Source organism: Mustelus asterias, chromosome 9 (genome assembly GCF_964213995.1).
Source record: "Mustelus asterias chromosome 9, sMusAst1.hap1.1, whole genome shotgun sequence".
Classification (NCBI taxonomy): domain Eukaryota; kingdom Metazoa; phylum Chordata; class Chondrichthyes; order Carcharhiniformes; family Triakidae; genus Mustelus; species Mustelus asterias.
This window is the reverse complement of record NC_135809.1, coordinates 76,623,810-76,695,898: the sequence shown is the minus strand read 5'-3', so window position 1 is coordinate 76,695,898 and position 72,089 is coordinate 76,623,810.

Genomic DNA, 72,089 nt, shown 5'->3' with positions numbered 1-72,089 from the left:
TGTTCTAGCACAATCTGTGAAAGTAGCCGCTTATCACACAGCAGCAGCTCCTAACCTCAAATAACACTTCAAAAAGATCAAAGGAATTCACTCTCTTCCATTGCATGGCATAAAGCATGCTCCACCCTCCTTCATTTAACACTTACAGTTCATTACAATATTTACATGCTTGATCGTAAAACCTAATTTGGTCTTTAACCCGCAGTTCCCATCGGATTTCTCTCCAGTATCATACGACTAACTTCAAAATATCGCATTACGCATGCTTACCATAAATGGCCATGAACTGTCAGGCTGCTTTTAACCCCTTCACCACCTTTTGCTTTTATTGCAAGTTCTCAAGTTCTGAAAGCTTGTCTGACTCGATCTCACATCTGTTTCATATTCTCTTCACTAACAGTGAAAAACTGGATATATATAACTCAAAGTGTCTCAAAGGGAATGTACTGGTCTTAATTTCTGATTGGCCTTTTTGAGGCCCTCTCCAATACTTTATATGCTTGAAAAGTATGAGAGAGGGGACAGGGGCAATTAACTTTCCTGGTCTTCAATTTGAGGAATGCCAGTGCTGTGGAACTGTGCATTTTTCCACAATGCATGTGTCACTGAGCAGACAGGACAATCTGCTCTCACTCACTCAGTAAGTCAATCCAGGAAGTGAAAAAGATTCAAGAATATATTAATGGGGAGGATGTGTATCAGTTATTTAGCATATCAAATTATTTCCTCCTTCACATATTCAGCACTCACTCTAATGCAGCATTGAGAGAGTGCTGCCTTGCCAAAGATACCATGTGCCCGATTCGCCCATTGTGACCCGCAACTTTACTGACAGGTCGGGTCGGGAGATGGGCATGTTGGCCATTTCGCGGGTTCCCCGTGAGTGATTATGACCCACACGCCTCTCCCAACCAGAAGAAAATTGCACCGCCAGGAGTGCACAGAAAATCGGCGGGAAGTGAGGTTGAATATGTTTTACATATATGTTAAATATATTTTAAATGTGATTATCATGCCCGGCACAGAACTCGCCGGACCCGATAGCACCTCCCACCCCTCCAGGAGTACTTAATTCCGGCAGGGTTTAGAGTAGCTCCCCATGTTCAAGGAACTAGCTTGAGGCCCCGCTGGAGTGAAGGGGGCAATCGGAGCCCCCCAAGGGGTCAGGCATCAGGGGGGTGGTGCCCACTGGGCATGGGCACCCTGGCAGTGCCAGCCTTGCCCTGGCACTGCCCAAGGCATCTTGGCACTGTGGGCGGGACCTAGGGGTGCTTGGTGTGGTTGGGGCATCCTGCTGCCACGCTGCATTGGAATCGGTCTGGGCTGGAGGGAAGCCAGCCATTGGGGTAGGCTGGGCGGTGGGGTGGGGGGGGGGCGGGGGGGGGGGTGGTGGTGGTGATCTGCTGGGAGGGTCCTGGGGAGGTCTGACTCCTGGGGGGGTCAGTGGGGGGGGGGGAGGTCTGCCGGGGTGAGAGGGGTGTGGGGATCGCCATTGCCGGGGGGAGGGGGTGGGCTGGACATCGGGGCACTGCGGGGAAGCGGGGAGGTCAGGGCTTGCCCGGGAAATGTTGTGGGGGCTGCGATCAGGCTGTGGGGGAGTCTGGAGGGTCAGAACTGCAGGGTCCCAAGCTGGCCAGCAATCGAGCTGGCCAGCAAACGGGGAGTCTGACAGTTCGGGGCCACTGCGCATGCGCAGAGTTCCGGAACTGTCAGACTCTGGCGTGAATAGGCCCCGCCCCCCGGCTTTTTAATGAGATTCACGATTGTGACCTCTGCATTGCACAGAGTGTGGGAGATTCAGGTCTGAAGTTGCACTGAAAAAACAGTTGTGATCTAGAACAGTTTTCCCACCAATTCAGCACTTTTGGGAGAATCATCCCCCATATTTCAATTAAAAAAAGACAAGGCCCTGCTGGACAGTTGAAGAGAACTGAGATAAGAATTACAAGGTCTTCTAGAACTTGAATGCATAGGCACTGAAATTTTTAAAAGTAACTATCAGTCAAATACAACATACAAAATTTTCCAGCCTATTGTTTTCTGTGTGGTAGAGTTCCTTATAATACATTCGATTATGAAATGCTCCAAACTGCAACACTGAACAGCATTCCCAAGCATCTCCTGGCTGCAAACTCTACCCATTTCTAAAATAACAACTGCATCACTGCCTTTATCTCATTTCTGGATGTCTATTATTTGAGAATAAATTGTGCAAACCAATCAGTTCAATTCCAGACTGGAAATTGCTTCCTGTATCCATTATTGTATATATAAACTGAATCCCTTAATTATATTCTAACCTATAACCAGAACTAGCTACCATCAACTAGCGTTCAACCCATTCACTTCCTCTCTGTGGCTGATGTATGTTTATGCTGTATCTCCGTGATTTATACAGCTTGATTGATGACATTTACCAGAGATTTTTCTCAGATGTGGAATCATTCCTCCTCTCCTTCATCTGTTTGCCCTGAACACAATCTTCATTTTCTTCAAATTGAGGTGTAAATTCATAATAATCCATTGAAAAATAAAAAGTATATTGCATGTACGGTGGCACAGTGGTTAGCACTGCTGCCTCACAGTGCCAGGGACCTGAGTTTGATTCCTGGCTTAGGTGACCGTGTAGAACATAGAACATAGAACAGTACAGCACAGAACAGGCCCTTCGGCCCACGATGTTGTGCCGAGCTTTATCTGAAACCAAGATCAAGCTATCCCACTCCCTATCATCCTGGTGTGCTCCATGTGCCTATCCAATAACTGCTTAAATGTTCCTAAAGTGTCTGACTCCACTATCACTGCAGGCAGTCCATTCCACACCCCAACCACTCTCTGCATAAAGAACCTACCTCTGATATCCTTCCTGTATCTCCCACACGAACCCTATAGTTATGCCCCCTTGTAATAGCTCCATCCACCCGAGGAAATAGTCTTTGAACGTTCACTCTGTCTATCCCCTTCATCATTTTATAAACCTCTATTAAGTCTCCCCTCAGCCTCCTCCGCTCCAGAGAGAACAGCCCTAGCTCCCTCAACCTTTCCTCATAAGACCTACCCTCCAAACCAGGCAGCATCCTGGTAAATCTCCTCTGCACTCTTTCCAGCGCGTCCACATCCTTCTTATACTGAGGTGACCAGAACTGCACACAATATTCCAAATGTGGTCTCACCAAGGTCCTGTACAGTTGCAGCATAACCCCACGGCTCTTAAACTCCAACCCCCTGTTAATAAAAGCTAACACACTATAGGCCTTCTTCACAGCTCTATCCACTTGAGTGGCAACCTTTAGAGATCTGTGGATATGAACCCCAAGATCTCTCTGTTCCTCCACAGTCTTCAGAACCCTACCTTTGACCCTGTAATCCACATTTAAATTAGTCCTACCAAAATGAATCACCTCACATTTATCAGGGTTAAACTCCATTTGCCATTTTTCAGCCCAGCTTTGTATCCTATCCATGTCTCTTTGCAGCCTACAACAGCCCTCCACCTCATCCACTACTCCACCAATCTTGGTGTCATCAGCAAATTTACTGATCCACCCTTCAGCCCCCTCCTCTAAGTCATTAATAAAAATCACAAAGAGCAGAGGACCAAGCACTGATCCCTGCGGCACTCCGCTAGCAACCAGCCTCCAATCCGAAAATTTTCCATCGACCACCACCCTCTGTCTTCGATCAGACAGCCAGTTACCTATCCAATCGGCCAACTTTCCCTCTATCCAACACCTCCCCACTTTCATCATAAGCCGACCATGGGGGACCTTATCAAACGCCTTACTAAAATCCATGTATATGACATCAACTGCCCTACCTTCATCAACACACTTAGTTACCTCCTCAAAAAATTCTATCAAATTTGTGAGGCACGACTTGCCCTTCACGAATCCGTGCTGACTATCCCGAATTAATCCGCATCTTTCTAAATGGTCGTAAATCCCATCTCTAAGGACCTTTTCCATCAATTTATCAACCACCGAAGTAAGACTAACCGGTCTATAATTACCAGGGTCATTTCTATTCCCTTTCTTAAACAGAGGAACAACATTCGTCATTCTCCAGTCCTCTGGCATGGTGCGGACAGCGAGGACCCAAAGATCAAAGCCAAAGGCTCTGCAATCTCATCCCTTGCCTCCCAAAGAATCCTAGGATACATTTCATCAGGCCCAGGGGACTTATCGACCTTCAGTTTATTCAAAACTGCCAGGACATCCTCCCTATTTTTCAATGGATTATTATGAATGTTCTCTCTGTGGCTGTGTGAGTTTTCTCTGGGTGCTCCGGTTTCCTCCCACAGTCCAAAGATGTACAGGTTAAATGCATTGGCCATGGAAAATGCGTGGGGTTACTTGGGGTGGCCTGGGAGGGGGGGTGGTGGGGGGGGGGATGTGGGGGGGAGCGGAAATTGGAGGAGAAGGGGGTGCGAGGCCAGGCCAGGCCTGGGTGGAATGCTCCCTCAGGGAGTCAGTGCAGACTCGATGTAGGGATTCTACGGATTCTGCTATAGATTCTATGTGCAAAGGCCACTGACTGTCCCACCTGACTAATCCCTTGCCATTTACACTAGAAACATGAAGCCTGCCCCCAGGTGCTGAGTATTTAGATATTTACAAACTCTCCAAATATCTGGCTGTGAAACATTCTCAATCAGCATCTTCATGGAATTCCAGGAGTAATCATTATTCCCAAATGAAGTTTATTAATTTGGCAGCAATCACTGATATGTCAAAGGTGCTGATGCCAAGGGTGCCACATGTAATTGAAGCACCACAAACCACAAGCACCATTCTCCCATTTTAATTTCCTTTGGATTGTGGAACCACAGATAAAGATGCCAATATTTCCCACATCTTTTCTTGGAATCCATGAAATTCAGACGTGAATGACTTCAGAGGCAGAAACATCACTTTTTATTTCCTGGTCTCTAACAGGATCAACCTCCCTGTCCTTAGTCATAGCACATCAGCAGTATTAACGTGTCCACTTAATACAATACTTATACTTTTTCTATATTTTTTATTTAAACAAACAGTGAAATAAATCCTTCTCAGATAAGACGACACCGTTCCTTTCTCTACCATTATGTAAAACGTTTCATTGATTCAACTCCTACTCATTCACTCATGTTGTACAGAGTTCCAATGAACCAAACCTATTCCTAGTCATTTCTATTATTTAGAATTCCGGTGGAATCCCTTACCATTCACTCCTATTCCATAAAAATTCATAGGAACAACCACTACCTTGCAATTATTCCCACTGGATAGAATTCCAATCAATTACATTTGCTCCTAGTCACTCCTACTAAATTGATACCAATGAGGCCACAGAGGAAAACAATATTGTTTCACGTGGGTTCCAGAGTCCAGAATCAACATCCAAAGAGTGTTTTCTTCACAGAGGTTGATGGGTTGAAAACTGGTGCTGTATAATTCTCTTTTCACAATTAGACAGGCATGCAGGGAAGATGCCTGTCTTGTAAATGATGGTACGGAGTTTCTAGCTGAAGCAGTTTAGGTTTAGGGGTCACAGGCAGCCATTTTAGATCTTTGTTCAGTGTGAATTTTTTAGAGATAGTAATGAACATAACTCTATATATTTTATATTAAAAATACAGGATGGATCTTAATCCTTCATACTATATACATATGGATATATCATATATAAATATATAGTGGAAGGAAAGTGCACAGACAGGGTTAAAGAGTGATGAGAACCACCAATATATAGTTGAATGTCTATGTATCCATGGTGGGATAATCATGGTGGGAGAATCATACTTCACAGAGCTATTGGATTTGGTTATTTGTGTTTATGGATGAAATTATTAGGTGAGTGAAGCTGCTGTACGAGAGTGCTCACAAAATAAGAAAATAAAGTTCCAGAATTTTGGGATGAATGCCAGAATTTTACTGTCCTGCCCACCAGGGGAATCAGAGCGGGGGGAGGGGCGGAACGTGGAAAGGTCCGTAGACCTCAGGCGGGATTTTACAGTTACGGGATGAGTGAGGCCGAAAAATCCTGAACTAAGACTTTTTAAAAGATCTATATAAAAAGCAAACTGAAATGGCTGATCTTGCTTCCTTTCTCTGTAGCTGAGTTCATTCAGTTGAGTGTGTGCTGAGTAGTCAGAGCCTGATCAGCAGGGGTTAGATTAATAAGGGTGCTGCAATCAACCACTAATTATTTTCCAACCAATGGATCCTAGCTGGCAGTGGGTTGAAGTTTGCTTGCACCTGGATATTGAACACGGTGAAGGTTGTGGCAAGCAGTCGATTGTTTAATCAACTCCTCGTCCACAGTACAATTTACAACAATAGAAGGCAAGGCCCAGGGTGGCCGCCATTTCATTTCAAATTGGAATGAATTTTATTGATAATGCAACACCTTTCCTTCTGTCTCACAGAGGTGGAGAATCCTCTCAATTCCCATCTTCCAGCTCTTTAGAAGACATCTGTTTATCATGTAAGGGAGGTTTCCATAGCAACTGCATCCTCAAGTGGCTGGTTGTGATCATGCTTCAGGTCACAGCACAGCACTTAAAACAAGGACAAACGCAGCAAGTAATAGGAACAAAATTTCCTATGTCTAGCTCTGCACAGCTATCCATGAGAAAGCATCCTCCCTTCTTTACTTTTCATGTTTAAAGATTATCTCAGGGAAACTTGCAAACAACTTAAATTTTCCCTTTCTCCCAGTGATTCATTTGTTTTCATTTGTTCTAAGTAACAGATCAGTAAATTCAGTGGCCATTGCATCTATAGATTATGCCATTGCTACTGAGAGTCAGATTGGGCTGGATTTTTCACTACTATCCCATTCTAAATCAAACAGGATAACAACACAAACAGTACAGAAAATTGGTCAGCTTTCTATCGCTTCCTTTGATTTCCTTCTCTTGGGCTTGTTACCCCCTTCCCTGTTCAACACATGTAACCACTGAAGGAAAACTGGGGCTTTGTTTCCCTCACATCTGCCTCCTTTTCTGCTGCTCCATGGAAGTAGCAGGTGAAGACTTTCACTTACTGCAGTAGAGCCCAAAACTATCAAAACTCCTGAAGGTCAAGGGTCAGGTAGTAGCTACTACATTCTGCTCGTTCAGGTCATTGCATGCATGCCAGTTGTGGACTTCCTTCATCTTCCCCTGTTTTTTGATTAATGTATCACGTACTCTGGAAATATTGATGAGTGATGACTGGGGGGTGTTGTCCGCACTTGTCTGTGGCATTTCCACATTTGTTCTGCAATGCAATGTTTGCAATGGGTATATGTATGTGGTTCCAATTGAGCTTGGTAGCCTGTTGACTGATGATGTGTGTTGCAGAGTTAAGTGGTCTTCTCCTAGCGTAAGCAAAGGCTTTCTGATGGTGATTCTTGTGGTTTCTGGTCCTTCTAATGGTCTTGGTGATAACACCATGGATGGTGAACAAGGACAGGTCCTTGCACACCAGAGGCCTGCAATCACTAGCCCTGCAATGTCCACAACGTAAACTATCTGGGGTGACCTGGCTGTTTTTGTAGTGTGATAACGCAGGGATGGGATCTCAGAGCCATTGTACGTGGTGAATTTGGCGTTGGTTTATTAAATCATCATTTGTCACTCCTGTGAGTTCATACATTTCAGTGTACATGTATCTGCACCAGTATCCAGTTTGCCATATAGACTATGCTAACCTTTTATCTGTGGACATATAGCCCGATTTTACCAACAATTTGTGCCCGTTTTCGGGCGCGAAATCGCGGTAAAATCGGGCATGAGGCCTTTATCGCGATTTGCGCCCGTGTCCGAGCAAATCACGACTTTACCGACAACCGATTCGGGTGCGGATCCGTTCCGCGCCCGAATCGGGGGGCCCGACGATTTAAATGCATTAGCATGCATTAAATTGATTTAATGAACTGCCCGCCCAACTCTACCATCAAATCCCATTTTACCTTCTTCTGTTTCGTTCCAGATCCGCGCTTTTAGCGACCTGCAAAATAAAAATCCGAAACCGATTTTTATTTTGCAGGGGAACCTCCAAAGCGGGTTCAGAGCCTGCAACAGCTCTCTGACCCAGATCATCCTCTGGGATGGAGGGGGAGGAGGAGGGGGACGGCTCAGATCATCCTCTCGGGGGGGTGGGCGGAAGAAGGAGGGGGCAGCTCAGATCATCCTCTGGGGTGGAGGGGGAGGAGGAGGGGGGGCGGGTCAGATCATCCTCTCAGGGGGTGGGGGGGAAGGAGGAGGGGGTGACTCAGATCATCTCGGTGGGGGAGGAGGAGGGGGGTGGCTCAGATGTATCTCTGGTTGGGGCGGGAAGAGGAGGGGGCGGGTCGTTTCATCCTCTGGAGGGGGGAGGAGGGAGGCGGGTCAGATGGATCTCTGAGGGGGATGAGGGAGGCGGGTTGGATGGATCTCTGGGGGGGCAGGGGGGTCTGCTGCCACTCTGCGGGTGTTCGGTGGGGAGGGAGGGGGGCAGAGGTGTCCGCTGCTACTCCACGGGCGATCCCTTCTCCCCACCGGAGGAATGAATCCCTCCTCCCGGAGTGGATGTGCGACCTCTCCAGGAGAAGGGATTTGTTCCTCCGGTGGGGAGGAGGGATTGCCCGCAGAGTGGCAGCGGACACCCGTGCCCCCCTCCCTCCCCACCGATCACCCGCAGAGTGGCAGCGGACACTCCTGCCCCCCCAGAGATGCATCCGACCTGCCCCCTCCTCCTCCCCCCCAACCAGAGATACATTTGAGCACCCGCCTCCTCCTCACCCCCCCCCTCCCCCGCCGCCAGAGGATGATCTGTGTCAGGGAGCCGCTCTCTCTGCTTTCTGCTTTTTTTTCCCTGCAACTGGTTTTAATGATACATCACACAAACAACTAAATATATGCAAGTCAAATCCACACAAATGTAGTCAGGAACAGGAGGCACAGAATTAATGTGAATGGGTATTGTCTAGTTAACATTCAAAGCATTTTCTCCTTGCATTTAAGCCATGTAATAGTAGGAATAAAAACAGGAATCTGTTTTTTCATTCCCTGTATCCTTCCTGTAGAAACACATTTTAATAAAATAAATGGTTTAGATCATAAATAAAAAATACAACTTATTAATGACATCACAATAATATGTGCATGTGTCAAAGTTCCACGGATGTCAAAACCAGTCAAGCAGTCCAGTGATGGTTGTTTCTAAAATCCAAAATTTTGAAGACTATTTTTTCTTCCAGAATTTGCTCTAATTGTCAACTTTAAATTCATCTTCAAATTGCTCCTCTTTCATTCTAGCTCTTTTGGGAACACGTTTGCGCATTCTTGCTTTCCTTTCAGCTTCTGGCAGAAGGGAAACATCGACTGGCATCATAATAATTTTTTTAGGCTCCTTGTATCGGATATTGATAGTGGACCTATCAGGTCGAACCAGCAAAACAGGATACAGCCTGGCATAGACCTGCCTTCCAAAGCGAACTACTGATGTTCTATTTGAATTGTTCTGCCTGGGTACGCTGGACATAGGATACACAGCAGGAAGCAATCTTTCAGCAAACATTTAGCTGTAAAGAAGGCACAAACCACCATAGCCACGCGCTCCAGCCCAGTGCCCGGGTGTGCTTTTTCCAATTTTTTTCAAACTGCACATGCGCAGTTCAGAGCTCCGATCGTTCCGGCAGCGCTAAGCCCCGCCCACAGTGCGGATCGGACTGGAGCCGGCTGAAAGTGTATGGGCGCGCTGCAAAGTGGATTTCGAGGTCGGATCTGGACTACGCCCAGATTCAGCACTTAGAATCAAAATGGTAAAATCGGGCCCATCGGGTGGGATTTTACAGCCTCACTCGGGCGAGACCGGAAATTCCCGGCTGAGGTCAATGGAGATTGCTGTTGTCGGACCCTCACTCGTGTCGATTCCGTGGCAGGCAAGGTGATAGAGTTCCGGCCATAACCTGGATGGTGGCAAAGGCTTCTATTGGTACCACTATTCCATTGTAGCTCACTTTGTGTGTTAATATTCTGGTTATCCTCGCCATCTGACTATGTAGCTGGGCTAGATTGTTGATCATGTCTTTATGTTGCTTCCTGCGCGCTCTTGGTTGTTTAGACTGCTCTACCTCTCTGGCTTTTTGTCGTGGCTACTAATGAGTCAAACCACTTCTAAAAGCCTCTGCTTTCTGTACTGGCACTCCCTTTGTCCTCTGGTGATATATACCTTGCACACGTTAAAAGCTTGGCATTATCTCACTGCATGAGGCCGCATTGCTTACTAGACCAGCCTGCATTGGCTATTGTGCCAATGATGGACATAGTACATGTAGCCTGTAGATTCTGCCCATCGATTAGAATGGTTTCATACTTGCATCCACTTTGCAATAATGCATCCATGGTGTAATCTTTCGGTTGGCCCGAAAGGATTTTTGAAATCCTTCCACTGGGATAGATGCTATCATGTGCTCCATTATTCTGTCGGCTAGCTCTGCTGCTGTATAGTCGCAATTACACCCAGCATCTCTGAACCTACTTATAGATTGATCAATAGTTTCTATTGGCTGTTGCCGAAAAGACATGAATTTCAAACAGCATATTCTGAAGTTGAGCTTCACTCAAATTTGATCTTAAAGTGTTGACAATACTTTATGTGGATATTTCAGATGCTAGTCCTGACATGTCGGACTGAATTTTATGATCCCATCGCGCCCGTTTTGCAGCTGGAAAACGTTGTAAAATTGGTTGTGATGTGACTAACGGGAATGGCACCCATTCCCATTTTACAAGGAAAAAGAAAATCAGCAAAACCTGCCCAAAGCAGATGAAACATCAATTTACATTTTTTTGCATTCAGCACAATGTAATTAGTGAGCTTCACTCCCAATCGTCCCAGCTCACCTGCCTTAACAACCTCATTCGCTGCAACCTCAGGTACAAAAGTCGTATTCAGGCACTTGAGCAGAGAGGGTGAACGAGTAGGTAAAGTGGTTAGCACTGCTGCCTCACAGCGCCATGGACCTAGGTTCAATTCCAGCCTTGGGTCACTGTCTGTGTGGAGTTTGCATGTTCTCCCCGTGTCTGCGTGGGTTTCCTCCGGGTGCTCCGGTTTCCTCCCACAGTCCAAAGATGTGCAGGTTAGGTTGATTGGCCATGCTAAATTGATCCTTAGTGTCAACGGGACGAGGAAGGTAAATATGTGGGATAGGGCCTGGGTGGGATTGTTGTCGGTGCAGGCTCAATGAGCCAAGTGACCTCCTTCTGCACTGTAGATTCTATGATTCCGTGTAAGTCTCGGCTTTCAAACTGCTCCATTCTGCTCAGAGGGGGTTGTTTCATGGTGGCCATGTTGTGTTTTGGGTCGTTAGGGAGCCTGAAAGTGTGTGGGGGGCTACTGTTGTTCATGGGGTCTGACTTCGGCTTCTCAGGATGGACCCGGGTCAGAGTGCTGACCTTGGGTCTTAGCGCTGACTCTGAGTCCAAATGCTGGCAGCAGCAAGCACTGTTGCTGCTTGGGGACAGGCTGGGTGTATGTTTATGAGTGGGGAGGGGGAATGGGAGGGGCTGTGTTGCCATTCTGGGGGCTGTGGGAGGGTAAGAGGAATGTGTATTGCTGGGGGTCTGTGGGAAGGGGTATGGGGAATGTGTATTGCTGGGGGTCTGTGGGAAGGGGTATGGGGAATGTATGTTGCTGGGGGTCTGTGGAGGGGGGGTATGGGGAGTGTGTATTGCTGGGGGTCTGTGGGAAGGGGTATGGGGAGTGTGTGTTGCTGGGGGTCTGTGGAGGCGGGGGGGGGGGGGCGGTATGGGGAGTGTGTATTGCTGGGGGTCTGTGGAGGGTTATGGGGAGTGTGTGTTGTTGGGCTGGGGGTGTGAGCAGAGTTCTTTATCCCCTCCATCTGTCTCTCCCCTTCCCCAAACTCCCCCCCCTGCCTCACCTTCAGATTGATGAGATGACTTTTGCAATGCATCCCATTATCTTGCTGTTCTTTTGGTTGCTGCTGGAGCTGAGGAGGAGGAGCAGGAGGACGACTTGCGGGCAGGGAAGACCCAGGCCTTACCACTCGCAGGAGGAGAGGGAGACGGCCACCGGAGGCAGGATGTGGCTGCTATTCACACTGAGAGCGGGGAGGGCAGGAGAGGGAGGAAGTGGAGACCCTGGCAATTCTGTACGCGAGTGGCCTTCGAGCAAATGTCAGACATCAGGTGCTGCCGACTGCTCCGGCTCCAAAAGGAGACAGTGCAACACCTGTGCCATTTGTTGCAGGACCTGACACCTCAGGGCACAGGGGATGCACCCACCCCCGGGGGCTGTGAAAGTGATGGCTGCCTTAACCTTTATGCCACCGGGTCCTTCCAGAATGCCAGTGGAGACCTTTGTGGCATTTCCCAACCATCCATCTAGAAGTGTGTCAAGGAGGTCATGGATGCCCTGTATGCCTGGACTAGCCAGTAGATTAAATTTGATCTGCAGGAAGCCAGGGCTGCAGGATTCACAGCCATCATGGGGATGCCAAATGTACAGGGGACTATAGACTGCCCCCATGTCACCCTCAAGCCTCCAGTGAAGAATTCAGGATGATTCACAAACAGAAAGGGCTTCCATTCAATAAATGTGTTATTGGTGTGTGGCCATCAGCTGAATATAATGCACGTCTGCACCAGACACCCCAGCAGCGTACATGACAGCTTCATATTGAGGAGTTCTAATGTCCTGGAAGTCTTTGAGGAGGTACAGAGATGGCTCATGGGGGGACCTGGGGTAGCCCCTTCGGACTTGCCTGATGACACTTGTGCGGAGGCCTGAGACTGAGGCGGAGACCCAATATTATGAGGCCCACGAAGGCTCCTCAAGATGCGGTTTAGGTGCCTGGACCGCTGTGGCGGGGCCCTCCAATATAGCCCACGTTGTGGTGGTGTGCTGTGCCCTACACAATCTGGCACAGCAAGTGAGGAGACATTTTGGAGGAGGAAGACTTGGAGGCCGACCAGCCGGGCGTTGGTGGGGAGGAGGCCGTCCAGCAGGAGGAGGAAGAAGAAGAGGAGGACGGGGAGGAAGATGATGATGAGCAACACCATCCAGGCGCTGGAGAGCTGGCGGCAGCAAGGGTCAGGCATGCGAGGGTGGCAAGGAAGGCCCTGATTACCAAGCACTTTGGTCACTAGGAGCCTGTATTGCCGCACATGGGTTCCATTCCTGCCAACCAGCCCCGCCCCCCGTCCCCCGCCAACTGGAGTCCTACAATCTCCTGCAACATTGTAGCACCAATGTGGCGGGCCTGGGTACGCTGTGTTAGCGAATTTCTGCAGCAGGCAGGAGGGTGATGATGGTTCGCTTCGATTGATGATGCCCTGGTGCAAATTAGTCTGACTCCTACCTGAGCTCCGCATGCACGCTGGCACCTGGGCCCTCATCTCGATGGTGGGTAAGTAAGCACTTGGGAAGGTGAGGTAGGAGGGGGTTGGAAGGAATCTCTCATTGGTTCTGGGGATACCATGGCAGATGCTGTAAGTCACTGCCAATGCATGCCACCCACTGTATCCAGTGAATTATTTGAGTGCCTTGATTTTCTCAGTAGCAGTGCGTTGAAGGGCCTCCCCCACTGACATCAACATGCTGTTCGAGGCTAATCAGAGACAAATTCGTCACAGGTGTGGGTGGAATAACATTTATTGGTGCCAAAAGAAGTGTCTTCAAAATAAATGATAATATAAAAACATGTGAACATGAGACTTTAAAGTGCCTACAATAGCAAGTGCCCTCTGAGACTGGGCCACGCTCTGCAGCCCCTCAGCTATGATCCTCTGTGACTGGACTACGTTCGCAAGGCCCGCTGGGTCTCGTGCAAGCTCTCAAGCCTCTCAGCCATGGGCCGCAGAATCTCGAGAAGCCTGTTGGGGCCCTCAGCAGTGGCCTGATGTGACCTGGCCGCAGCCCTCTGAGACTCCATCGTGGCCTGCTGTGATTCAGCCAACGCTTGGACCCTGCCACTCATGGTGAGGATTTTGTGCCCCAGGCTTTCCACCGCGGACATCACTCTTGCAGTTTTGGTTTGGGCAATAGCTGGTCTGCCTGAAAGCTCCCGGCAGCCTCACAGTCGGTCCAGTGTGGTCGTCAGCCCTTCCTGCATTCCCTGGCTCTTTTGCTGTATCTCCAGCAGCTGAGGGAGAAGTGATCTCAGAGGCCCAGCAGATAGTCTGGGGCCAGCTGAGTCCTCGCCTCTGGCAGGCTCCCGCATGCCAGAGGCCTTAGACATTCCCTCCTCCACCCGATGTACATCAGCAGATGTGTCGTGCTCACCAGAGAGTGACACAGAATCCTCGCCACTAACTTGACCCACCGATGTGAGAGTCTCTGGGATGATGAGTTGCGAGGTGGAAGCTGACGCAAAACTGGTGCCGGTCTCAGAGGTCCCTTCATCGGCTTCCTCCGAGGAGTTTTCCGAGCTGTCAGGAGTAGGATGAGTGGGAGCAGCAGTGGAGGCCATGATGCCAGATGGCCCAGGCGTGTTAGGGTCCCTTCCTGCAACACAGGACACAAGGTTAAATGCGAGGGAGGGAGAGGAATCTGGGCTGCATGCAACTTACTTGAGATTTCTCCATAAAGTGGAGGATTGGCAGGTGCTCACTTCTATGCTCCAGCCTGACCATGCCGTCACTAATGGTCTGCATCCCCTCCTTTCCCGCAAGCTCCAGCACCCGCTCCTCAAAGGGGGTGAGGACCCGGATCTCAGGTTCACCACCCCCATCTTCGCCATCTCCTGGTGATTATGGGCATTCTTCTCCTGTGGGGACAGAAAGAGTCATGTAAAATCTGATGGTACAGGTCCTGCAAGGTATCAGTGGGTGGCCCTCAGAGGGTAAGGGTTGTGATACATTTGGGAGGGGGGGAAGGGAGATATTTGGGGGTCAGTGGCTGGAAGCGTGCAGGGTGCTGGGGGGGTGCAGGGATCTGGGGGTCATTTAGGGGAAAGATGCTAGATAAGGTTAAACACTCACCCTTGCTGCCTGGATTAGGTCATTCAGTTTTTGTGGCACTGCTTCCGGGATCTCCTCGGCAGTGCCCTGGCACTAGCGCATGCTACCACAGCCTCCCAGGCTGTGTTTCCATCCCTTCCCCTGGGACAGCAGCTGCTGGGGGAACAGGGTGGCCCGCCTTGCCTCCACCGCTTCCAGCAACCTGGCAAGATCAGCATCTGAAAAACAGGGAGCTGTCTTCCTGGAGGCCATTTCTTTCTGCACTGCCTGCCTGCCTGTCCATCCTTGGGATTTTTATGGAACTGTCCCTTGTTAGGGAAGATCAGCTTCACGAGTCACGTGGCCATTAGAGCAGAGCATTCCAGAGAGTTGAATGCAGTCTGCCTTGTTACCATGGAGAGGAAGCCAAGTCAGCACTTGCAGGTGTGCTGATGGGGAGGGGGAGGTGGGATTTGTGTCTCTGTGATGATTGGGGGCAGGGGAGAGAGAGGGTCATGTCAGCCAGCCATCGGGCTCTGGGGTAGGGGAGGGAGGTGATGGGGGGGGCATGTGCAAGGAGGTCCGGAGGCGGAGGGGGCGTGGTTAAGGGAGTCAGTAATGTTGGGCAGGGTCCACGATGTCTGTAGGGGGGAGGGGAAGCTATATCTGGCCCGGGGCTGTCCTGTCAGGAGAGCTGGGTTTATTTTCTGCTTTTCCTGCGCACGCGCAGTTTGTGGCTCCGATCTGAGCTGCCGCCTGTCTGGCGAATTAGGCCCCGCCCACTGCCTCTCGTGGCCAGAAACGGTTCAGTCCAACTTTTCAAAGACTGAGTGCATGAGATACAGTACATATGATAAGATACTTGTAATGCTATCTGGAATGTTTGACAGCAGTGCAAGTTTCCTCTCACACATTAGGAGCTAATTTAGCTCTGTGAAACAATGGGCTCGATTTTACCATCAGGTTGCGCCCGTTTCAGGTGCGTAAACTTGGTAAAGTCGGGCGTGAGGCGGGTGGCGCGATCCGCAACTGTCTCCGCGGCCGTTTCCCTTTACCAAGGGCCAAAAATGGCCACGATCGGGACTGCGCCCGAAACGGGCGTGACGTCAATTTAAATGTATTTGCATACATTTAAATTGAATTAATGAGCTGGACACCCAAACTTACCGTCACTTCCCCCTTTATCATCACGTTCGCCCGTCCAGATTCGGGGCGAAATAGACATTGTCCGCAAAGGTCTGATTCGGGTGCTCCCGCTTCTGAGGAGGTAAGTTCCAAGCTTCCAGTGAATCTCTGACTCAGGTTGGTGGTGGAGGGAGGGAGGCGGGTCAGATGGCTCTTTGATTGCGGGGGGGGGGTAGGGGGAAGAGGTGTGTGTGCAGGGGGTTCCGCTGCCAATCTGTGTGTGATCAGTGGGGGGAAAGGGGGGGCAGGGGATAACGATCGGTCTGGGTGGCAGGGGGGTGGGGGGATAAGGGGATCAGTAATGTCGTGGGGGTGGGGTAATGTCTGTGGGGGCCAGGGGGAGGCATTATCTGGCCCAGCAGGGATGTGTCAGGGGAGTGTTTTTCTATTTTATTTGCACATGCGCAGTTGAAGGCTCCAATCGGAGCTGCAGGGTTTCAGGTGCATTAAGCCCTGCCCACAGGCTTGTGCAGCGCGATTCAGAATTGCTGCCATTTTTTCAGGTGGAGTGCGTATGGGGGCACCTGAGAACGGGTCTAATAGTCAGATCGGAAACACTCCCAGTTTCAAGTCCACCCGGCACTTGGAATGAAAATAATAAAATAGGGCCCAGTATCCTTATTGATCACTGCCTCAGCTGGTCATAGATTCCTTCTTGACTGCAATAATGGCACTGTTAAACGTTTACCAATTTTTCACTCTAAGCTTTGCCCATGAAGCAATGACTTACCAGGAAGATGACTGCAGGGCTTAAAATGAAAGCAAACTGTGAAAAACGCTTTTTGACGGGTTTCTTATTCCTGTTAGAAGCTGTTACTGGATGGATTTCTCTCCCTAGTCCAATCTGCAGTGTTTGGCTTCCTTAGACCTTTCGTAGGGACAGTAAACAGTAATGAATTCTGAAAATGCTGGAAAATCTCAGCAGGTCTGGCAACATCTCTGGATGTGGAGATGCCGGCGTTGGACTGGGGTAAACACAGTAAGAAGTCTAACAACACCAGGTTAAAGTCCAACAGGTTTATTTGGTAGCAAACGCCACTAGCTTTCGGAGCGTGCTGCTTCTTCGTCAGGTGGAGTGGGAGACCTGCTCACAAACAGGGCATACAGAGACAGAGGGCATAAATTGAGTTTGTGTCTCTGTATGCCCTGTTTGTGAGCAGATCTCCCACTCCACTGACGAAGGAGCAGCGCTCCGAAAGCTCGTGGCGTTTGCTACCAAATAAACCTGTTGCACTTTAACCTGATGTTGTTAGACTTCTTACAACATCTCTGGAGACAGAACAGAGCTCATGTTTCGAGTCTGGTGGATGACCCTTTGTCAGCTCTGATCCTCCATCAATTTTGCAGCTAGGAGATTCTAACTATTCAAGCTGTTTGAGATTTTAACAATTTTACCAGGACCTGGTACCTGCTATCTAGAATCAGGCAATCCCAGAATGAAGGGACAATGTGTGTAGGATTCCTACAGAGTTACAAAATCACTTATACACCGCATCTTTTGATAGTTGCTTCACTTTCATACTTTTTAAATTTTTATTTTGTTCTTTTCTCCTGTTGGATCTGTAAGAAGCTTGAATATTTTTTGAGTCAAATCTTCTAAAAGCATGCTGCCACCATGTTATGTTCTTCTTCAATATAAATGTACCAGGATGCACATGGATTGGTGACACAATAATATGGGTCTTCTATTTGAAGATAGGATGGACTGAATAAGGAGGCCAAATATGCTACATCTTACCACTCCCACTGCTGCTTGCAGGCTGTCTAAACATGACAGGAATAATACTGAAAAGTTTTAAAGTTAAAGTTTTTTTATTAGTCTCAAGTAAGGCTTACATTAACACTGCAATGAAGCTACTGTGAAATTCCCCTAATCGCCATACTCCGGCGCCTGTTCGGGTCAATGCAGCTAACCAGCATGCCTTTCAGAATGTGGGAGAAAACCAGAGCACCCGGAGGAAACCCAATGTGCAAAGAATGTGCAAACTCCACACAGACAGTGGCCCAAACCGGGAATCGAACCCGGATCCCTGGCGCTGGGAGGCAGCAGTGCTAACCACTGTGTCGCCATGCCACCCCAGTAGTTTGAGATATGCTCTCTTAATGTCATCAACTCTTCTTCCTCCATTTCATTCAATCTCTCATGTTTTAATATCATTGGTCTGACCTGAGGCCTTTTGTAAAACAAAATGAATGCCCATTTCTTCTGCTCCGTTTCATTGTTCTCCATCTTTCCCATTGTGGCAGTGATGGTTTTGCTGCAGAGCTGCCAGTGGATTCTGCCTCTATCGTGCAGGGTGCCCAGTTGCTGCTAAGGATCCCACTGGGAACATTCCCTGCTCAAGTCATAGCCTCCAACCCAGGAAAATCATTTCTGACCCGTTCTGGAGAAGGAAAGGATGACCCAACCTGAATACCGAACGAATGATAGCCCATAGAATAATTGTGGAAGTCACATGGACTGCAAGTCAAACGAAAATCTGACAAACTAATCCCGACCAATTATAATTCAAATCTGAGCTTGCTTTGTAATGGTCAAACATATTGAACATGTGAATTAGGATCAGGAATCGGCCTCTCGGCCCCTTGAGCCATTCAATAAGATCATGGCTGATCTGATCGTAGCATCACCGCCACATTCTTGCCCACCCTTGATAACCTTTCACCTCTTGCTAATCAAGAATCTATCTAGCTTTGCCTTAAAAATTTTCAAACAAGACTCTGATACAGCTTGATCCTTGTTATGGCTCTTCTTTCTCACCTCCATTCAAGTACAAAAAATAAAACCACAGAACAAAAAACAGCTACATCCTTGGAATTATGACAGAAAACTTCCACAAGTACAATAGGAAAATTAAAAATATGAACTAATAAGTCACGGGTCCTGAAGTTTTGTTAAAATAAGTCTTTTAATACATATGCTGACAAGGTTTGTGAAACCTGCCAATAAAGAAATATCTTGGCAAGAAAGTACTGATTGAAGATCAAAGAGTTCAACTCACAGTTACATTGTGAGAGAGCCTTAGGCCCAGATTGCTATTATAAGCAGTAACTCTCAAGAGTCAAGAAGCACTGAAATAACCTGTCAAAGGGAAGCAGAAAGCTTAATAAATCTAGCTGCAAAGCAGAAAGGCTTTGAAAGGGGGAGTAAAAGGGACGGTGTGTATTTAATGGATTTCAGCTTTCTCTACCTGCTGAATGATACCTGACTCTCTTCACCCTGAGATTGGGGTCTGTGCCATTAGTCGTTTGGGTCCCATACACTGGAATTCCTTGAAGATGCTGTTCCACACTTACAGGCACAATGTAAATGCTAGTTATTATATCTGTTGAAAGTTGGCATGGATTGCTTTTGTTTATTCTGTCTGATCATTTCCAGTTAATCATTGAATTTTCTAGCTAACTAATCAGCTCTGGCAGAGACCAATGTGCCAGATTAGGACTCCAGAGCCACACCAGGGGGTATTTAACACAAAGTTGATCACCACACCACAAATCATCATCTTATGAGGCGGAAAGCTGCCACTATGACAGCTACTAAAACATATGGGAAAGTCCAATTGAACAGCTCCTAGTAATAAGTCATAGGCTTAAAGATGGGGAAAAGCTGAAAAGAAGAAGGAAAATTTTATTCCCCTCCAGTGTTATCTGTCATGTGTTGGAATCTCTATAAACCCATGTGGATGTCACATTGTTCTGTACTCCGAGAACTAACTGAGATCTTCCAAACCATTGGCACCACAGAGTACATAAAAAGCAAGAAAGCTCTTAACTTATTCTCACATATATCATGAACCAGACAAATTCCCTAAATGAAACAGGAATTCATAGCTCCACATACTCGGAGAATCATATGAACTTGTCCAACCCCGTGAGTGTCTCATAGACCCATGTACTCGGATTGACAACTAATTTTCTTCCAAATGCCCCCAAATTAGAGAAACCAAAACAATTCTGAGAGATTCTGGACAGTGGTAACAGTCTTAACCAGAGAATTTGGTCATTGGAACTCAGCCCAGCAATCAGTGTCAGATCCACTGAACAAGCCAATGTACTGTCAACCCTGCTTCATTCAGTCAGTAGCCTGCTTATATCTGAGTCAGGAGCTTGGTGTTTAAATCCCACACCAAGACTGGAGTACACTAATTCAAGGGTGACATTCCTTTGCATTACTGAAGAAGTGCTGCACTGTCAGAGGTGCCATCTTTTGGATGCAATGTTAACCAAGGGCCCCCATCGTCCCTCTCAAGTGCACATAAAAGATTCCATGGCACTGTTTTAAAGAAGAGCAGTGGAGTTATATCCCTGACATTCAGACTAAGGCTGACCTCAGTCAAGATCACAAAAAGATTGATCTGGTCATTATGACAGTTGCTGTTTGTGGGAGTTTGCTACGTACTTAAAAGTTCAAGTTAACGTTTATTTATTAGTCACAAGTAGGCTTTCGTTAACATTGCAATAAAGTTACTGTGAAAATCCCCGTCACCACACTCCGGAGCCTGTTCGGGTACACTGAGGGAGAATTTAGCATGGCCAATGCACCTAAGCAGCACATCTTTGGACTGTGAGAGGAAACCGGAGCACCCGGAGGAAACCCACGCAGACACGGGGAGAATGGTCGCAAACTGACGTCACAACAGTGATTAGATGTCAAAAGTATTCTATTGGTTGTAAAGTGCTTTGGAATGTACAATGGTCATGAAAGGCACTGTACCAACGAAAGTCAGCTACTGAAGAACCCGAGGTTGTCAGCACTGCAGCAGCCATGTTGTGGACGACAGAGAATGCAAGGTGTTGTCACAGAATTAGTTTTCTTTGTGAAGTTACAGTCCCCAGTTTAAGCGGCACCATGACACAATGATTAGGACTTCTGCCTCACAGTGCCAGGGACCAGAGTTCAAGAGTAGCGATGGGGTAACCGCCCCCTCACCACCCTCCGCCTCCTCCCACTCCCCTCACCCCAAACCTGATGTTGGGGAACTCAGAAGTCACAGCCCATTATCTTTATTCCATTCATCGGCATCTCTTTCAGACACATCTCTATCCCCCTATCAGTCTCACTCTTAGCTGTGTCTATTAGTGTCAGTCTGCGACTAAGCCACATCACTAAGCCTCTGACTCCTGCTGCTGACTCGCAATTACTCCACTCTCTTTTTAAACGATTTATGTCTTACTTCCTCACAGAAACAGCCCACGGTTATGCTGTGCCTGGAGTCAGTCAATCTGGCCAGTCGTCTGTCTCACATCAGAAGTATAAAATTATACAATGATCACTCTCTAACTGGGACACATGCCCTGCCAGCAGTTGGTTCTGGCGCCTACTAAATCATTTGGTTATATGACATTCTGTTTCCTCCGGGAATAACAAATGAGTTCAAAGTGTTTGGAATGAAGAGTCACATGGCAGACATGTTGAGTGTTACTTTCCCATCAAGGTGTCATGCCCAGCGCAGCCTGTGTGAGGAGCTGGGGGGGAAAGTCACTCTGACTTCCATATGAAAACTAAACTAAATGATGCTGACATGAGTACACAGCAGCTACGTTCAATAATTCCTATCCTTAGGAATGGGATTCCAAATGAAGATTGAGCAAAATAGCAATCACTTTAGTGATTCAGGGCACTAAGGTAACACCTCGGACTGCAGTTTGTTTTATCACCCAGGTAGCGGTGTAAATCCTCCTGGATTAAATGGTGTGACAGTGATAACATTGAGCTGGAGCTATTTATCTGTACTTGCTTCCGCTGCATTAAGCTCTCAAAGGCAGCTGCTTTTCAGTGGCATCACTTTACTCAGAGGAATAGATCTGTCTGGAGTAGAGCTTCCAGTACGGAGCCAACTTCTGTAAGCCAACTGGAGGAGAATGTTGTTGTGTATTCATGTTTGTTCCCAGTTGGAACAGGGTCACTTTAAGGGTTTGATCATGTAACATATTGATGACATCATTGGTTGTTTGCACCAGCAGACAGACAGTCTATCCTAACAGCATGTAAAGTAAACACCTTTCTACAAAAGCTCTTGTTTGTTTGCACCTTCATAGTCTGCAAGCCTACCTTTTAAAAATACCACAAAAGAAAACTGGCGACAAGGAAGTTGGAACCATGTGGGCAGACTCCCCGGTGAAATTAAAAAATCAAAAAATCATTGATCCGTGCTACTCCAAAAAGGATTACGAAGATAAAACATCGCTACATTAGAGCTGGAGCTGGAGGGATGTCAAATATCAGTCAGTCATCGAGGGAACCAAATTAAACAAAGGTTTCAGAGAAAACAATGTTGATAAGAAGCTCATCACGTGCTCTGCTCAGATAGATCTGGAACATTGTGAGTAAAAAAGAAAGAGCCGGCAACAATAATTTCGACTGAGGGTGAAATGACTTCACCTGATGAAGGAGCAGTGCTCCGAAAGCTTGTGATTTCAAATAAACCTGTTGGACTACAACTTGGTGTTGTGTGACCTCTCATCTTGTAACATTTGAACACTTTGCCAAGTGAATAAAATTCTGGCAGACGGAGTAGCCCCAACATTCGTGAGTATCATGGGGGCAGGGGGAAAACATTCAATCTCCTGCAAAGTCTGGTGCAGACAGAAAAACCAGGCTCGAAAACCTATGATCAGATTGGGGAGATACTGCAGGATCACTTCTAACCTAAATCTTTGGTCATTGCCGAGAGGTTCAGATTCCATAAATATAATCAACAAGAAGGTGAATCAATCACACAGTTTGTAGCTACTTTAAAGAAATTACCTGGCTACAGTGAATTTGGGGATGTCTTGAACGACACCATTAGAGACAGACTAGTGTGTGGGTTAAAAAGCGATGCTGTTCAGAAAATGTTGTTAACAGAAAGCAACTTAGACCTAAAGAAGGCATTAGAAGTCATGATCCCTGTGGACGTTTCAGCTGAGACAGTCCAACAATTAAGCTCAAGCACTAAAATTTCACAAGGTATCGGCTGAGACCTGAGGCCTGAACACAGGCATAGGTTCAAAATTGCCACTAATATGCAAAAACTGGGTGCACAGCAGCAGACTGGTGGAGTAAAGATGCAATGAATAAGCCGATTCCTGATGACAAACAAGAATGCAACTTTGACAACTCAATATTCTCTGGTATTCCTCATGGTAAAATTTCAGTTACACACAAGGCCCGATTTTACCATTTCATTCTCTGGTGGGGGGTGGGGAGAAGGGAGGCCAGATTATTCTCTGGTGGGGGGGGCGGGGAGGGGGGAGGGAGGCCAGATCATTCTCTGGTGGGGAGGGGGGGGGGAGGTGGGTGGAGGGAGGAGGGATGCCCAATCATTCTCTGGTGGGGAGGGGGAGGGAGGCCAGATCGTTGTCTTGTGGGAGGGGGAGCAGAAGGGAGGCTAGATCATTCTTTGGTGGAGGGGGGAGGGAAGGAGGGAGGCCCGATCATTCTCTGGTGGGGGAAGGGGAGGAAGGCCAGATCATTGTCTGGCGGTGGGGGGGGGGGGGGGGGGGGGGGCGGGCGCGGAGGGAGGCCAGATCATTCTCTGATGGTGGAGGGATGCCTGATCATTCTCCAGTGGGAGGTGGGGGGGAGGGAGGCCAGATGGATCTTTGGTGGGGGGTCGGGGGGCAGGAGGTTTTTGCTGCCACTCTGCGGGCGATCAGTGGGGGGGGAAGTGGGGCAGAGGGTTGCAATCAGTCTAGGTAATGCGGTGGGGTGGGTGGATAAGGGGGACAGTTATGTTGTGGGGGTGAGGTGGTATCTATGGGGGCCATCGCTCCTGCTTTTCGCTCCCTGGACGCTTTATCCACTTTTTGCAGCCCAGGAGCGATCTAACAGGGGCGAATTTCAAAATTGTTTTCTCACTGCGCATACGCAGTTCAAAGCTCCAATCGGAGCAGCAGACTTTCAGATGTGATAAACCCCACCCGCAGTGCAATTCAGACCCGTGATGTTTTTTCAAGCTGAGTCCATATGGGGATACCTGAGAACAGCTTTCCAAGTTTGATCTGAATTGCACCCAGATTCACACTTAGCATCAAAATGGTAAAATCGGGCCCACAATGTCTGATTTGCTGAAGCCGCCTAAGAGAAGAGAAATTGTTGAGCAGAAACAACCAAGTCAGGTTTTGTGATGTGAGAACAGGGCTAAACGCCATGTTTTTCCAAAAGGTCAAGAAGTATTGGCAAGGAGCTATACCACCAATGAGAAGTGGATACCTGCTATTGTATTAGCACAGACAGAACCAGTCTCCCACACTGTTCAAACATGGGACAATGTCGTGTGGAGAAGACACACTGATCAATGTTTGGCAACTAGAACCAGTTTTCCAGAGACAGATAAAGACAAATTACTGCGGATGCTGGAATCTGAAACTAAAGCAGAAAATGCTGGAAAATCTCAGCAGGTCTGACAGCATCTGTGGGGAGAGAATAGAGCCAAATTTCAAGTCAGGACTGACTCAAAATGTTGGCTCTATTCTCTCTCTGCACAGATGCTGTCAGACCTGCTGAGATTTTCCAGAATTTTCTGTTTTTGCCAGAGACAGAGTAAGCCGAGAGTCCACAACAAACTGTGCCAAGTGAAGAACTCGGGATTCCTGAGAACCTGATAATATCAGAAACAACTGTGGAAGACAGCAGCTCAAATGAGGACACTTCAACACCAAGTCAACCTCCAAATCCTGCGTCGACTCCGGCTGAGACAACTATGGACAATGTTCAAACTCACCCAGAAACACCAGAGGTTGTGGCCAACTAGAAAAAGTAGATGCCTGAGGTTCACCAACAACCACACAGAAACTGGCATCCTTTGAAACATCTAACTTATTGACTGTTGTGTTTATTCATTGTTCGGATTGTAAATTTTGCATGTTAATGTTATATTGTGAATCATTGCAAGAATCTCTGATGTAAAGGGGGAGAAAAGGGTTGTGTATTCATTTTTGTTCCCTAGTTGGAACAAGGTCACTTTCAGAGTCTGATCACATGATGTATTGATGATATCATTGACTGTGTGGGAAAATGGGCAGTCTATCCGAATAGTCTAAAGTAAACAGCTTTCTGACAAAGCTCTTGTTTACTTATACCTTTATGGTCTGCAAACCTATCTTTTAAAAACACCACAAATGTGAAAGACTGCCCTTGTTGTGGAGTTCCCAAATTAAAGATCCACACTCACCCCATCGCTGGTTCATGATTGAGATTCCATTTGCAGCAAGGCAGGATTCAATTTAATATTTCAGTAATGACTTTTTAAGTTGTCATCTGTGGGTGTTTGGAGGGCAGTGACAGCTCATGTGATATGGTGCAACATTTTGAAGAACCCTTTGCCATAAATAATGGCCATTTTAAAATAAGATAGAGTTACCATTTTAAAATACATCAAGTATATTTATTTTTTTCCTTCTAACTCTTTTGGAGTAACAATGAGGGTAAAACTGGCAGAAGTATCTGAAGTTAGCAATTTAAATCACTTTATTGGATAGTTCCCAGCCCAGTGCAATTGTCCAGAGGAATTGCCAGGTAAACCCTTACCTGGGAACTTCCATGAGGGATTCCCCAGCACATCATTGAGGTAACCCCCCAAAATCTGACACTAGGGAGCCAGGACGTTATAATTCTCCCCTCAATCTCAGTCCCCATTCCCCACCTCAGATACAGGTGAGGGGTCGAATTCCTCCAGCTGGTCACAGTGCTGTCTGCAATACATCATTTTGAGATTATTTTGAAATGAAACTTTATTTACAAGTTGGTTAAACTAATGCTAATATTGCAGGCACAGACTGCCATGGGACTTGTGGCAGGAGACCAGTTAATGATCTGTTATCATTTGACCAAATATTACAGAATGAAATATTTGGGTAGAAATCAGGCAATTCTGTGGAGAAGCTATCAACAGATTTTGTTTTGGCGCCAGGGAAGAGAAATTGAGAAGTGAGAGAGAAAATTGGTTTAAAGAGCTGGAGTTAGCTAATGGACTGTGTTACTGACTGAATAGTGGCCCATGGGGAATTGTGAAGTCAATTCACTGCAAAGTTCCAAATGTTTCCACTGCTCCGCTAACACTGAACACATGGTGAAATAAGGGGCGGCAGCAGCTGTATCCTCTCATTGAGCCCCAATGAATCACCACACTCTGAGAGAACCACTCCACCAGCAGCTTGCCTCAGACACAATAGTGCAAAAGACTGCAGGCTAAACTTGTAAAATGCTATGGTAATAAGGGAGGGCCCAGGGAACAAAAGACTAATCTTTCAAGCAAGCATATGCAAAGTGCCAGCTAGTCAGGAAAGAGCCATTAGGGCATGAAGGCAAAGTGCTATCAGTGAATACACTGATGTGGAGATGCCGGTGTTGGACTGGGGTAAACACAGTAAGAAGTTTAACAAAACCAGGTTAAAGTCCAACAGGTTTATTTGGTAGCAAAAGCCACTAGCTTTCGGAGCCTTAAGCTCCTTCTTCAGGTGAGTGGGAATTCTGTTCACAAACAGAGCATATAAAGACACAAACTCAATTTACAGAATAATGTTTGGAATGCCAATACTTAAGGCTAATCAAGTCTTAAAGGTACAAACAATGTGTGTGGAGAGAGCATTAAGACAGGTTAAAGAGATATGGCGCTCGACTCATCGATCGACAGTTCCGACACGCCACAGCGAAAAACCGCACCGACCTCCTCAGAAGACAAACATGGGACACGGTGGACAGAGTACCCTTCGTCGTCCAATACTTCCCCGGAGCGGAGAAGCTATGGCATCCCCTCCGGAGACTTCAACATGTCATTGATGAAGACGAACATCTCGTCAAGGCCATCCCCACACCCCCACTTCTTGCCTTCAAACAACCGCACAACCTCAAACAGACCATTGTCCGCAGAAAACTACCCAGCCTTCAGGAGAACAGTGACCACGACGCCACACAACCCTGCCACAGCAACCTCTGCAAGACGTGCCGGATCATCGAGACAGATGCCATCATCTCACGTGAGAACACCATCCACCAGGTACACGGTACATACTCTTGCAACTCGCCCAACGTTGTCTTCGAGTCACGAAATGTCCTTGGCAGACAGGATTAAGGAGAATCCCAAGGCATTTTATTCATACGTTAGGAACAAAAGGGTTGTCAGGGAAAAAATCGGACCTCTCAGGACAAAAGTGGGCAATTATGCTTGGAGCCCAAAGAAGTAGGGGAGATCCTAAATGAATACTTTGCGTCGGTATTCACAAAGGAGAGGGATGTGTTGACTGGGAGTGTCTCGGAGGGGAGTGTTGAACCGTTGGAGAAAATCTCCATTACAAGGGAGGAAGTGTTAGGTTTGTTAGAGAATATAAAGACTGACAAATCCCCAGGGCCTGATGGAATCTATCCAAGGCTGCTCAGGGAGACGAGAGATGAAATCGCTGGGCCTCTGGTGCAAATCTTTGTCTCGTCACTGGACGCAGGTGAGGTCCCAGAGGATTGGAGGATAGCTAATGTGGTCCCGTTATTTAAGAAGGGTAGGAAGGATAACCCGGGTAATTATAGACCGGTGAGCTTGACGTCCGTGGTGGGGAAGTTGTTGGAGAAGATTCTTAGAGATAGGATGTATGCGCATTTAGAAAGGAATAAACTCATTAACGATAGTCAGCATGGTTTTGTGAGAGGGAGGTCATGCCTCACTAACCTGGTGGAGCTTTTTGAAGAAGTGACCAGAATGGTTGACAAGGGAAGGGTGTCGTCTATATGGACTTTAGTAAAGCGTTTGACAAAGTCCCTCATGGTAGGCTGGTGAAAAAGGTTGGATCTCATGGGATAAAGGGGGAGGTGGCTAGATGGGTGGAGAACTGGCTTGGTCACAGAAGACAGAGGGTGGTAGTGGAAGGGTCTTTTTCCGGCTGGAGGCCTGTGACTAGCAGTCACGGGCATTCAGCCTTGGATCTTCAGGTAAGTGTTCTCCAAGGCGGCCTTCACGACACACGACAGCGCAGAGTCACTGAGCAGAAACTGATAGCCAAGTTCCGCACACATGAGGACGGTCTAAACCGGGATGTTGGATTTATGTCACATTATCAGTAACCCCCACAGCTTGCCTCCTGGACTTGCACAATTTCACAAGCTGTACTGTCTGGAGACAATACACATCTCTTTAACCTGTGTTGAATGCTCCCTCCACCCACATTGTCTGTACATTTAAGACCTGGCTGGCTGTGGAGATTTGCATTCTAATCAGTATTCTGTAATTTGATTTCTGTGTCTGTGCCCTGCTTGAGAACAGAGACCACTCCATCTGACGAAGGAGCATTGCTCCGAAAGCTTATGGTATTTGCTACCAAATAAACCTGTTGGACTTTAACCTGGTGTTGTGAGACTTCTTACTGTGCTTACCCCAGTCCAACGCCGGCATCTCCACATCATGACTAGTGGTGTTCCGCAGGGCTCTGTATTGGGACCTCTGCTGTTTGTGATTTATATAAACGATCTGGAAGAAGGTGTAACTGGGGTGATCAGTAAGTTTGCGGACGACACAAAATTGGCAGGACTTGCAGATAGTGAGGAGCATTGTCAGAAGCTACAGAAGGATATAGATAGGCTGGAAATTTGGGCAAAGAAATGGCAGATGGAGTTCAATCCTGATAAATGCGAAGTGATGCATTTTGGTAGAAATAATGTAGGGAGGAGCTATACGATAAATGGCAGAACCATAAAGGGTGTAGATACGCAGAGGGACCTGGGTGTGCAAGTCCACAGATCCTTGAAGGTGACGTCACAGGTGGAGAAGGTGGTGAAGAAGGCATATGGCATGCTTGCCTTTATAGGACGGGGCATAGAGTATCAAAGTTGGGGTCTGATGTTGCAGATGTATAGAACGTTGGTTCGGCCGCATTTGGAATACTGCGTCCAGTTCTGGTCGCCACACTACCAGAAGGACGTGGAGGCTTTGGAGAGAGTACAGAGGAGGTTTACCAGGATGTTACCTGGTATGGAGGGGCTTAGTTATGAGGAGAGATTGGGTAAACTGGGGTTGTTCTCCCTGGAAAGACGGAGGATGAGGGGAGACTTAATAGAGGTGTATAAAATGATGAAAGGCATAGATAGGGTGAACGGTGGGAAGCTTTTCCCCAGGTCGGTGGTGACGTTCACGAGGGGTCATAGGTTCAAGGTGAAGGGGGGGAGGTTTAACACAGATATCAGAAGGACATATTTTACACAGAGGGTGATGGGGGCCTGGAATGCGCTGCCAAGCAAGGTGGTGGAGGCGGACACACTGGGAACATTTAAGACTTATCTAGATAGACATATGAACGGAGTGGGAATGGAGGGATACAAAAGAATGGTCTAGTTTGGACCAGGGAGCGGCACGGGTTTGGAGGGCCGAAGGGCCTGTTCCTGTGCTGTATTGTTCTTTGTTCTTTGTTTTACCTGATAGGCTGCAGGAAAGGATGTCCCGAGGCATGGTACATTGGGGAAACCATGCAGACGCTGCGACAACGGATGAATGAACACTGCTCGACAATCACCAAGCAAGACTGTTCTCTTCCTGTTGGGGAGCACTTCAGCGGTCACGGGCATTTGGCCTCTGATATTCGGGTAAGCGTTCTCCAAGGCGGCCTTCATGACACACGACGGTGCAGAGTCGCTGAGCAGAAACTGATAGCCAAGTTCCGCACACATGAGGACGGCCTAAACCGGGATATTGGGTTCATGTCACACTATCTGAAATTCCCACAGCTTGCCTGGATCTGCAGAGTCTCACTGGCTGTCCTGTCTGGAGACAATACACATCTCTTTAACCTGTCTTAATGCTCTCTCCACACACATTGTTTGTACCTTTAAGACTTGATTAGCTGTAAGTATTCGTATTCCAACCATTATTCTGTAAATTGAGTTTGTGTCTTCATATGCCCTGTTTGTGAACAGAATTCCCACTCACCTGAAGAAGGAGCTTAAGGCTCCGAAAGCTTGTGTGGCTTTTGCTACCAAATAAACCTGTTGGACTTTAACGTGGTGTTGTTAAACTTCTTACAGTGAATACACTGCCAGGCTCCCACATCCTGAGACTACCAAGAGAGCTGATTCTATAGACAGAGACATGAGTGTCAGACCATGTTGATCCTCACACAGCCTGCATGCAGCAGTTAACCTTTCTCGCCATGGTTACAGCAGCCCTGGTTCAGCAATTATTCTCTGGGTCGGTCCCATTATAAAAAGTGTAAGTGAAGATTATCAGCTTATACTACCATACCAATCAGTGACGTGGCCTGAGCAAATAGCTCAAAGAATACTGTAAAGCCTAGAAATATTATCAAACAAACATTAAGGAACACATTCACTAATCTCTGTGTAAAGTGTGTGTGATCCACACAGTCACTAATCTCTGTGTAAAGTGTGTGTGATCCACACATTCGCTAATCTCTGTGTAAAGTGTGTGTGATCCACACAGTCACTAATCTCTGTGTAAAGTGTGTGTGATACACACATTCACTAATCTCTGTGTAAAGTGTGTGTGATACACACATTCACTAATCTCTGTGTAAAGTGTGTCCAATCCACACAGTCACTAATCTCTGTGTAAAGTGTGTGTGATACACACATTCACTAATCTCTGTGTAAAGTGTGTGTGATACACACATTCACTAATCTTTGTGTAAAGTGTGTGTGATCCACACATTCGCTAATCTCTGTGTAAAGTGTGTGTGATCCACACAGTCACTAATCTCTGTGTAAAGTGTGTCCAATCCACACAGTCACTAATCTCTGTGTAAAGTGTGTGTGATACACACATTCACTAATCTCTGTGTAAAGTGTGTGTGATCCACACATTCACTAATCTCTGTGTAAAGTGTGTGTGATCCACACATTCACTAATCTCTGTGTAAAGTGTGTGTGATCCACACAGTCACTAATCTCTGTGTAAAGTGTGTGTGATCCACACAGTCACTAATCTCTGTGTAAAGTGTGTCCAATCCACACATTCACTAATCTCTGTGTAAAGTGTGTGTGATCCACACAGTCACTAATCTCTGTGTAAAGTGTGTCCAATCCACACAGTCACTAATCTCTGTGTAAAGTGTGTGTGATCCACACAGTCACTAATCACTGTGTAAAGTGTGTGTGATACACACATTCACTAATCTCTGGGTAAAGTGTGTGTGATCCACACAGTCACTAATCTCTGTGTAAAGTGTGTGTGATCCACACATTCACTAATCTCTGTGTAAAGTGTGTGTGATCCACACAGTCACTAATCTCTGTGTAAAGTGTGTGTGATCCACACATTCACTAATCTCTGTGTAAAGTGTGTGTGATACACACATTCACTAATCTCCGTGTAAAGTGTGTCCAATCCACACAGTCACTAATCTCTTTGTTAAGTGTCCAATCCACACAATCACTAATCTCCGTGTAAAGTGTGTCCAATCCACACATTCACTAATCTCCGTGTAAAGTGTGTGTGATCCACACATTCACTAATCTCCATGTAAAGTGTGTGTGATCCACACATTCACTAATCTCCATGTAAAGTGTGTGTGATGCACACATTCACTAATCTCCATGTAAAGTCTGTGTGATCCACACATTCACTAATCTCCATGTAAATTGTGTGTGATCCACACATTCGCTAATCTCTATGTAAAGTGTGTGTGATCCACACATTCACTAATCTCTTTGTTAAGTGTCCGATCCACACAATCACTAATCTCCGTGTAAAGTGTGTCCAATCCACACATTCACTAATCTCCATGTAAAGTGTGTGTGATACACACATTCACTAATCTCCGTGTAAAGTGTGTGTGATCCACACATTCACTAATCTCCATGTAAAGTGTGTGTGATCCACACATTCACTAATCTCCATGTAAAGTGTGTGTGATCCACACATTCACTAATCTCCATGTAAAGTGTGTCCAATCCACACAGTCACTAATCTCCGTGTAAAGTGTGTGTGATACACACATTCACTAATCTCCGTGTAAAGTGTGTGTGATCCACACATTCACTAATCTCCATGTAAAGTGTGTGTGATCCACACATTCACTAATCTCCATGTAAAGTGTGTGTGATCCACACATTCACTAATCTCCATGTAAAGTGTGTGTGATCCACACATTCACTAATCTCCATGTAAAGTGTGTCCAATCCACACAGTCACTAATCTCTTTGTTAAGTGTCCAATCCACACAATCACGAATCTCCGTGTAAAGTGTGTCCAATCCACACATTCACTAATCTCCGTGTAAAGTGTGTCCAATCCACACATTCACTAATCTCCGTGTAAAGTGTGTGTGATACACACATTCACTAATCTCCGTGTAAAGTGTGTGTGATCCACACATTCACTAATCTCCATGTAAAGTGTGTGTGATCCACACATTCACTAATCTCCATGTAAAGTGTGTGTGATCCACACATTCACTAATCTCCATGTAAAGTGTGTGTGATCCACACATTCACTAATCTCCATGTAAAGTGTGTGTGATCCACACATTCACTAATCTCCATGTAAAGTGTGTGTGATCCACACATTCACTAATCTCCGTGTAAAGTGTGTCCAATCCACACATTCACTAATCTCCATGTAAAGTGTGTGTGGTACACACATTCACTAATCTCCGTGTAAAGTGTGTGTGATCCACACATTCACTAATCTCCATGTAAAGTGTGTGTGATCCACACATTCACTAATCTCCATGTAAAGTGTGTGTGATCCACACATTCACTAATCTCCGTGTAAAGTGTGTCCAATCCACACATTCACTAATCTCCATGTAAAGTGTGTGTGATCCACACATTCACTAATCTCCGTGTAAAGTGTGTGTGATCCACACATTCACTAATCTCTGTGTAAAGTGTGTGTGATCCACACATTCACTAATCTCCATGTAAAGTGTGTGTGATCCACACATTCACTAATCTCCATGTAAAGTGTGTGTGATCCACACATTCACTAATCTCCATGTAAAGTGTGTGTGATCCACACATTCACTAATCTCCATGTAAAGTGTGTGTGATACACACATTCACTAATCTCTGTGTAAAGTGTGTGTGATCCACACATTCACTAATCTCTGTGTAAAGTGTGTGTGATCCACACATTCACTAATCTCTGTGTAAAGTGTGTGTGATCCACACATTCACTAATCTCTGTGTAAAGTGTGTGTGATCCACACATTCACTAATCTCCGTGTAAAGTGTGTGTGATCCACACATTCACTAATCTCTGGGTAAAGTGTGTGTGATCCACACAGTCACTAATCTCTGTGTAAAGTGTGTGTGATCCACACATTCACTAATCTCCATGTAAAGTGTGTGTGATCCACACATTCACTAATCTCCGTGTAAAGTGTGTGTGATCCACACATTCACTAATCTCCATGTAAAGTGTGTGTGATACACACATTCACTAATCTCTGTGTAAAGTGTGTGTGATCCACACATTCACTAATCTCTGTGTAAAGTGTGTGTGATCCACACATTCACTAATCTCTGTGTAAAGTGTGTGTGATCCACACATTCACTAATCTCTGGGTAAAGTGTGTGTGATCCACACATTCACTAATCTCTTTGCAAGTGTGTGTGATCCACACATTCACTAATCTCTGTGTAAAGTGTGTGTGATCCACACATTCACTAATCTCTTTGCAAGTGTGTGTGATCCACACATTGACTAATCTCTTTGCAAGTGTGTGTGATCCACACATTCACTAATCTCTGTGTAAAGTGTGTGTGATCCACACATTCACTAATCTCTGGGTAAAGTGTGTGTGATCCACACATTCACTAATCTCTGGGTAAAGTGTGTGTGATCCACACATTCACTAATCTCTTTGCAAGTGTGTGTGATCCACACATTCACTAATCTCTGTGTAAAGTGTGTGTGATCCACACATTCACTAATCTCTGTGTAAAGTGTGTGTGATCCACACATTCACTAATCTCTGTGTAAAGTGTGTGTGATCCACACATTCACTAATCTCTTTGCAAGTGTGTGTGATCCACACATTCACTAATCTCTGTGTAAAGTGTGTGTGATCCACACATTCACTAATCTCTTTGCAAGTGTGTGTGATACACACATTGACTAATCTCCCTATAAAATATGTGTGTGCGATCTACGCATTCACTATTCCCTGTGTAAACTGCTCAATGCAATGAATTAATTGAACTTGCCTGGCCATATGGCCAGATATTGGCTCATGATTTGAAAGGCTCAACAATAGACTTCCATTCATAGAAGTCTTGCATCTATTCAGTTTTCTTTTAAGACTTAACAGATGTCTGGACTCAAAATTGTTGTAAAGATATAATTACAGTGTCCAAAAGACACATTAAAATCAGATTTTCCATACTGTTGAATGTGGAAAAACATTTTATCAACTGAATAAAGTATTCTAATGCATATGAATACTTAGAGAATGCTGGTCAATTTAATGGTCGCTTACCTTTAATAGGCAGAGGCATATGATTAATGAATGCATTAAAATATACTTAAATTACTCAGCACCATTGTATTATGGCATTTTGAAGTTGGCAAGAACTTTTAAACTTATCTGTCAAAATATCCCTTACACCTCAATAGACTTCCCCAAGGCTCATGAGCTGACTGACCTGGTGGGCATGATTTTTTGGCTGCGCTCGCCCCAAGGCCGTAAAATCTCACCTGAGGTCAACGGATCTTTGCATGGTCTGTGTCCTGCCCGTTACAATTCCCATGGTGGGCGGGGTGGGAAAATTCTGCCCGATGTGTTTCACATAATCTTTCAAGACTTACCTGCCTTGCTGACAATACCAATCTTTGGGAAATTCACAATTGAGCAGGCATTAAAAAGATTGAATCCAACATCACTCTGAGAGAACTTTGGGTTGTCACTGACTACGATTCCCCCATCCATCAAAATGGCAACTGTGGGGATTGGATGGTAAATTTACAATTCAAATTGCCTTCAAGTTTGGCTGCCCAAAGTGAAACCCAGTGTCAGGATGGAAAAATCTGACCCCAAGTGTCATTATGTTCTATCTTTCCTTTCTTGTGAAGTATGGCTCTGACAGCATTGCCATGGAATGCTCCAAACAGTTGGACCTTGCAGCACCATCTTTGCCTCATGGGAAGGTTTGTGTAGCAACACACTTTGGACTACAAGTCCATCAGATAGTTGTCCGCATGTAACATCCTCGAAGCCCTGCAGGAAATAGAGATGGCGGACCCTGTTAGATGTTTCCCTGAGCAGACTGGAAGTCAATCGGCAGAATGCCTCATTGCCAGAACTTTCAAAAAAAGCACCAACATGTGCTGATGGCAGGAAGGGTCCTCCCTGCCAGATCCTTCCTGCATGCCTGAAATCTCACCACCTCCGCATGTGGCCTTCGAGGTGGTGGCAGTGAGAAAGAGAGCATCACCCACCTTTTTTTGGAGGGTGCCTTTGGAAAGCAAATCTGGTAAGAGCTGCCGATGTTTCTCCTATGATTTACCCTGAGCAGCTCTGTAAATCAGGACTCTGTGTGCCAAGGGCCTGTGATACAGATCAAGTGCTGCTGGAGGACCATCAGCTTAGGGAAAGACTCTCTGCAGTTTGCCCAAAACATGTGGATCTTCCAGTAGAAAGAGCTGTTGACATCCGGGTGTTGCAGACTTGGACACCGCAAGATCCAGGACAATGTTTTCTTGGACGGGCTCGAGCTTGGGGGAGCTGCTGCAAAGACTGAATGGATAAAGACTCCAAGGCCCTCCACCATAGTACACTGAGGGACTGGAAATCATATAAAATCTTTTGGACTCTGTGCAACAGAGACTGTTTGGCATATTGTAAGTGTGACCTATAGTGACAAGTGAGGTGAAGCCACTCATGTAATAAATGGATATGTTTTACACTTCATGTTATGCCAAATTTGAACCGTTATGTAATGCACTTCTACAAATTTCACGAAAAAAGTCTGTTACATATTTTCTAACCTCCTGCATTCAGTGTTTCTGTGCATTTACTTTTGGACAGAGGGTCACTTATGAATACTGTCTATTTCCAGTGAAATGCTGAGGAGAGGAGGGAAATAGTGGGTAGAATGTAGAGACCTGAAAAACACTGACCTTAGACTTCACAAATCAAACAACAACAGGACTTGGAGAACCATCCAACACACCTCACACAGGGGAGGGAGAACGCACACATTGGGGAGAATTTTACAACCCTGTCAAAGTGGGGCAGGAGCAGAAAATACAGCAGCTGTTCAGAAGTTAATTGACTTTGATAGGACTGGAAAATCTCACCGGCAAGTGGGGTTGTAAAATTCTGTCCCGTGAGGAAAAGGTAAATTATCGCCACTTCTCTCGCTATCATTCAAATACACCTTAGAGGAACTAAATCTACATAGAATTTGCAGCACAGAATCGTGTCGTTTGACCTCGCTGTTAATGAGTATTGGATTGTCCTTAGGAAGTTTCAAACAGAAGAAAAGAAATATACCAAAATTAATATCAGTATTCTAAATATATCCTTGCCAAGCATCCAAGAAGATTGATCTGACAATGTCTTGTCTGAGGTAAAGCATCACTTACTGGAGTAAAATTCAGTTCATGTCACACTCCCATAACAACAATCTGTGTTGTCATGGTAAAGTGTGCTGGAACACTGACCCTTCACCTTTGGGGATTTAAGAAAGTTAGGTCAACCAAAGGAGGCCCTTGGAAAATGTGTATTATCTACAGGCCCATCACCAGGCTGCAAGGGTATAATCCTGTCTGATATAAAGCATCAGATATTGAAACCCATGTGACCAGCAATATTCACATTCCACATGACTAACAAGTAGTGATAATAGTTGTACTTATGGAGGGTTTTAATCATGTTAAAATGCCATATATTTAATGCTATTAAATATTCTGAATAAAAATAATTTATTACCCAGCAAACATAGTAGCTATTTTGCTCAGCAACATTTTACAAGCAGCAATCAGATCAATTCTGAGTTAATCTCCTTCTAGTGGTTTGAGGGAGGAGCAATTGGAGAAAGCCCTGCTCCTTTTTGATTACCCCATGGGATCTTTACCAATCACTACAACAGGCAAACGAGGCATCAATTTAACATCTTATCTGAAAGATGGAACTCCTGATAATGCATCACCCATTCAGTACTTCACTCGAATATCAGCTTGGATTATATATTTGAGCCCTGATATAAGAGTCAACTCTTGACCTTCTGATCTAGGAAGATCAGTGCTACCGACTGATCCACCTTACAAAGATTCAAATCCAGCACCATAAACACAAAAGTCCTGGACCACACTAGCAAGATGTCCATGTTCCTGTCAACCAACCCCCTTGTAATAAAAGCTAGCCATTTGTCCTGTTAATTAACATAAGAACATAAAAACTAGGAGCAGGAGTAGGCCATCTGGCCCCTCGAGCCTGCCCTGCCACTCAATAAGATCATGGCTGATCTTTTCGTGGACTCAGCTCCACTTACCCACCCGCTCACCGTTAATTCCTTTACTGTTCATAAATCTACCTATCTTTGCCTTAAAAACATTCAATCAGGTAGCCTCAATTGCTTCACTGGGCAGGGAATTCCACAGATTCACAACCTTTTGGGTGAAGAAGTTCCTCCTCAACTCAGTCCTAAATCTGCTCCCCCTTATTTTGAGACTATGCCCCCTAGTTCTAGTTTCACCTGCCAGTGGAAACAACTTCCCTGCTTCTATCTTATCTATTCCCTTCATAATCTTATATGTTTCTGTAAGACCTCCCCTCATTCTCCTGAATTCCAATGAATATAGTCCCAGTCTATTCAGTGTCTTCTCATAAGCCACCCTTCCAATTCTGGTATCAACCTAGTGGATCTCCTCTGCACCCACTCCAGTGCCAGTATATCCTTTCTCAAGTAAGGAGACCAAAATTGTACACAGTACTCCAGGTGTGGCCTCACCAGCACCTTATACAGCTGCAACATAATCTCCCTGTTTTTAAACTCCATCCCTCTAGCAATGAAGGACAAAATTCTACTTGCCTTCTTAATTACGTGCTGCACCTGCATACCAACTCCTTGAGATTCTTGCACAAGGACACCCAGGTCCCTCTGCACAGCAGCATGCTACAATTTTTTATCATTTAAATAACAGTTCACTTTACTGTTATTCCTACCAAAATGGATGACCTCACATTTACCAACATTGTACTCCATCTGCCAGACCCTCGCCCACTCACTTAGACTACATATATCTCTTTGCAGATTTTCAGTGTCCTCTGCACACTTTGCTTTGCCACTCATCTTAGTGTCATCTGCGAACTTTGACACACTACACTTGGTCCCCAGCTCCAAATCATCTATGTAAATTGTAAGCAATTGCGAGCATTTATGTAAAGTGACCTTATGCTAGTTTTAATACCTTCTTGTTGAATCTTAACACCTCCATTCATAACATCTCCTTGTATCTCCATCTCCATTACTTGTTCAATCTCCATGCTAACTTTCTCCATCCCTTGAATGAATATACTGAAGTGTCCCTAAACATCAACATTTAAAGGTTTCATGTCTTTTCAAAAAATAACTGTACTTCTATTCTTATTACCAAAGTGAATAACCTCACACTTCCCGCATTTTTGTCTATCTGCCAGCTTAAATCCACTCACTTAACCTGCCCATAGTTCTTTGCAAACACTTTGTATCCTCCTCACAGCTTATATTTCCATCTATCTCTGCATTTTCAACAAATCTGGATGTATTACTCTCAATCTTGTCACTTAAGTCATTACGACAGATTGTAAATAACTGAGCCTCTAGTGATCCTTGCAACACTGCACTGGCTACCTCCTGCCAACTTGAAAATGCCTCATTTATTCCTACTCCCTGCTTCCTGTCCAATAATCAATTCTCTATCCATATATTACCCTGAATTGCATGAGCCCTTATCTTGCCTATTAACTTTTCTGTGGCACTTTATCAAATACCCTTTGTAAGTATACTATGTCAATTGATTCCCCCTTATTACTATGAAAAGGACAAAAACTCTAATAAATTTGTCAGACGGGATTTATTTTTTAGAATGCAGAATACAGGGAACCAAGCCTTCCCTGAGTGGAAAACAAAGGAAAATTGACCCTAGTGTCTCTTGCTTTGTTCCTTGTCTCTTAATAAAACATTTATCTTTTTCTATGAGTAAACCTGTCTCTCTGTATCATCAGATAGCTTGCCCTAAGGTGACCATGGGTTTCCATGTGTTGCCCCATGGTTATGCTTGGCAAAGTACTGCAGTGGTTTGCCCTTCCTTTTTGCAGGCCCTGGTTGGCCCGAACAGTCTCCCACTCTTATCACCCATCATAAGCTGATTGGAAGGATTCATGTTATGTACATGACTTCTTTGGCCATCAAATTCTGGCACAGGAAGTAGCTACACTCCCACTGCACTACAATAACTGCCTACAGGTTAATACTTCTGCCAAAATAATCCACAAATGGATGGGATTAAGCATGTGTACACCATCAATCCAGAGAGTTATTCAAAGGGCCTGGATTCCATCGGTCACAACTGAGCCGACTCAGGTTTATGGAATCTATAAATATAATTAGGTTTGTTCCAGTCTCTATTGAGATTCCTTATTCAGAACAGTAATAGCAGTTACATTAATATTGTGATTTTGAGCACCAGAGTCAAAGGAATCAGCAACATGAGCCCTTAACTAGTAGGCTTTTGAATTCTGCTCTCTATGTTTGGTTAGCTAAGAATTTGATATGAGTAGGGTAAATTTTGGTAGATTATTGAATACAACTCGCTCAGTGGCAACAAGAATAATGAGGGGCTCAAATTTATCAGAAATGAACTTGCGTATTACAATAAAGTCCATGGCCATTCTCAATAGTTTCAGTCTGAGCAATCTGACGCAGCACAGAACTGGATTGGCACACATAACATTGAAGTCTAATAGTGGAGGATATAGCTGTCTGATCCACAGGAATCAATGTCGTACTAATCCTCGTCACTTTGATGCTTTGAAATCCAATGCTGTGTATATGACAGACTAGTTGTAATTAATCTGTTCTTCATGGATAGTTTTGCTATAAAACTCACTGAAGCAAAGCATGAAATGAGTTTTTAAATTCCTTTTCAGCAATCAAACAAATAAATCCTCACAGACGGAACGTTAATAGCCAGTCACTGAGGTTAATGATTAGGATTAAATAATTAGCAGGAGACCAGTAGCTAATTCAGAATGGCTGTTACCAGCGCATTTGGCTATTTAATATAGCGCGCTGCACAAACTAACAGGCTAAGATCACCCCACCGAGATCCTAATAGGTATCAAAACACAACGCCGTGCTAGATATCACAGCCTGCACTCCCTGGTCGAGATCATATCCTCCTCATGCTGTTAGATATCATAACCTCCAAACATTGGTCTAACAGATCTTTCTACTTTAAAGAGGCAGTGAGGGTTAGTAATGAAATAACACAATCGTACTGTACGGTCAGAGGAACAGTGAGAAATACCACAAGAGAGAAACTGATACAATAATAAATAATCGACCTATTCAGTTTTTGTTCAGTTGTTTGCTGATCAGCAAAATATTGTGCTCAACATTACTATAGCATTACTAAAAGGAATTATGGTTGATTAATATAATTCAATTCAGTATTCAATGTCTTTGTGATTAACTCTGATTATTTTCCAAGAATCCAAATGGAGATTATAACTTTATGGGTTTCAGAGAGGACTGCAGAATCAGCAAAGTTACCAGACTGTAGATAAGCTGGGTATTAGGCCAAAGATACTCTGCTGAGACTTAAAGCATCACACACTGGTTCTGAAGTGAATGGAGTATGGAATCTGCAGTTAACAGTTAAAGAAACAACTTGCATTTATGCAACATCTTTCTCAGGACGTCCCAAAATGTTTCACAGCCAATGGGTCGTTTTTGAAGTGTAGTTACAATTGTAACATAGATAACCACGCAGTACGCGATCTGTGCATAGTGAGGTTCTACAAACAGCAATGGCAGAACTGACCAGATCATCCGATTTAGTGGTCTTGGTTCAGAGATAAATATTATCTCGGGGAAAATGCCTTATTCTTCTTCAAATATTGAATATATAACAACACCTCACAGACACCCACTTAGTGTCTCCTCTGAAAGACAGCCCCTGGGACAGTACAGCATTCCCTCTGTGATGCCCTCATTATGTGTTCTGGAGACACAAATATGAAGTCAATCATTGAGACCAAGATCCGACAAGGAGAGCACTGAAGCTTATTTAAATTAGGATGCATGTGCCTTTTGTGTTTGCAAGTTTCCAGCTAATGACTATTAGAACATAGAACAGTACAGCACAGAACAGGCCCTTCGGCCCACGATGTTGTGCCGAGCTTTATCTGAAACCAAGATCAAGCTATCCCACTCCCTATCATCCTGGTGTGCTCCATGTGCCTATTCAATAATCGCTTAAATGTTCCTAAAGTGTCTGACTCCACTATCACTGCAGGCAGTCCATTCCACACCCCAACCACTCTCTGCATAAAGAACCTACCTCTGATATCCTTCCTGTATCTCCCACCATGAACCCTATAGTTATGCCCCCTTGTAATAGCTCCAACCACCCGAGGAAATAGTCTTTGAACGTTCACTCTATCTATCCCCTTCATCATTTTATAAACCTCTATTAAGTCTCCCCTCAGCCTCCTCCGCTCCAGAGAGAATAGCCCTAGCTCCCTCAACCTTTCCTCATAAGACCTACCCTCCAAACCAGGCAGCATCCTGGTAAATCTCCTCTGCACTCTTTCCAGCGCTTCCACATCCTTCTTATAGTGAGGTGACCAGAACTGCACACAATATTCCAAATGTGGTCTCACAAAGGTCCTGTACAGTTGCAGCATAACCCCACGGCTCTTAAACTCCAACCCCCTGTGAATAAACGCTAACACACTATAGGCCTTCTTCACAGCTCTATCTACTTGAGTGGCAACCTTTAGAGATCTGTGGATATGAACCCCAAGATCTCTCTGTTCCTCCACAGTCTTCAGAACCCTACCTTTGACCCTGTAATCCACATTTAAATGAGTCCTACCAAAATGAATCACCTCACATTTATCAGGGTTAAACTCCATTTGCTATTTATCAGCCCAGCTTTGCATCCTATCTATGTCTCTTTGCAGCCTACAACAGCCCTCCACCTCATCCACTACTCCACCAATCTTGGTGTCATCAGCAAATTTACTGATCCACCCTTCAGCCCCCTCCTCTAAGTCATTAATAAAAATCACAAAGAGCAGAGGTCCAAGCACTGATCCCTGTGGCACTCCGCTAGCAACCAGCCTCCAATCCGAAAATTTTCCATCCACCACCACCCTCTGTCTTCGATCAGACAGCCAGTTACCTATCCAATCGGCCAACTTTCCCTCTATCCCACACCTCCTCACTTTCATCATAAGCCGACCATGGGGGACCTTATCAAACGCCTTACTAAAATCCATGTATATGACATCAACTGCCCTACCTTCATCAACACACTTAGTTACCTCCTCAAAAAATTCTATCAAATTTGTGAGGCACGACTTGCCCTTCACGAATCCGTGCTGACTATCCCAGATTAATCCGCATCTTTCTGAATGGTCGTAAATCCCATACCTAAGGACCTTTTCCATCAATTTATCAACCACCGAAGTAAGACTAGCCGGTCTATAATTACCAGGGTCATTTCTATTCCCTTTCTTAAACAGAGGAACAACATTCTTCATTCTCCAGTCCTCTGGCACCATCCCCGTGGACAGCGAGGACCCAAAGATCAAAGCCAAAGGCCCTGCAATCTCATCCCTTGCCTCCCAAAGAATCCTAGGATACATTTCATCAGGCCCAGGGGACTTATCGACCTTCAGTTTATTCAAAACTGCCAGGACATCCTCCCTCCAAACATCTATTTCCTCCAGCCTATTAGCCTGTAACATCTTCTCTTCCTCAAAAACATGGCCCCTCTCCTTGGTGAACACTGAAGAAAAGTATTCATTCATCACCTCGCCTATCTCTACTGACTCCATACACAAGTTCCCACTACTGTCCTTGACCGGCCCTAACCTCACCCTGGTCATTCTTTTATTCCTCACATAAGAGTAAAAAGCCTTGGGGTTTTCCTTGATCCGACCCACCAAGGACTTCTCGTATCCCCTCCTAGCTCTCCTAAGCCCCTTTTTCAGCTCATTCCTTGCTAACTTGTAACCCTCAAATGAGCCATCTGAACCTTGTTTCCTCATCCCTACATAAGCTTCCCTCTTCCTTTTCACAAGACATTCCACCTCTTTCGTGAATCATGGTTCCCTCACTCAGCCATTTCCTCACTGCCTGACAGGGACATACCTATCAAGGACATCCAGTATTTGTTCCTTGAAAAAGTTCCACTTTTCATTAGTTCCTTTCTCTGACAGTTTCTGTTCCCAACTTATGCCCCCTAATTCTTGCCTAATCGCATCATAATTACCTCTCCCCCAATTGTAAACCTTGCCCTGCCGTACGGCCCTATCCCTCTCCATTGCAATAGCAAAAGACACCAAATTGTGGTCACTATCTCCAAAGTGCTCTCCTGCAACCAAATCTAACACTTGGCCCGGTTCATTTCCCAGTACCAAATCCAATGTGGCCTCACCTCTTGTCGGCCTATCCACATATTGTGTCAGGAAACCCTCCTGCACACACTGCACAAAAACTGCCCCATCCGAACTATTTGACCTACAAAGGTTCCAATCAATATTTGGAAAGTTAAAGTCCCCCATGACAACTACCCTGTGACCCCTACACATATCCATAATCTGCTTAGCAATTTCTTCCTCCACATCTCTATTATTATTTGGGGGCCTATAGTAAACTCCTAACAACGTGACCGCTCCTTTCCTATTTCTAACCTCAGCCCATATTACCTCAGTGTGCAGATCCCCCTCGAAGTGCCTTTCCGCAGCCGTTAAACTATCCTTGATTAACAATGCCACTCCTCGACCTCTTTTACCAGCTTCCCTACACTTAGTGAAACATCTATACCCCGGAACGTCCAACAACCATTCCTGTCCTTGTTCTACCCACGTCTCCGTAATGGCCACAACATCGTAGTCCCAAGTACCAATCCACGCCCCAAGTTCATCTACCTTGTTCCGGATGCTCCTTGCATTGAAGTAGACACACTTCAACCCACCTTCCCGTCTACCGGTACCCAGCCTTGACCCTGATACCTTCCCCAATAACTCACCACCCTCACTGACTTCTGGACTACAACTCCTTTTCCCACTCCCCTGACAAATCAGTTTAAATTGATTGAGTTTCACCCCAATTTGAGTCTAAGCCTATCCAATCCACATCATTGGTATGGAGAATTCATTTACACATTCATTCCAGAGAGAACTGTTGCTTCAAGTGCTCCACACTCCTACATTTAGGATTTTATCATTTCTAACTCTGCCAATAAAATGAATTTAAACTAAATTTAAAGTCTAAAACAACTGTACATGGTGATGTTCAGAATTCACATGCAGTAACTGAGACATACCCAATGCCTTGGGTTCAAACAGAGAGGTTATGAAGCCACTTTAGATGCTCCAAGACTCAATGCATTGTAAATACTCCTCCACCCTACTTACGATTCGAATGGTTTTCCATGTAATCTCCCTTAATCTTCTAAGGTTTGGCAGCTCTGAAATCTATCTATGGAATTGGACCTGAAGCAAAACACTGGGATTGACACTTGCTATTATTTATGTATTGCCCAAAACACAGGCCCAAACTCTGGCCCAGCTTTTGACAGAGAGGTTCTTCATCATGGCAAATTGTGCTGGAAATGGGCACATTTTCAAATCCTGCCCTTGAACACATAATTTCTCATTTTCACGGAGGGAGGTGGGACAGGAGTTGGGCTGGGTTGATACATGCCCGAATCACAGATACAGCTGGCCACTTAAATAACTAGCTGGCTCCACTGATTTCCAATTTCTGAACCCTCGCTGTGTGAATCCTCGAGTGAACAGCACAGACCAGGTAAGGGGAGTCCTGAACTTGGTGGACTTGCTTGAATAGCCAGGTACCCTGTTTAGAGAGGGAAGGTAATCTTCGAACTAAGTCCGCTGAATCCTTTGGGAGAGGTAATGTGTGTGTGCGATGTGTGTGTGTGCAAGTGATGTGTTTGTGTGAGTGTGTGTATCAATGCATGTGCGCATGTGTGTATGTGTATGGCTGCGTGTGTGTGTGTGCGTGTGTGTGTGCGTGTGTGTGTGTGTATGTGTGTGTGTGTTGACCTATGGCCAGAATTTCACCATTTAGGTTGGACGTTTGGGCTGGAAATTCTTTCTTTATGTGATTTTTATTGGAGGGGGTGGTGATGTCATAAGCAAGCACACCCATTGCCTCCAGAGACAGTTGGAGTCATAAAACTCATTCACAAATTTTAAATACCCTCAAGTGGTCAATCTGTTATAAAAGCCAGCTTCTATTTATTACACACCAAAGACAGCTAATTCTTTAATAGACTCATAAAACTGTCAATCAAAATGTAAACTCAGACCCTCGGCTGCTATATATGGTTTTGGAGCTTTTGAAATTTAGCAAGCATTCTTAATGAACTTAGTTGCAACAATAGCCCCTGGGAAATGTCGACATTGAAGTTTGTTGAAACAACCAGCAGAAACAGAAGGCTAATAATTATTTTCAAAGCTACACCAGATGGCCTGTCAATCAATGCAGTCTAGCAGAAGGAAACTGCTGTTTTAATTCTATCTGACATTTGCAGCTTGGTTTTTTTTATTTTAAAAGGCTAGGGATTTAAATAACTTCAAATCATGAAAATTTAATGGCACTTACCTGCGCTTCACAAGTGTTTATACACCCTCCTTAATATCATGACTCCCACAATGTGGGTGAAGGTCCTTGTTTGAAAGTGTCTTGCTTGAACTCAGCTCTAATTTCAAATGGCCCTATTATATTCAGGTTTTCTGCCTGTATCAATGAGGCCTCAGCCCCTCCCCAGCAAAAATCAGACCTGGCAGAAATGTGGGATGGACTTCAACATCTAGGTCCCGCCTACCATTTTTAATAGCCTCAAGAATTAACCACTCTGTAGAAATCAAGTCCCCAGTCACTGATCAATGGTTCCCTACAACTACATTGCTCAGACTAGCAACACTATCCCACCTTTAATTGTTCCCTCTGCCTAACCCTTGCTCACAGCAGATAGCAAACACTCTTCCTACATTGTGTAACACATCAGCTAATGTACTTCTCGTTATCTGTTGGTGCTCTTGTACACCTAAGTGCTTTGAGGTACCAGGAATCATTCTCTTTCTCCCATTTTCATTCCATTTCTATGGGGAGTCGGCTGTGCACACTGAGCAGCAAATTGTACAATGAGCATTTTTGTACAGCTGTTTTTGTGCATTCTTAGTTGCCCAGCAACCTGAATAAGATATTGATTGCAGTTTTTCCTGTAAGTACAGCAGGCTGATGTTCCTTGGTGTGAAGTTGATATCTTGATTCTATTGAATTACCAGATTTCTGCGTGTGGTGAGAAATATCAAAATCTTACGATAGATAAAAGACAAGTAAAGTATAAAAGAAACCTAAGTGCAAATAACAACCTCATAAAATGCACTTACTCTTCCCATTGCTCAATCTGAGTGATTCCCGAGGTGGCACTCAGAGGGAACAAACTGTAATATCAGATAAAGACAGTTCCGTTTCTTACCCTCACTCCACATTTCCCAAACACTGACCTCTCATCAGAAATGGAAAATAAAATTTGTTTGCCAGCTTCCTGAAGGGCAAAGTCACAGATGATTTCTGTTGCAGGAGATGAGGAGCTTCACGGGGCTGCACACAGGAAAGCATTGATCGTCATATACACTGAGATACTGCCAGGCAGCCTCCTGTCACTGCCAAAGAGCATGGAGGAGTCTGACATGAAATTGGTAGAGGGCATTGCGCAGAGCTTGTTGACATGCTGAAGATCCAGCGGCAATGACTCAGGTACTCATCGGAGCCTTCTTGTAGACAAGTAACTGTGGTGCTGGCTCCTTTAAGGGGTGGCCTGCTAAAAGAGTCACATGACCTGGGCTGGCCAGTCAGCAACCAAGTTGGGGCTTCACTTCAACTTGTCTAGGCTTGGCCCAATAGTTAGATCCTAGAATCATGTCTGGAAGCATTGAATCGACCTCACCCTGTAAATAGTTGTTTTTGTTAATAAACATTTTTGGCTTGTTCTTAATTGGTGGAGCCAAGTTACCTACATCAATAAACAAATACAGAAACTGGTAAAGTTAGAAGATTCAGATTCCGAAGAATGAATCAACAGTCTAGGATTATTGTCGAGTGTCACAGGTGTGGGGGAAATTACTCCCCAGAGATTTGCAGATTCAAGAGTGTTTCATGTGCTGCAGGAAGGGCCATTTGAGGCAGATGCAAGAGTAAGCAGAGCCTGCCTAGTAGCAGTAGAGTGAAAAGCTCAGCACCAGTACATAATATGGAGGTTTTCCTGCAGGTGAGCAGAACGCCCTGTCATTAAGTAATGTCAAAGCAGGCAAGGTAGCCCTCATCACAGTGGTGCTAATAGTCAGTGGTAGACCATTGAGAATGAAAGTCGACACAGGAGCTTCTGCTACAGTAGTAGGGGAGCAGATCTACAGATATCTGCAAGAAGGGGTCCATCCTCTGAAATTAAAGAACGCCTCAACTGGCAACCTACATGGGGAGATTATTAAGATTGTGGGTGCAACCAAAACTCCTGTGAGCTATCGGCAACAATCTGCCCAACTTCCACTGATCGTGGTGTCTGGGAAAGGACCGAGTCTAATGGGTCGCAACTGGCTCAACTGGTTGGAAATTTTCAGAATTAGGGAAGAAGGCCTGCAGGAAGTAATCCAAAACAATAGCAGGATATTTTTCAAGATAAACTTGGAGAAGTTAAAGTCTTGAAGGCAGAAATTCATGTTGACCCAGAAGCCTCCCTGAAATTCTTCAGAGCTAGATCTGTGCCCTATACTTTGTTGGAGGAAGTTGAACCCAGTGAAAAGGCTCGAAGAACTTGCTATCATACAGCTGGGCCAGTTTGCAGAATGGGCAGCACCCATACTGGCTGTGGTAAAACCAGATAAAACAGTCTGTACCTGTGGAGGCTATAAATTAAGAGTAAACTAGGCTGCAAAGCTGGGCAAATCCTCTTTCCTAAAGGTAGAGGATTTATACGCAAGACTGGCTGGAGGACAGTCATAAACAGAATTAGATATGAGCCTTGCCTATCAACAGTTGGAGTTCGTCGATGCCTTCAGAGGCTATGTGATTATTAATGCCCATAAAGGATTATATCAATATAAACGCTTGCCTTTCAGCATCTCATCAGCTTGTGTCATATTTGCGGAACAAATAGCCATTCAGTGGTATCAAACATTCCAGCAAGCAACCAGCAGAAACTTGATAGCAGGCCTGAGGTGCCAGTTCCTCCCAGTCCCATCTCTTGCCTAACCATGCTCAAGCTCTCCAGGGTCAGGGATTATGTGCGAGCAAATATTTGCTGTCAGACTCCATTGGTACCTCAGTTCCATCGCCTCCCACATTTCCTCGCTTTCAATTTTTCTTCATATCCTTCAAACATTATGCTGTGACACATTGTTCTGAAAATAATTTGTGCGCAACACCCCAAAACACTTCACATTATCAAACTTAAGGAGACAGTAGGACAATAGGAGGAGAGTAAAGTCGAAAGATGGAGAGGTTTGGACAGAGTATTTCAAAGTATGGATATAGGCCGCTGAAATCATAAATGCCAGGTTTGGAGTGATTAAAATCTAGAATGTGCAAGAGACCAGGGTTGTCGGAACGAATCTTGGAGAGTTGTGGGGCTGGAAGAGAAGACAGAGGCTGGCCCTGGAGAGATTTAAAAACTAGCAAGAGAATTTTAAAATCCAGGCATTGATGATGAGTGATCAGGACTTGGTGAATCAGGGGCATAGACACAAAACATTTCAATGAGGCCAAGTTTACAACAAACTCAAAATGAGAGATTAACCGGGAGCATGTTGAAAAAGTCATCTCGAGGTAAGAAAGGCACAGACGAAGGTTTCAGCAGCAGTTAAGTTGAGGCAAGGGAGAGCCAGACGCTGTTAAGGAGGTCAAAACACATATTAATATTGGAACAGAAACGTTCATCCAAGGATCAAATCCAACACAAAGATTGTGAATCGTCTGCTTCAGTGTCAGAAAGTGACCAGGACAAAGAAATTGGTGATAAAAGAAAAAAGTTTGTCGCAGGAAGCTAAGGCAATATCTTTGGTCTTCCCAACATTTAGCTGAAGGGAATTTTTGCTTATCCAGTACTGGACATCAGAGAAATAGTGTGATCTACCATAGACAGTGGAGGCACCTCTCGAGGTGATGCTGAGATGGAGCTGGGTTTTCTCAGCTTACAAGTGTTTTTGATGAAGATGCCAAGGAGCAGATATAGCTGACAAGTAGGAGGAGACCAAGAATCGATCCTTTGAGAATATCAGAGGGCACAGTACAGGAGTGGGAAGAAAAGCCATTGCAAATGATTATCTGGTTGCAATTAGACAGACAAGAACGGCACTGAGTGAGTGCCAGCCCAACGACAGCTAACATGATTTGGAGGAGGAAGGTGTGTCAGTCATGTCAATGTCTGCAGATTGGTTGAGAAGGATAAACTGGGATCATTTACCGAGGTCAGTCATATGGAATTTCATTTGTAACTCTGACAAGGACTGCTTCAGTACTGAGGCAGGTAATGAATGTACCATGCCCTAATCTAAGTCAAATGGCAAGATTTCAGGCAAAATCTGTGACAAAAATGTTAAACCATTAATGATACAATGTAGACCAAACTGAAAATCTATGAAAGGAAAAAATAAAATTCTGAAACAGAAAGGACCACAAATGCAGACAGCTCTGAATCACATCGCACACAATCTGACAGCTTCTGTCTCTGTTCATTTCCCATCAGTTCAGCCTCAGCATTTGTTCTACTGAAGCAAAGCCAATTAAAAGCTTCTCAATAAACCAGGTCCACTTATGCAGGCTGACAGTTGATATTCAGCAGACAAAAAAATTAATATTTCAATATTTTCCACAAGTCCTTGGGGTGACTCTAATGTGAGGCTTATCCTCTTGTGGTTCCTGATGGCTATGCTCAGGACAAGAGGCAGTAACACACATAATACAACAGGGTATGGTGCCGGACTCCCGAGTTACTAATATGTAAAATAGAGAGGCAAATCTGGACATTAAAGTGGCTATTACTGGTGTCAAGAGAGACTAATAGGAGGGGACATGAGAAGTCCTTGGCGGGTCGGATCAAGGAAAACCCCAAGGCTTTTTACTCTTAAGTGAGGAATAAAAGAATGACCAGGGTGAGGTTAGGGCCGGTCAAGGACAGTAGTGGGAACTTGTGTATGGAGTCAGTAGAGATAGGCGAGGTGATGAATGAATACTTTTCTTCAGTGTTCACCAAGGAGAGGGGCCATGTTTTTGAGAAAGAGAAGGTGTTACAGGCTAATAGGCTGGAGGAAATAGATGTTCGGAGGGAGGATGTCCTGGCAGTTTTGAATAAACTGAAGGTCGATAAGTCCCCTGGGGCCTGATGAAATATATCCTAGGATTCTTTGGGAGGCAAGGGATGAGATTGCAGAGCCTTTGGCTTTGATCTTTGGGTCCTCACTGTCCATGGGGATGGTGCCAGAGGACTGGAGAATGGCGAATGTTGTTCCTCTGTTTAAGAAAGGGAATAGAAATGACCCTGGTAATTATAGACCGGTTAGTCTTACTTCGGTGGTTGGTAAATTGATGGAAAAGGTCCTTAGGGATGGGATTTACGACCATTTAGAAAGATGCGGATTAATCCGGGATAGTCAGCACAGATTCGTGAAGGGCAAGTTGTGCCTCACAAATTTGATTGTATTTTTTGAGGCGGTAACTAAGTGTGTTGATGAAGGTAGGGCAGTTGATGTCATATACATGGATTTTAGTAAGGCGTTTGATAAGGTCCCCCATGGTCGACTTATGAGGAAAGTGAGGAGGTGTGGGATAGAGGGAAAGTTGGCCGATTGGATAGGTAACTGGCTGTCTGATCGAAGACAGAGGGTGGTGGTGGACGGAAAATTTTCGGATTGGAGGCAGGTTGCTAGCGGAGTGCCACAGGGATCAATGCTTGGTCCTCTGCTCTTTGTGATTTTTATTAATGACTTAGAGGAGGGGGCTGAAGGGTGGATCAGTAAATTTGCTGATGACACCAAAATTGGTGGAGTAGTGGATGAGGTGGAGGGCTGTTGTAGGCTGCAAAGAGACATAGATAGGATGCAAAGCTGGGCTGAAAAATGGCAAATGGAGTTTAACCCTGATAAATGTGAGGTGATTCATTTTGGTAGGACTAATTTAAATGTGGATTACAGGGTCAAAGGTAGGGTTCTGAAGACTGTGGAGGAACAGAGAGATCTTGGGGTCCATATCCACGGATCTCTAAAGGTTGCCACTCAAGTGGATAGAGCTGTGAAGAAGGCCTATAGTGTGTTAGCTTTTATTAACAGGGGGTTGGAGTTTAAGAGCCGTGGGGTTATGCTGCAACTGTACAGGACCTTGGTGAGACCACATTTGGAATATTGTGTGCAGTTCTGGTCACCTCACTATAAGAAGGATGTGGAAGCACTGGAAAGAGTGCAGAGGAGATTTACCAGGATGCTGCCTGGTTTGGAGGGTAGGTCTTATGAGGAAAGGTTGAGGGAGCTAGGGCTGTTCTCTCTGGAGCGGAGGAGGCTGAGGGGAGACTTAATAGAGGTTTATAAAATGATGAAGGGGATAGATAGAGTGAATGTTCAAAGACTATTTCCTCGGGTGGATGGAGCTATTACAAGGGGGCATAACTATAGGGTTCGTGGTGGGAGATATAGGAAGGATATCAGAGGTAGGTTCTTTACAGAGAGAGTGGTTGGGGTGTGGAATGGACTGCCTGCAGTGATAGTGGAGTCAGACACTTTAGGAACATTTAAACGGTTATTGGATAGGCACATGGAGCACACCAGGATGATAGGGAGTGGGATAGCTTGATCTTGGTTTCAGATAAAGCTCGGCACAACATCGTGGGCCGAAGGGCCTGTTCTGTGCTGTACTGTTCTATGTTCTATGTTATTAATACTGGGTTCCAGAGGGACTAATACTGGGTTCCAGAGGGACTAATACTGGGCTCCAGAGAGATTAATACTGAGCTCCAGAGGGACTAAAACTGGGCTCCAGAGAGACTAATGCAGGGCTCCAGAGGGACTAATATGGGCTTCAGAGAGACTAATACTGGGCTCCAGAGGGACTAATACTGCATTCCAGAGAGTCTAATACTGGGCTCCAAGAGGGGCTGTACTGGGCTCCAGAGGGATTAGTTCTGAGCTCCAGGGTGTGTCATACTGTGCTGTTGAGAGATGAGTACTGGCGAACTTCACTATTCTCGTGAATCACCTATGACATGGCAACGCAAACATGATTGTAAAACCATTAGTTTGTTTCTTTAAAAAGGTTTTCCAACTTCTGCCTCTCAGGGTGTTTGTATTCTCAGGTACTTTCTCAAGTATAAAGTCGCTGCTTTGCACAATCCCAGTTAAAACCCATTTAAACATCAATGCTCAACTATAACATAAAGTGAAGGTCAAGGGCTGGAGTGGAGACAGAACAAAGTAATCAATAAAAATAAGTGAACAGTTTAAATCTGGCTTCCTCCTTGAAGATACAATTGCTTTAATCTGACGGCTTTTACTCTTCTATTCAGTCTTTAGATGGGTTTGAGTCTCACTGGCTACTTTTGTCTGTCACAATTTCTGACGCAACTGTTATTAAGAAAATAAACTTGCTTATATTGGGGAAAAACTTGAATTGAATTTGAATTACTAACTGTACATAATCTGGCACCAATGTCAGGTGCCCTGAAGTCAATTTGATTCCTATCCAAAGCTGAATAATCTAACCCAATGTGGATACTGTGGGAGTGGCAGAACATGTCCACACTTGGTCCTTTTCCTTTCTGCCTTGCAAGTATTCACACGATAGGGGGCGATTCTCCCAAAAGTGGTGAATTGGCGAGAAAACTGGTCTAGATCGCGACTGTTTTTTCAGTACAAGTTCAGACCTGAATCTCCCCATTCTGTGCAATGCAGAGGTCACAATCGTGAATTTTATTAAAAACCCAGGGGGCGGGGCCTATTCGCGGCGGAGTTTGACAGTTCTGGAGTTCTGCGCATGTGCAGTGGTCTCAATCTGTCAGTCTCCCCATTTGCTGGCCAGCTTGATTGCTGGCCAGACCCCCGCAGTGCTGCCCCTCCCGTCACCACCACAACTTGATTGCGGCCCCCATAACAATTCCCGGGCCAGGTCCAACCCCCCCCCCCCCCACCACCGCCACCCACTTCCTGCCCCCCACCCCGTCCCGGAATGCCCCGATGTCCAGCCCCCTGCACCCAGCAGTGGCGATCCCCCCACTCCCCACACCCTGACAGACACCCGCCTCCCCGGTGACCCCTGCCCCCTGCCCCCCCCCGAGGCAGACCCCCCCCCACCCCGGGAGACCACCATCCCCCTCAGCCTGCCCCGATTGCTCCCTCCAGCCCAGACCGATTCCCATGTAGAGTAGCAGTGGGACACCCCCACCCCCACCAATCGCCCCCTAGACTGTGCCCACAATAGGCTCTGTCCCCTTGGCATTGCCCGATGCCCGATGGGAGCCCTGGGTATGGACACTTTGCCCCTTGGGCAGTGTCGGGGGCACAGGCTGGCATTGCCATGGTGCCCATGCCCAGGGGGAACAACCCCCTGTGGCCTGACCTCCTGGAGGGCTCCAATTGCCCCCCCTTCACTCCAGCAGGATCTCCTGCTCATTCCCCGAATGTGGGGAGCTACTCTAAATCCGTGCCAGGCCCGATAATCACTTATAAAATAGATTTAAAACACATTAAGAAAAGATTTAAATCACTTACCTCTTTGCCCACCAGTTTCCAGCACGGTCCCGACTGCGACTGTTCTCCAGTTCTGGGAGACGCGCATGCATCAGGAATGCATGCGTGAATCCGGCAAAATGGCCAACACGTGCATCTCCCGACCCGATCCGCCAGGAACTTTGTGGGTCACGATGGGAGAATCTCCCCCTATGTGTGCCAGGCAAGTAGGCATTGTTCAGAAGGGAACCTGATTCCCCATGGACTGAGGGTGGGTGGTGAGAAGGAAGATGATGAAGTGGTTTAGTGTAACATCACTGGACTTCTCTTCTAGAGATCCATGCTAATACTTTGAGGGACACAGATTCAAACCCCACCATGGCAACTAGTAGAAACGCAATTAATTAATATGAAATTAAAAAGCTAGCCTAATGGTAACCACAAAACCATTATCGATTGTTATAAAAACCCCATTTGGATTACTGTGGTATTTAGGGAAGGAAATCTGCCATCCTTACCTAGTCATAGAGTCATAGTCATAGAGTCATGGAAACAGGCCCTTCGGCCCACCTTGTCCATGCCGCCCTTTTTTTTTGAAACCCCTAAGCTAATCCCAATTGCCCGCATTTGGCCCATATCCCTCTGTACCCATCGTACCCATGTAACTATCTAAATGCTTTTTAAAAAATCAAATTGTACCCGCCTCTACTACTACCTCTGGCAGCTTGTTCCAGACACTCACCACCCTCTGTGTGAAAAAATTGCCCCTCTGGACACTTTTGTATCTCTCCCCTCTCACCTTAAACTTATGCCCTCTAGTTTTAGACTCCCCTACCTTTGGGAAAAGATATTGACTATCTACCTTGTCTATGCCTCTCATTATTTTATAGACCTCTATAAGGTCACCCCTCAGTCTCCTACGCTCCAGAGAAAAAAGTCCCAGTCTATTCAGCCTCTCCTTATAACTCAATGCATTAAGTCCTGGTAGCATCCTAGTAAATCTTTTCTGCACTCTTCCTAGTTTAATAATATCCTTTCTATAATAGGGTGACCAGAATTGCACACAGTATTCCAAGTGTGGCCTTACCAATGTCTTGTACAACTTCAACAAGACGTTCCAACTCCTGTATTCAATGTTCTGACCGATGAAACCAAGCATGCCAAATGCCTTCTTCGCCACTCTGTCCACCTGTGACTCCACTTTCAAGGAGCTATGAACATGTACCCCTAGATCTCTTTGTTCTGTAACTCTCCCCAACGCCCTACCATTAACTGAGTAAGTCCTGCCCTGGTTCAATCAACCAAAATGCATTACCTTGCATTTGTCTAAATTAAACTCCATCTGCCGTTCGTCAGCCCACTGGCCCAATTGATCAAGATCCCGCTGCAATTGGAGATAACCTTCCTCACTGTCCACCATGCCACCAATCTTGGTGTCATCTGCAAACTTACTAACCATGCCCCCTATATTCTCATCCAAATCATTAATATAAATGACAAATAACAGTGGGTCCAGTTCTGATCCCTGAGGCACACCGCTGGTCACAGGCCTCCAGTTTGAAAGACAACTCTCTACAACCACTCTCTGGCTTCTGTCATCAAGCCAATTTAGATACCTCACCCTGGATCCCGTGAGATTTAACTTTTTGCAATAACCTACTATGTGGTACCTTGTCAAAGGCTTTGCTAAAGTCCATGTAAGACAACATCAACTGCACTGCCCTCATCTACCTTCTTGGTTACCCCTTCAAAAAACTCAATCAAATTTGTGAGACATGATTTTCCACACACAATGCCATGCTGACTGTCTCTAATCAGTCCTTGCGTCTTTAAATGCCTGTAGATCCTGCCTCTCAAAATACCTTCCAACAATTTACCCACCACAGACGTGAGGCTAACTGGCCTGTAGTTCCCAGGCTTTTCCCTGCAGCCCTTTTTAAACAAAGGCACAACATTTGCCACTCTCCAATCTTCAGGCACCTCCCCGTGACTATCGATAATTCACATATCTCGGCGAGGGGACCCACAATTTCCTCCCTAGCCTCTCACAACGTCCTGGGATATACCTCATCAGGTCCCACAGATTTATCTACCTTGATGCGCTTTAAGACTTCCAGCACCTCCTTCTCTGTAATATGTACACTCCTCAAGACATCAATATTTAATTCCCCAAGTTCCCTAACATCCATGCTTTTCTCAACAGTAAATACTGAAGAGAAATATTCATTTAGGATCTCACCCATCTCTTGTGGATCCGCACATAGATTACCTTGTTGATCCTTAAGAGTCCCTACTCTCTCCCTTGTTACTCTTTTGCCCTTTATGTATTTGTAGAAACTCTTTGGATTCTCCTTTGCCTTATCTGCCAAAACAATTTCCTGTCCCCTTTTTGCCCTCCTGATTTCTCTCTTAACTCTACTCCTACACCCCCTATACTCTTCAAGAGATTCACTTGATCCCAGCTGCCTATGCATGTCATGTGCCTCTTTCTTCTTCTTGACCAGGGCCTCAATATCCCAAGTCATCCAGGGTTCCCTACTTCTGCCAGCCTTGCCCTTCATTCTAAGAGGAATGTGTTTACACTGAACCCCGGTTAACACACTTTTGAAAGCATTCCACTTACCAGACATCCCTTTTCCTTCCCACAGAATCCCCCAATTAACTTTTGGAAGTTCCTGCCTGATACCATTAAAATTAGCCTTGTCCCAAGTTAGAATATTAACTTTTGGGACAGAGCTATCATTCTCCATAGCTATCTTAAAACTAATCGAATTATGGTCACTGGTCCCAAAGTGATCCCTCACTAACACTTCTGTCACCTGCCCTTCCTTATTTCCCAAGAGGAGGTCAAGTTTTGCCCCCTCTCGAGTCGGGCCATCCACATACTGAATGAGAAATTCCTCCTGAATACGCTCAACAAATTAGTCTGGTCTACATGAGACTCCAGACCCACAGTAATGTGTTTGACTCTCAACTGTTCTCTGAAATGGTCGGGCTTCTGATTATATCAAATACAAAATCCAAAAGGAATGAAATTGGACGAACCACCCTGCACCAAACTAGGCACCAGAAACGACAATAGCAAACTCAGCCCTGTTGACTCTGCAAAGGCCTCCTTATTAACATCTGAGGGCTTGTGCAGAAATTGAGAGAGCTGTCTCACAGATTAGTCAAGAAATAGCCTGATGCCCCAGAATCACCATCATCATCCCTGAGCATATCCTGCCTCAGTAAGAAGTTTAATAACACCAGGTTAATGTCCAACAGGTTTATTTGGTAGCTAATGCCATTAGCTTTCGGAGCGCTGCCCCTTCATCAGATGGAGTGGAGAAATGCCCTTTACAGCATTTCTCCACTCCACCTGACGAAGGGGCAGCGCTCCGAAAGCTCGTGGCATTTGCTACCAAATAAACCTGTTGGACTTTAACCTGGTGTTATTAAACTTCTTACTGTGTTTACCCCAGTCCAACGCCAGCATCTCCACATCATGTCCTGCCTCACCAGCAGAACAGCCCAGGCACAGCGGTATACAGTCAACAGCAAGTTCCCCTGAGAGGCCTCAATTTCAACTTTAGATCCCATGAAGTTTCATGGCACCAAGTCAAACATGGGCAAGGAAATTTCCAGCTGATCACCATGTACTGTCCCCTCCTCAGCTGATGAATCTGTATTTCTCCATATTGAACACCTTTGGGAGGAAGTACTGAGGGTGGCAAGGGCACAGAATATACTCTGGATGGGGACTTCAATGCCCAACACCAAGCATGGCGCGGTGGTGCCACTACTGACCAAGTGGGCCAAGTCCTAAAGACTGGGTCTTCAGCAGGTAGTAAGGGAAGCAACAAGAGGGAAAAAGCTACTTGACTTCATCCTTACCAAACCATCTGTCACAAATGCACCTGCCCATGACAATGTTAGGCTGAACCTTCCAAACCCACGACCTCGAACATCTCGAAGCACAATGATAGCAGACAAATGGGAACACCACCATCCTCAAGTTCCCCCGCAAGCCATCCACCATCCTGACTTGGAAATATATCACTGTTCCTTCACTGCCACTGGGTCAAAATCCTGGAAATCCCTTCCTAACAGCACTGTGAGTGTACCTACACCACATGGACTGCAGCGGTTCAAGAAAGCAGCTCACTATCACCTCCTCAAGCACAATTAGGGATGGGCAATAAATGCTGGCCTAGCCAGTGATGCCCACATCCTAGAAATTAATAATTTATATAAGTATTGGTAGGAGTGACCACTGCACAGTCCTTGTGGAGATGAAGTCCTGTCTTGATACTGAGGAGCACCTATTGCATTGTGTGACAGTACCACCATGCTAAATGGGATAGACTTTGAACAGATCTAGCAGCTCAAAACTGGGCATCCCTGAGATGCTGTGGACCGTCAGCAGCAGCAGAATTGCACTCAACTACAATCTGTAACCTCATGGCCTGGCATATCCCTTACTCTACCACTACCACCAAGCCAGGGGATCAATCCTGGTTCAATGAAGAGTGCAGGTGGGCATGCCAGGAACAACAACTGGCTGAAGCCTAAGATCTGTAGTCCTGCCACATCTGGCCATGAATAGTGGTGGACAATTAAACAACTCACTGTAGGAGGAGGCTCCACAAATATCTCCATGCTCAGTGGTGGAGGAGCCCAGGGCATCAGTGCAAAAGATAAGACTGAAACACTTTCATTCATCTTAAACCCGAAGAGCCGCCTGGATGGTCCATCTCAACCTCCTCCAGAGGTCCCCAGCATCACAGATTCCAGTCTTCAGCCAATTTAATTCACACTACGTCATCACTGCAAGAGTTCCTCAGGATGGTGTCTTGGGCCCAACCATCTTCAGCTGCTTCATCAATGGCCTTCCCTCCTCCATAAGGTCAGAAGTGGGGATGTTCGCCGATGACTGCACAATGCACCATTTGTGACTCCTCAGATACTGAAGCAGCCCATGTCAAAATGCAGCAAGACTTGAACAATATCCAGACTTGGGCTGACAAGTGACAAGTAACATTTGAGCCACACAAGTGCCAGGCAATGACCATTCCCAACTCTCGGTCTCTTCCCCTGTTTTATTCAGCCTTCCAGCATTGATGAAGTTTCCATAATTCTGAGCCCCAATTCGCAATTCCAGCATACCCAGGGTTGCACTCGCTGGGATCCCAGAGAAGGACCATTGAGGGAAGGGGGTTAAAGGTCACAAGCTCATTAAATTGGGATAGAAATCAGTGCTCGAATGCAATCTACTTTGGAGCAGAAAATGAAGAGGTTCAGTGGCATCAGTATTGCAAAGGAAAAACTTGCCACCTCCGAATACATTCATCATGACAAAATCCAGTGTAAATGTTCATCTGCTGTGGCCTCAGGAGATAAACTGCAATGCATGAGGACATTGTTGATTTATGCCACTTTCATATCATTTTTGGGGAGCATTGAACATCTCACATCAAAGGTCACTTCCAAAAAGAATCATATCAGAAAAAACATTCCCATGCAAATTAATATGAGAAGGCCTGACACAAGGACTGGAATTTTACCGCCCCACCTGCCACGGGAATCGGAGCGGGCAAGGGACGGAGCATGGGACGGTCTGTTCACCTCCGTCGGGATTTTGCAGTTTCCAGACGAGCAAGGCCATAAAATCCTGCCCAAGATATCAAAACTCAAATCGACAGGTGGTGAAGGATAGCATACTGCAACCCAGGTCTTTATTCATTTACTAACTTTTATTTGCAGAGACACCCATTGTCTATCATAAACCTCCAACAGCACACACTCTTGCAATCTGTTCCACCATATTTCCTGGGTCAGAATGTTGTGGTGGTCTCCTTATTATTTGGGTATGTACAAACTGTGAGTGACTTCAGTGTCTTCTATGGGTCCTCTCTTGACTGAATAAGAGGGAAGGCAATAAGATCTAATTTTGGGTTACAATGTATGTACTTGAATGCCCAGAGCATGGTAAATAAAGTCAGTGAGCTGCTAATGAGGGAATCCAATGTTGGGGCGATAATTAAATTCTGGTTCAAAAAAGGGAAGGACTAAGTATTAAATATTCCTGGATACAAGACATTCTGGAATAACAGGGAACAAAAGAAAGAAGGAGGGAGACTGTATTGAATAGAGATAAAATAACCAGCTGGAGAAAGATGATATCCGAGAGGGGTCAGGTCAGGATCAATTTGTTTGAATTCAGAAACAATAGAGCAACATTTACAATGTTTGGTGTTTTCCATAGAATACCAACTCAAGGGTAAAGCACAGAGGGTTCAATGCTCCCGTTTTCAGGCTAAATGCTCCTGCTGGTGTGTAAACAGGAGGGGTTCGTGCGAGTGCTGGGAGTGTCTGTCAGGTGGGATTCATCCATTGGATGGATGCAAATTTATGTATCCTGTAATTCACGCCAGGCAGTCTGGCTGTTCAGGGATCAGGGCATCATTTTTAAAGGATGCCCCGATCTCCACATTCGCAAACAGGTCCCTCTCACCTCAAAATCAGAAATGGTGGCCCCCCACCACCCCTCCACCCCCCCCACCCCCCCTCTCCCCCCCCCATCCCGCCCCCCCCCCCATCGCCCCCCCCCCCCCCCTCCGCGCCCCCCCCCCATCCTGCTGACCAGTGGAGCACCATCGACCCCTCAGCAAGGAGGGATATCTCTTCCCACACACCACTCAAATAACAGGTCAACCCCACCCCACACCATGCAAGCATGAGAGTGACTCAACTCAAACCCCCACTCAGGCCCCCCCACAGCCCCCTTTCCTCCCACAGACTCCAACATCCCCCCCTCCCCCTCACACATCCACTCAGGCCCCCCTTCAGGCCACACATCTTGACTGTGCCAATGATGCACTGTCCCCAGCACCATGACACTGCTCCCAGACTGGCTCACCGGGCCCCGAGGGGGTTCAAAGATTAAGTCCAGTGCCCATGTGCCCTCTGCCATTGCCAGACTGCAGAGAAAGGATCTCCAAGGGTCCTGGTGGTTGGGTGGGCTCGGGCTGTGGGTAGGGGTTGACAAGTGCTAAATCATTGCAGCACTCCATTCTGCAACAGAGATTTCCTTTTCCCTTGGTCAGAAACTGCAGGTGTGAATAGACCCCTTTGAAGTTCTTTGACAGAGAGGAGATGTCAATTTCACTTTGGATGGTTTCCTTCTCCCAGCTGTGCACTCAGCCCCAATGCATTCACATAGCTTCAACTTGAACCTTCCTAGAAAGCTGAAACCTTTGAAACCCTCTCTAGTCCCTTGAAAACCTTTAATCTAATCTCTGTCAATTTCACAATGCAGAGCTTTGAAATCAGCTTCCATCGACAATTCAATGGTTTTCCTCTCAGCCTCCAGTCAGCTGTGTTTATTTACCTTTCTCTTCACTCTTGAATGCATCGCAAGTACCCCCATTGGTCCTCTCCACAATGTTTACAAAGACTCTAAGCCTGATTGATAGCAAGCTGTGCCACAAAACAGGCTTGTCAGCAAAGCTATAGTCCGTGGAATAAAAGGGCCAATAGTGGCATGAATATGAAGTTGGCTAAGTGACAGCAAAGATTGAGCAGTGGCAAATGGTTGTTTTTCGGACTAGAGTAAGGTATAGTGTGGGGTTCCCCAGAGTTTGGCGGTGGGACAATTGTTTTTCTTGTTCAATATTAATGACTTTGACTTGGGTGTATGGGGCACACTTTCAAAATTTTTGGATGACACAAAACCTGGAAGTATGTGAATGGTGAGGGGGATAGTGCTGGATATCAAGAGGACACAGGCTGCTGGAATGGACAGAAATGTAGCAGGTGAAATTTAATACTGAGGAGTGTGAAGTGATGCATTTTGATAAGAAGAACAAGGAAAGGTAATACAAAATAAAGGGTACAATTCCAAAGGAGATGCAAAAACTGAAGATCTGAGGGTGTACATTCACAACTTGTTGAAGGTGGGAACAAAGATTAGGAAATTGCCAAAAATGGAATATGGGATCTTGAGCTTTATAAGTAAAGGCAGAGAGTGCAAAAGTAAGAAATCTATGGTGAATCTTTATAAAACATTGCTTCAGCCTTATTGTTGTATCCGATACTGTGATAAGTCTTTTGGACACAATGATTTAGGAGAAAAGTTCCAGAGGTGGAGATTCAGTTACATAGGTTGATTGGAAAAGCTCGGGCTATTCTCCTTAAGGAAGAATAGGTTGAGAGGATGATTAATAAAAGTGTTCAAAGTTTGAGTGATTTGAAAGTAGATCAGGAGAAAGTGTTCCCATAAATGGATGAATCAAAAACCGGAGCACTCAATTTAAGGTGAATGGCAAAAAAAACAAAGAAGACATGAGGGAAACTTTAACTCCCTTGTTTCTGGTTAGGATCTGGACTGCGTGTCTGACAGTGGGCTGGAAGCAGATTCAATAGTGGCTTTCAAAGGGGAATTGGATAATTATTTGAAAATATAAAATAACACAGAGCTATAAGAAAGGAGTGTGATGGGCTGAATGGTCTCCTCTGTGCTATGTTCATTCCATGGCTCTATGAATTGATGTATAGAAACTTAGATGATTTCATAATTATTGGAGCGGCACAGTGGTTAGCACTGCTGCCTCACAGCGCCAGGGACCCGGATTCAATTCTGGCCTCGGGTCACTATCTGTGTGGAGCTTGCATGTTCTCCCCGTGTCTGCGTGGGTTTCCTCCGGGTGCTCCAGTTTCCCCCCACAGTCCAAAGATGTGTAGGTTAGGTGGATTGGCCATGCTAAATTGCCCTTAGTGTCAGGGGATTTTAGCAGGGTAAATATGTGGGGTTACGGGAATAGGATCTGGATAGGAATTTGGTCGATGAAGACTCGATGGGCCGAATGGCCTTCTTCTGCACTGCAGGGAGTCTATGATTGTGCTCCACATCAATACAATTGGAATCTAATTGATGTATAATTGCTAATGTCTGCTCTGATTACACACCAAGGTTATTAACATTCAACCCGACTCAAAGATAAATGTTCAATAAAGACAGGCTGTAGAAGATTAAATGATCTTGCCCCGGACTCATGAAGCATCCAGACAAGATACTATCCAGCTGACCTGCAGTCACGAAACTTGAACCAGTAGATTTACTTTTATTTTCAGAAGCTGATGTACAATCACAGTATTTCCTGGTTTTACTCGAGATCTCAGCTTTTGTCTTTCTGACTTTTCTTTTTATTAATTACGTGGGTTCAACCATCCTCCCGATGTCAAAATGAATCATTTTGATAATGTTCTGTAGATCACTTGACCGTGTTATTCTGCAGTGCTGACATCAATTTCTAACCCCAGCCTATGTTTTCTTAATGAGATTTTGGGATGTGTCCAATCTGAGCAGCGCTGAGGAAGTGCAGATGGGCCCTCTTCTTGAACATGTGGTGAAGGTGCTCCCACAATCGGTTCCGCAAACTGAGGACTGAATTTTCGTAGGAATGGGGAAAGTCTTCAACTTAGCTAAAATGGTGCCAGAACCCTGATTCCAGATGGAAGGGTGAGGTGTCACTGAGAAGGGACACATGCTGTGGTGGAATGGCTGTACATAACATTGACCAGAGGCATATGATGTGAAAACTGCAATGTGTGGGGAAGCAATGTGGCCTGACATCTGATCAAGTACAACACAACTCAGCATACAAGGTGGCATCCACAAGAGGCACTCTGGAATGGGTTCAATTCTATTGGCATGGAGGCACAGTGGTTAGCACTGCTGCCTCGCAGCACCAGGGACCCAGGTTCAATTCTCGGCCTGGGTCACTGTCTGTGTGGAGTTTGCACGTTCTCCCTGTGTCTGCATGGGTTTCCTCCGGGTGCTCCAGTTTCCTCCCACAGTCCAAAGATGTGTGGGTTAGGTTGATTGGCCTAAATTGACACTCGTATCAGGGGGCTAAGCAGGGTAAATGTCCGAGGTTCTGGGAAAGGCCTGAGTGGGATTGTTGTCGGTGCAGACTCGATGGGCTGAATGGTCTCCTTCTGTACTGTAGGGATTCTACGATCCTATTTACATTAGTTGAAAGCATCTATGTGTAATGTCTCTGCTGTGCACCTAATATCTCTTGATCTTCCTAATCCTACCATTACATCTTGGAGCATCCCTGTCATCCACATCAGAGATGGAGGCAACCTGCAGACCGCTATGTCCTGCTGTCTGTGATTACCTTGCCAGGTGTCCTCTGAACGGCTGAGACTTGGAGAGCCCTGGCCTGCTTTGGGTGTCCTGATGTGAGGGAAGGTGCACCCTCCTCGCACTATGGATCTGGAGGTCATGGGGTTACAGGAAGAGGGGATTGGAATTGGCTGGACATCTGGGTGGATGCCCCAGGGTGTCCAGTTGCTGGTCCTCCTCTCTATGGATGCATGAAGGCTCCTGGCTAAGTCCTTGAGGAGAAGGGGCACCCAGAATGAGATTGAGTTGCCCCACCAATGCCTGCTGCAATGGAGTGCAACTTCCACAGTGGCACAGGGTGCTATGCCCTGGACCAAGGTCCCCATGACAGCTGCCTCCCCCAGTGTTGGCATGACGGCACTATTTCCTCAGCTTGAACATGGACAAAATCTTCCATTGTACATTGTAATCCCGGTATCTAAGGAAAAACCAAGCAGCGTGCCTTAATGACTGTCGGCCGGTGGTTCTGACATCCATCATTATGAAGTGCTTCAAAAGGTTAGTCATGGCACGAATCAATTCCAATCTCCCGGACTACCTGGATCCACTACAGTTTGCCTACCACCGCACCAGGTCCACAGCAGACGCCATTTCCTTGGCCCTGCACTCAACCCTGGAACGCCTAGATAACAAGGACACCTATGTCAGACTCCTATTTGTTGACTACAGCTCAGCCTTCAACACTATTATTCCCATGAAACTCATCTCCAAACTCCGTGGCCTGGGCCTCAGCGCCTCCCTCTGTGACTGGATCCTGAACTTCCTAACTCACAGACCACAATCAGTAAGGATAGGCAACAACACCTCCTCCACGATCATCCTCAACACCGGTGCTCCACAAAGCTGTGTTCTCAGCCCTCTACTATACTCCTTATATACCAATGACGGTGCGGCCAAATTCCCCTCCAATTTGATTTTCAAGTTTGTTGATGACACCACTGTAGTGGGTCGGATCTCAAACAATGACGAGACAGAGTACAGGAATGAGATAGAGAATCTGGTGAACTGGAGCGGCAACAATCATCTCTCCCTCAATGTCAACAAAACGGAGGAGATTGTCATCGACTTCAGGAAGCGTAAAGGAGAACATGCCCCTGTCTACATCAATGGAGATGAAGTAGAAAGGGTCGAGAGCTTCAAGTTTTTAGGTGTCCAGATCACCAACAACTTGCCCTGGTCCCCCCATGCCGACACTATAGTTAAGACCAACGACTCTACTTTCTCAGAAGACTAAGGAAATTTGGCATGTCAGTTATGACTCTCACCAACTTTTACAGATGCACCATAGAAAGTATTCTTTCTGGTTGTATCACAGCTTGGTATGGCTCCTGTTCTGCCCAAGACCGCAAGGATCTACAAAAGACCATGAATGTAGCCCAATCCATCACGCAAACCAGCCTCCCATCCATTGACTCTGTCTACACTTCCCGCTGCCTCGGCAAAGTAGCCAGCATAATTAAGGACCTCACGCACCCCGGACATTCTCTCTTCCACCTTCTACCTTCAGGAAAAAGTTATAAGAGTCTGAGGTCACATACCAACTGACTTAAGAAAGCTTTTTCCCTGCTGCTGTCAGACTTTTGAGTGGACTTACCTTGCATTAAGCTGATCTTTCTCTACACCCTAGCTATGACTGTAACACTGCATTCTGCACTCTCTCATTTCCTTCTCTATGAACAATATGTTTTGTCTGCATAACGTGAGAGAAACAATACTTTTCACTGTATGATAATACATGTGACAATAATAAATCAAATCAAATCAATCTGTGGAATGCAGCTGGCTACCCAGCCTGATATCCTCGTGCCTATTCCTTCTCAACATCTGCATTAAAACCAAGTCCACAAGCTTATCATCTGGCAGGGACTCAGCAGAATCCTGACCTCCACCAGTTTCCCGAGTATCAGTGATCTTGGATGACCCTGTCTCTAACTGCAGTGGATCAGAATCAGTGCCGTGCTCACCCGATTGTGACACTGAGCCTGTTCTGGATCGAGGTCCCAGCATGGTGTGTATTTCTACACTGGTGGAGGGTGAGTGTGTGCTGTGACAGGTCTTCCACTAGTGGGTCCTCAGAATTCTCCTCCGAGGTGTCTTTGGGGCTGGAGATGAGTGACTGGCTCCTCATGTCCCTGGGCATTTGCTTGTGATGCCTACGAAAGAGAGCAGAGATAATTAATGTATGGCAACAGACTCTGAGACAGAACGTTTCACTCAGAGTCTCGCTGTCTGGGGGATCAGCGGGTGTAGGCTCCTCACATGGGGGTGTGCTACTGATCTCACCGTCACTGCAGGCACAATCGCCGTCCTCTCTGCCAGGCTGCCTATACTGGGTGAGGGCCCTGATCTCTGGCACCCTGCTACTGATCTAGGATCTCTCCCTCTTATTGTGGGTGAGTTCAACCTGCATGAAGACAGGTGGAGGGAGTGTGAAAAGGAAGCTACCAAGGCTGATGATAAGGATGTCTGCCTTGTGTGGGTGTTGAGTGCAGTGTGCGGGATGAGGAGGCAAACTGCACAGAATGTGAGACCAGATGGAGATGTCATGGTGTGTGTGTGAGAACGAGTGGCAATGTCCCTTATGTTGGTAATGTGTGAGATCCCTGTGGATTGTCATCCTGTGCATGTGTGAAGGGTTTGTGAGAGTGTGAGCTGTGAGAGATGAGAGAGATGGCGTATCCTGGCTGTACGGATAAGATCACCCATCTATTTTCAGCACTGTATCGGTGTTCTCCTGTAGGCTGAGGAGGTGCTCACCCCAACACACACCTCCTCTCAGGCTGGCTTGGTGATCTTATTGGACATCCAGCGACCATCCCAGCATAGAGAAGATCATGTGGACCTTGACAGTGTGCAGAAGGTGACCCAGCCAGGCATCACTAAACTTCCTGCACACTTCCTGCTTCTGGGGGCAATTTCTGGCCTGGAGCAGTCCTGGGCTGGAGACGGTGAAAGATCCGTACGCGGGTGTGCCTGGCTCGAGGATCTGCTGAGTCCTGGCAGGGCTGGCGAATCGCAGGCTGCCCGCCAACTGAACAATGTGTTTCCGGCTGAGGTGAGAAGGGGATAATTGGATGTGAAAATGCTCCCCACAGCCCCCCTGTTCCCACCACCACACAAAGTCTCTGGGGAGGAAAACCCTACCCATCTTTTTAAACCACCTCTGCACCAAAGAAACTTACCACAGCTACCACCATCTCAGCCACCATGTGGATAACCAACATCAGATGGCTGACATGCATTTCCACTCCATCTGACGAAGGAGCAGCGCTCCGAAAGCTTATGGTATTTGCTACCAAATAAACCTGTTGGACTTTAACCTGGTGTTGTGAGACTTCTTACTGTGACATGTCTGGGCCAGCCGATTGGATAGACGGGGACACAGCATGACAGCAGCCAATGAAAAATGGAATACAGACTGTTGCACATAGTTTGCTATACGCTGCTAACCCTGTATAACTCACTGTTAACTCACAATCACTGTTTACACACTCATCAACAATACAAACCACATTGAAAACACATCACTCAATCCACATCATTCTGATGATATTCACCATTCTACACCGCGCCACTCTCAATCCACTACACTCTCCACACCCCTAAATCACATCATTTCTAAACTAACTACAGATTCTGGAACTAACTGAATGTATTTTCTCTAAACTAGCTAACTGTGAGACAATAAGAATCAGTGAGGATGCCATCGTTCTGTTTCAGTGTCGGAGCAAACAAACGCAGGGCTCCATAATTATCATAAAATGATTGCATGTGGTCTGTTGTAATACTTCTCTGCTTCATCAGAATCAATTTAATATCATCCTAAAATTAGAAACACATTTCTAAAACTGTCTCATCTAAACATCTTATTTCTGCCCCAGGAATGGTCCTAATGCCTTAGGAATTTGAACCATTCCCGCCTGCACCATGTCCATACATTTAAATACATAATGCCGTAACGGTTGAGCTCCCCAGCGTGATTTGGGCCTATCCCTAAGGGAATCCCTCTTGGAAATTTACAGGTAAACATTTGCACAACAATTGCTCACAAGTGCCTTCCTCTGGGCAATTGCTTTGTGTGGGAACCATCCAAAAATACAATTTAAATCATTAACTTTGGATGGCTGTGACAGGATTACACCAATAGTTACTCCAAAAAAGTTAGAAGTTAAAAGTCGTACAACTTCTTACCATCTCCCTGGGATGTCAAATTCACGGAGTCCTTTAAACTTACCTGTTCCATGGCAGCTAGTGCAGTAAAAAAGGGGAGCTGGCCTCCTTGAATCCGCTGGAGCTGGCCTACACTGGGGCCTACGAGGAGGCTTTCAATCATCAGAGCTTTCGGCGTAGCTTCCAAGAGCAGTTAAGTGAGCACAAATGTCTTCTAATTTCTGTGGGCCATCTCTTTCTGACGCTAATCAGAAGTTGTAGCCCAATTTTGGGCAGACAGGCACATTGCTATTGGAGTTCATTAAAATATTTCATTGATGAATGAATAACAGAAGTAAATCCTTGCCCAGATTGAGATTATTTTCATGTTTGCATTTTTCCATGGCATTGCCAAAAATCTACCAGCAACCATTCAGCAGGAGAATACATGATAAGAGATAGAGATAGGTTAGGAGTGAGATCCTCGATGTTCATAGAATAAAAATTAATAGAATCCTACAGTGCAGAAGGAGGCCATTCGACCCATCAACTCTGCACTGACCACAATCCCACCCAGGCCCTATCCCCATTACCCCATGCATTTACCCTAGCTAGTCCCCCTGACACTAAGGGGCAATTTAGCATGGCCAATCCACCTAACCCGCACATCTTTGGACTGTGGGAGGAAACCGGAGCACCTGGAGGAAATCCACGCAGACATGGGGAGAATGTGCAAACTCCACACAGACAGTGACCCAAGCCGGGAATTGAATCTGGGTTCCTGGTGCTGTGAGGCAGCAGTGCTAACCACTGTGCTGCCGTGCCGCCCCACACATTACAATGCTGAGCTATTATAGAGACTAGCTGCTCATTGCCCCATCTCCGCCCCATCGGGGTGGTGTTGGATCCAAGATTCCAAGATGAAAGAATGACATTACTGTGCACTGTGAGTGTCTACCTCTGTAATGTAGCTTTATATCAGTGACAAAAGAATTGAATTTTACATCCACTTCCCCCCAGTTTGTCAGACAGGGTCCCTTCTATCAGACATGAACTTGAATCCATGTATGACAGTAGAAATGGAACGCAATGAATTACTCAGTCTTCCATCAAAGATGCGTTATATATCCAATCCTTTTGGATGAGCACAGAGAGTGTTGTGGGGCTGTGTCTGAGATTTGATATGATAACCAATGCAATGTGCCGTGCAGTCCATTGGATGATGAAGACCATTACTCTGCAGCTTGCATCAAAACACAGAGTTGAGATTCATGTATTCGTGCATAATTGCACTTCCAGATACAGCATAATCCCATTTGGAAACAGATCCAAATCCTGTACCAGAAGAGATCCTCTGGCTACAAACTCTTTGTTACTCAACTATTCCAAAATTCAACCTTGCACCTTTTCAACCTCCAGAACTGTGCTGCCAGTATCCTAGCTCACACCAATCCTATTCACCAGTCGCCCCTGTAGTCACTGACCTACTTGGCTCCTGGTCTAGAAATGGCTCCATTTTCAAACTCTCATCTGTGTTTTCTAACTGCACCACTCTCTGTAGTCACCTCCAGCCCCACAACACTCTCTGTGCTCATCCAATTCTTCCATGTCATTAATTTCACTGTGTGTGCTTTCAGCTACCTAGATCCTTACCACCAAAGCTCTCTCTCCTCTTTAAAATGCATGATAAAATCTCTCTTTGAGCTGACTTAATTTCTCCTGCCAAATATCAGAATGTGTTTGATAACATTCCTGTGAAACTTCAACGTTACATTCAAGGCCAAATAATGGCCAAAATCATTGTTCCAAACAAAATCAATGGTGATTGTAATAAAGCATTAAACTGGATCTTGAAGCAGAATATCTCAGAATGAGTATCTGCACAGAATGTTATTTACACATTTGATGAAGAAGTTAACAGGGGACTGTTCATTCCGAACTCTATAAGGGTTGAGAAAGCCTTGAATGTATCAGCAGGAGTGTGCGAATCATGCACTTCTCAAATGGAGACATAAATTATGCAGTTGTTTATGTTTTAATCAATATCAAGGTTTCAATTGCAGTTTGGCATTAAAGTAATTACTGAAGTCATAATGTCTTTAATCACTTACAGTTCCCTATTCTATCATAAACCATAACACAAAACATGCTACGAGTCTATGATTCATGCTTACTTCGTGAGACTCAACACAGCTTCGGTGAACACTTCCATTCAATCTGCCAGTGTGACCACAGACTTCCAGTTGCCTGAATTCTCCACCATGCTCCAACATCCTGGACCTTCTCTAGTGTTGCAATGAAATTCAAAGCAAGCTCAAGAAACATCATCTCGTTTTCTGATTAGGCACTTACAACCTTCCAGATACAACATCAAGTTCAACAATTTCAGATTATAACCTCTGCTCGTTTGTTCCTTTTGCAGATTATATTCACCTTTTTTTTTCCTTTTCCAAACAGCAGCTATTCAAGAGCCTGCCATTCACATCTCTTCTCGACCCATCTTGAACGTCTTTATCTGTCTCATTCCCACTCACTTTTGTCATTTTACATTTCCATTGAAAGCTCTGGGCAAATGTTTTCAATTTCTCCTTCAACTATGGAAAGGGGAAATGGGAAAAGAGGAAAGGTCCTCAACAAGATCAGACATTTGTTTATTTGGGGTAGTGATTTTTTTGTTGCCTGCATTTTAATAACATATAGGAGATTTATTTGTGGATATATGTTTATATATATATATAGAGAGAGAGACGGAGAGACAGAGAGAGAAGGGTAATTATCTTGTTAAGAGCAATATGTTTATACCCTAACCATTCAAATTTGTTGTAATTTTTGTAATTACCTTTTTATTTTTACATTTATGAAGATAAGGGAAATGAAGGGCTGGGGAATGGAAAATATTTCCACTTTTTGTTCTCCGTTTTTTATATAAAGCACATCAGTTGTGGGATCTACTAGCTGCTGACAGCTCCTTTTCACCAACCATGCCATTGTCTTCTTCCCCTCAGCTTCTTACACTGGATCTACTTCCTTGCTTTGGGAAGAGTTAGAGTGAATCTTTGTGCTCAGGTTCTCTCTCTCCAACTCTCTGCTGCTCACTAGTTTAATGGATTCACGTATGAAACGCCAGCTCTCAGCACATTTTCACACACTCACTTCACATAGTAGGACCAATTTTCTGATTCCCCCATCCCAACTCTTCTCACTCAAAAGTTTTGTCTTTGTAAGTATCACTGCACTGGCACAAGCTGTCATCACCTTGCCCCCCCCTTCTTCCCTTGTGTCTGCCTGCTGCTCATATTGAGAAATACAACTCAGGACTGAAGTTCCAATCTGTCAGTGGGAGAAAGGTTTGAAATGAAAAGGGAATTCAGACTGCAAATCTATTGAAGTGAAGAGAAATGAAAGCTGGTGTGTAAGATGTGAGAGATTTTGTAAACATAGAAACATTGCAACTTGCATTGATCCTGTAATATCGGATTAATCTGATAGAACAGGGCTGGATTTGCAAAACTACTCCATGAATCCAGACAAGCAAGCTCAGCTGATTTGTATATGTGCTGCGCAAATATTATGGGGTGATTTTTGTTTCCACATTTAGACACTAAGGCCGGAATTCTCGCATCCTGCCCGTCACTGGAATTGTCGTGGGCAGGTTGTGGACAATGTGAAACCCCATTGACAGTCGGGTGGGAATTCCCGGCTTTTAGACCTGCGCAGCTGGAGAATTCCGTCCTAAAGATCCTCCAAGGGGGACCAGGATGGGTCTTGAGTTAAAACTCAGTTTAGACTCAG